Raw genomic sequence first — 72,089 nt, 5'->3', positions numbered from 1 at the left:
TCCTTTTATTATTTCATTCAAAGTGAATGAAGAACTTGAAATGTAGTTTTCAGATATTTCGTTGATCCATGTCTGCACTGAGATTGCCAAAAGCATGAAGAATATAGATTACTGCTGAAATCTATATGGTGGAATCTACATAGTGGAACACACCGAAAATGTTGGGTAAGCTGAAAAATCCCATTTCTCTTCCTCTTCACCTATTTAATTTCCTTATAAAGCAAATCACCTCTTAACCCCATACTGAAAGGAGCAGGAACAATCTCTCAGACCAGAGCACACCAATGTCTGCAGACAGGACCACATTTCCTATGCACATGCTCTAAATTAACAGCTTGTGCTTCACATTCAGATATCGGAGAGACTTGCAGACAATATTTTCTCAGTAGTTGAGAAGCTAAACCTTCTGAGCTGTGGAAGTATAGTGCTTCAGAGCACTCATCCTAAAGGAAGTTGGTCCTGTAAGAATGTCTTACTCATTGAGAACATGAAATGGAAAATGCATTACAGAGAAAAAGAAAATTGTTCGCATATTTTTGTAGTGGCATTTATAGACTCTTGTCTACTACATCTCTAATATAACACAAAGAAGAAACAAGAAAAAAAAAGTGTATGGGATATAGTCAAATAGCATTTCCCTCTCACATTGCTTCCACAGGTCTGAGAACTTTTGAATTAATTCCCTAATGATGATCTTAAATCATAAAAAGTCACCCTCTTATAAAGTCTTCTGCATGCTGTTTACAACTCTTTAATAGTCAACACATTGTTCTGCTTTTCTTTAGGTAAAAGGAAATTAAACCAGAAATATTTTTGAGATGCTTTGTACTTGAGGCTGAGAATGTGCTGTGAGTGGCATAAGTACATCACTGGTACATGGATGACTATAGAGACTCTTACTTGTAAAAGGCCTGTCCAGCATCTTGCTGGCCACTATTCAGGGCAGAGTATTAAAACATGACATCCAGCATGATTCTGAAGAAATTTTTGCAGAACACTGAGAGTACAAAAACTGTTCTGGAGAGCCACCCATGGGAGTTAAGCTCATGTACACAGCGTGGGTAGCTTAGACACCATTATTTATTTATTTTGTAATTGTTGTTTTGTTTTTTGTTTTTTATAATCTTGAAATCACACTGTAAATACATGAAGACCCATGAATAAGGTACCCTTATCACTACAGTTCATCACATGCTGATTTAGAGCTGGGAAACTGAAGATTGAAGATTGAAGGTTGAAGAAAGTGAAAGATCTAAGTCCTGAATTTAAAGAACACTTGAGGAAGGAATTTGTCTAGATGTTGGGCTCTGAATTCCAGAAAAGGTCTCTGTTCATTGCCCGTGGGAATCTCCTCTTTGACATGAATTCAGTCCAAGAAAAAACAAAAACAAACAAACAAACAAAACATATTAGGATTTATCTTTCATTATCTTATCATCAAATATAATACTTTAAATCTTTAAATGGATAACAGAGATTTATTTATTTTTTCCCCCAGTCTGGGCTGTCCTTGGCAGCAGATGGAAAATCTCTTACTTCTATCTCATATCTGACATTTCTCACCACACTGCTTTTCCTTTTTAGCCCCCTTGTTAAATGCAACTACCTAGCTGTAAATGCCACTGTATTTAAGGCAAGGTGAGCAGATACTCAAATTATAGAAGCAGCAGAGAGAAAATTGAACATATCTTGTTCTTTCTCCAATTTCCTCACCTGTAATCCACACTGTCTTTTGCAAGGCAATTTCATTGTGCACCTTTAGAAGTTATCACATCCCATAAAGAGGATTTCTACTGGACTCATCTCAGTGGGGTCGTTGTCCTGTCACTGGTCTTTTAAGTTTCTCCAGCACAGGGAGTGCTTGCATGCACACATGTGTGTGTAGGTTTTAGGTCTGGAACACTGCTGGATTCCTGTCATGCTCCATGATGACACCAAGTTGTCTAACTCTGCTTTGGAAACAGATAAATGTTATGAACTTAACCCAACTGGGACCAACACACAAGACTCCATGTCTATGCTATTAAATAATAGCATATTATTTAATAAGCCTGTTCTTGGTCCCTGGCTGATACAAATGAACTATCTCCCTCCCACGCCCTAAATAAGTGGCCACAGGCAACCTTCATGCTGGGAATAAGCTCATTTGTGCTATCCCCACTGTGCTCAAGCATTGTCTGGGCATTTGCTCTTGGACACAGGTCAAAGCAATGCTAGGGGCTATGTTAACAATGTAATAGTGTGAGCAGCTGTGGGACACTGCCCACATCCATGACTTGGCTCTGTTAACTTTCTATATAGACAAGCTGACTTCAGCACAAACAAAGTCTAGCTTCACAGGAATAATTTAGGTAGTATCCAGCTACAGTACAACTATCATGCAAGCAGGAGTCCTGGAGAATATTTCTTTTTTCTTGATTCCGTCTCTGTATTTTTCATAGATATGTGTGTATACAACTTCTGCAGAGGACTCAAGTGAAAAACAGTTTGTAGAATTTAGGTTTTCTTCTTGTCTTCTGTGCTATTTGATCAGTATCACTTTTAAATTTTTAGTCACACAACATTTAAATAATTATATAAATCATATAAATACTTATTTATAAATTATATAAATACTTATTTAAATAATTTATTCCATTAGGAGTTTCTGATGTGATTGAAACCATTTGAAAATCTTTTATACTGCAAGCTGTGATTCCTATTACAGTAGGTATAATGCAATGATTTGTTGCCATTACATAACAGTCAGTTCATCTCCCATTTTGTAAGGTCCCAACCCACAGAATTATCCTGTTGGTTTTAAACAGCTTTGCCTGAAGAACAACCTCACTGAAATTACAGTGACTTTGGTAAAGAAAGACCTGCAAAAAAAGACACAGAGCCCCAATATCTTACAGAGCAAGAACTTAATGAATTCCCTCTTGTTCTTAATGATGCAAGAACATCTGAAACCTCTATATGTTGTTGGGTCTGTTTCTTGTACAGGGAGATTGAAGTGCTCCAAATGAGGATTCATGGAGCTGGCTTGCTGAGCTTCCAGCTATGATAGATCAGCAGAAACACAGGGATAGTGCTGATATGAGTCCTCAAAAATATTGAAACACGAAATTTCAGGCTGGTGGAAAATAAACTTCTTTTGTATCAGATTTATAGCTGGAAAATATCTCCTAAATTTCTGTACCTAATCTAATCCAACTGCATTCAGATGAAATGTAGATAAGGAAAGGACCTATGTGAGGCCTGAACTGTTATATGGCACCTGATGAAGTAGGAACACATGTTTGCAGCAGTTCTGTAAAATCACGTCTGGTACAGCTGTAGACTTTCACAGCTCAAGTCACTCAGGCACATCTTTGGAAGATGTGGATATTTCCAGAATTTAGGACCCAGCTGAGCATGCATTTTGAAGGAGCTGTTTCACATCAAGCTGCTTACAGGGCTCACCAAACTTTTGTGTGCCCCATTTCAAGCTCCATGTACACATTTTGATCTCCAGTCCCAGCTTCAGTCTCTAGAAAAAATCTTCATTTTACCTGTTGGTTTTCCTGTTGAGGAAGGAGAATATCTGTAGTGATGCCTTGAAAACACATATAGAGTCCCAGGACATGCTCCTGGTTTAGATTATCCCTAGTTTAGATTTTTCTCCCTAGCTTAGATTTTTGCTGGGACCAATAAATTAAAAGGTATGTTTAGCCTGAAAAAGAGAAGGCTCCAGGGTGACATCATTGCAGCTTTTCAATACTTAAAGGGGGCTTTAAAAAAGATGGTAAACAACTTTTCTCTTGGGCAGATACTGACAGGACAAAGGGAAATGTTTTAAAAGTAAAGGAGGAGAGATTTAGATTAAGAGTTAGGAGGAAAAAAATCTTCACGCAGAGGGTGGTGAGGCACTGAAACAGGTTGCCCAGAGAAGTTGTGGATGCCCCATCCCTGGAGGTGTTCAAGGCCAGGTTGGACAATGACCTGGGCAACTTGATCTAGGGAATGGCATCCCTGTCTATGACAGGGGATTGGAGGAACTGGGTGATCTTTAAGGTCTCTCCCAGCTAAAGACATTCAATGATTCTGTGATTGTTTGTCCCCACCACAAAGAAAATAATTTTCAGGAACTTGCAGTTGCTCCTAGTTTAAATATATATATATATATATAATACCTGTATATATATATATATATATATATATACCTGAATATATCTTATACCTTATACCTTATACCTGAAGCTATACCTTCTTCCTTGAGATTATAATCAAATCAAATAAAAGGGGTACATCAGAACCTGTGCCATCTGCTCCTCATGGGTTATCTATGGATTTGGTATCTGAAATGTGTGCTTAAACCTCTATAAATTGGCTTGGGATACTGAGGCTTGGAAACTCATGGCTGGGTATGCATCTCAGCTTCCACCTTCTCCAAATTATATGCAATTACATTGCAAATGGTGGAAAAATATTCAATTCTTCATTAACATTGCACCTGTATTGTTGACTCCAAGTGAAGTACTGACAAAGGCAGTTGAAAGTTACAGTCTTCCAAGACTGTTTTGTTTGTTTTGTTGGTTGAAAATTTTTAATGCAGTGATTTTCCTAGCACAGCTCGTCTTCTGATTTTTAAAGGAACTTACAAAACCTTTAACTGAAAATAATAAAATTTCTTAGTGCTTTGAAAATGTATTTTTTATTTCAGTTCCTCTTTTCCCAGGTTTTGCTGTCACTTGCTTCTTTTACTGTCATGGGAAGCATTTAGAGGATGAAAAAAAAAAATGGAGAAAAGAAAAACAAATGGGGAAGAAAGACTCCATTTTTGCTTGAGATCAGAAGAAGAAATAAAGAAGGATTTGAATACAAAAATGCTGAAATATTCCCTTTTAAAGGAAGAGCATTTTCGTTTTTGAAGATGTTTGTAAGGAAGAAAAGCACATTAATTCTGGTGAGTGATGGCCATGTCCAAAAACAGTCTAAAACCAGTAGGTTATAAACCTCAGACTCTGCTCAAGGAAATCATAAATACACAGTCGCTCAATCACACTTGAACAAGAGCATCAATCTTTCCCTAGATGTTATGCAGTTTGCAACCTGCTCTCTTCCACCTCCTGCTTTGGTGGCCTATTTTGGTTCTTGACAGGCTGCCTGTCTGGTCAATTTGTTCTTCAATTTCTCCATCCAACACCTGTTCTGAATCAAAACATGAAACTCCACAAAGAAGCATGCCCGGACCAGACACAAGGAATACTCAGAATTAAAGTGAACGTTCTGCTCCATTAACTTTCATAAATGGACTATGTCCTTTGTTTTTGAACAATATTTGTAATGGCCCCTGTTAGGGATGAAACAATTTTGAATTGAGCTGTTAGTGATTCCCCATGTAATTTGTGTATATTAAAAACAATACAAAAGAAACAAACAACCAAAAACACCGTTTTTTGCTCTTTAGCTGTAAATTCAAGTCTGTCAAGTTACGCCTTTGGAAACAGTCTGTTTTAATTAATGTTGCTTGCTTGAAAGGTGCTTTAGGAGTCATTTGCCACCACAAAAGTGAATAAGTAAAATGTGGAAATAAAATGCTGGAAGAGAACATAAAACTCACCCAGCTGTGAGTGGGTACATGGGGTTTGCTTCATCACATGCTCAAAAGCAAATGCTGAGGCACTGTGTTGAATTTGGGTGACATGGTAGTGCACACTTTAAGTTTGCAGTAAGGGAAACAAAGCGATGCACTGCGAAAGATTCCTGAGCACATTCATATGACTGAAAGTGTTCATGTTTTTACTCACATTGCACTTAATTAACTTATCCCATGTCACTGACCCATGGTAAAAAGCATGCATGCTCATAATCTCTCCCAGCTCTGAAACAAAATGTTGCCTGACACTGTGCTAGTGTCTCTATTAGTGCTATGAAATTACTTAAGAGAAGGAAATTTACCCAAAGTTAGGGAGGTACAGGTTAGAAGTGTGTCTTGCAGGATACAGCAAAACTTCTGAGAAATGTTAACCACATGCACCAAATCACTGAACTCAGGGTACTTTCAGCTTGTATATTCAAACTCAAGTTTTGTGTGAAAATATGCAAATGTCTGTATGAGAAAAGGTTGTGTAAGATCTCATCTCATTGGAAAAATGGTCGATGGATTCAGTGAAAGTTAGAGCGTGGTCCATCTGCAAAGCTAATAGGGATGTAATTCAGTTGTTGAAGTCTAAGTAATTATTTCCATCTAAAATGTCTTTCAGTATCCAAGACACTCATGCGGGGAGGGGGGGGTGAACATAGCACAGGTCCTGGCAGACACCTACCTGGAACAGAAACTTCAGATGGGACCCTCCTGAACATCTCAAATGAAGATTCTACATATCGATACAGATGCTTAAGCTGAGATCACAGACAGTGATGCCAATTTCCACACCTGTCCCACATATTGCCCCCTATATTTTGACACATGAATTTGCAAGATGAATTCCTGCCTGAAGGATTAATTCAATTCCCTGAGCAGAACGTATTAATTGTTACTGAAAATGACTTGGGTTCTCTTGCGTGACTTCTAGCTGCAGTTTGGGAAAGCACAGATCTCTTGTACATCCTGTATCAGTATTGAAGACCAAAACTTTCTTTGTAAGAAAGCAAATATCTTCTTTTCCTTCACCCAGTGTGCTCAAAGAGCACTGGATTCTGAAAACTTTTATAGGAATATCTTTGGTATAGATCAGAAAACTGGTATATTCCTGCTTTTACTTATTTCCCATTTGAATCTTTTTTTAACTGTTTAAGATATCAGAAGATGGGCTTCTTTCTGATGACTCTCAGGAGACCAAAAATAAGTTCAATATCCTGTGTGTATTGCACTTTTGTTTAATGATAGTCACCCATGGAACAATCTGGGAACCTAAAATTCTGTGTCTTGTGATATCTGAGGCACCTTTTGATACCCAAGATATCTACACAGGGCTAAAAGATGTAACACAAGACCAAGGGGAAACACATGATCATCTAAGTTTGTAACTGGAGACCAAGTGGGATAACTTTAGTCATCTAAAATATAATTAGATTTCTGTGACTAGATAGATGAGTCATTTCTGAGTAGATGAAGAAGTTTTTTATAGCCTGTGTTTTGCAGATGGAGAGGAAAGGCCAAGGGATATACCACATCCAGCATCAGCAATGAATTTTCTGGTAAAGTCAGGTGTCAAATACAGAGCACTGGAGTCTCTCAGTTGTGGTTTGGCTAAGGTTTTGAGGCTGAATTGTATATCCCAAGCACAAAAAAATTTGTGCTCAGGTTACTGGCAATAGATCTTCATTCCTACTCAGAAAAAGGGTCATGTTCAGTCCGGTTCTGTAAGTGCCTTATGCCTCACCATAGTTTCCTCTGTTGGTTGTGCAGGGATCAGAGTCAGGGAGACTCATCTTGACATAGAGCCATGAATCCCTATCTAAAATCTAAGATACTATGACAGATGTCTAAATTTACCTTTGGTACTGTGGTGAGTGGCCTGAATAGGGATTACAGATCACAGCTTGACTAATATATCCTACAGAAATGTTGATTATCTCCTTACAGAGATGTTCATGTGGGTCCCTACAATTTTGGGGTTAGTGATTAACCTTCATCATGATATTCCCTGTAATTAGGATCCAATACATGTCTAGCCTCAGGAATATCTGGGAAATAGTGTGGTCAGAGTAATTGCAAAGGCATTTTTAGAGGTTTTAATAAGGGCCACTGTATAAAACTTTCCTCTGTTGCTAATTTTGGCTTGCTATATTTTCTCAATTTCTTTATAAAGAAAGCAGTTCTAAATGGTTTATTTTCTGCCTTGCCTCCCTTTCCTGACCTCTCTCTTATTAAAATCTTATTAAAAATTAAAAAAATCTGCCTTGAAGAAACTCAAGTCTTCCACAAGTTTGGTGAGGTGTTTGCATAAGGGTTAGTTAAGGTATTAACTACCCAGTCAAACTTTATCTATGAGCAATGAGATACTATTATGATTTATTTCCCATTTAACATCTGTGGTTTTAATAGCTGTGAGAACCAAAGAGATACAGTGCAATAGAGAACACACATACACAAAGAAAAAAAAAAAGAGAGAGAGACTAAAATGTACATATTCCACATATTCCATCATATTCTATGCACATTCCATGCAGCTTGACAGTAAAGTCTCAATTATAGTCAACAGAGGATGAGACATACGGGCCTAAGGAAAACTTCCTTAAAAATGAAGTGAAGTTCTGGGTTTACACTCAAAAGCCCTGCCTGATTTTATGAAACTCAGACCTCTTAGCATGAGAATACTTCTGAGATAAAATAACTGCAACATTTTGGTATGCAGATTGTTGTCTCCTCAGAGCTCTACATGCACCAAGATGTTAATTTGAGGGTCATTTCAGGCACTCTGTATGCTAATGAACTGCCTAATAATATGTATTTCAAGGAAATCATCAGGAAGGTTCAGGATCATGCTGCTCCATTTTATTCCCAGGTAAATCATGCTTTGACCACCAGTAGGCATCCAAATAGGCTTTCTTCTTAGAAAGTAGAAACATCCAAAAAAAGAAAAAGACATCCAAATAGGCTTTCTTCTTCTGGGACTTTAAAACGTTCAGGTGATGTAAAAGGTTATTGACACCACCATGCAGATTCAATCACCTGGATTCAAATGACTATATTCAGTGTGTTTATACAAATGGGGTGTCTTGTATCCAGTTATGGTCTACATAGACCTGAGGTTAAAATCATTTGCCCAAATAGAGGCATCTACTGCCATTTCAGGCACACAGGTTTACCTGAAACTTTCTCTTGTCCCTTGTCATTGGTCCCCCAGGAGGCAGGATACTTGGCCTAGGGAATCTCAAATGGCTTCACATACCTGCACTGAGGAAACGGAACTGACCTTAGATCTTTCTTACACTGGGAGGGAAGGTAGGACACCTGGGGCAGACACGTGTAGGTGGGTCAGCATCTAGATTTGCATCTGACTCTAACCCAATATCTACATTAGGAACCTAATCTTCCTTTGCTCCCTCTATTATTAACAGAGAAAAAAAAAATGCCTTGAGAAGGCAATACAGAACAATTAATTGGATCCTTCCTCTAAACCACACTTTGAAAGAACCTGTCTGTCTCCACTGCCCACAAGGTAACATTGGAGTATCTAGGATCCTTCTGTTGCCATGATTTAGGCATCTGACTTTTATGGCATCAAAACTGTAGCAGTACATATCCCAGTTGATGCACATATGCTTAGAAAAATCTCTACCAGCTCTCTCCTCAGGGAATGGAAAGTTCTGTTCTTATTTTAGGTTCGTTCCCACCAGCTGCAAGGATGGGATATAAAGCTAAGTACATGTTTGGCTATAACCTTTGTGCTGACCAGGACCGATCCAAATCAATTTCATCAATTTCTAAGGCAGATTTGCCCTGTCCACGGTGGCCGTTGGATCAGCCCTACTAGATCAAAGATAAAGGGAAAAAGAGCCAAAGACAGATTTAGAAATAAAATCAACTAGCCATAGTTACATTCTCAATTAAATTGCTACAGGCCAACAGCTGCTCTTTAGGGAATTTCTAAACTCTAACACATGCCCCTATATTACAGTAGTAAAACCAAGGAATAATGTTGCTCAACAATAGCTTTCCTGTGTGTATTGAAATGGCCCAATATACTGTCATGCTTGAATTTTGTGGTTTAAGGATAAATATATAACTGTGAGGCTTTTTCTTTCTTTTTTATTTATTTACTTTTAATGTTTTATTTTTATTTTTCTGGTCTACCAACCATGATATCAAAGTAAAGGAAAATATTTTCTGAAAAACCCAAACAAGTCACAAAAAAAAAAAAAAAAGACATTTCCCCTCATCCTCCTCACTGCCTTACTCCTTCAGGTGTGAAATCAAAAACACACCTTTTCTCCCACAAATACACTCCTCTAAATATGTCAGTACCACACACCTTAAACCAGAGCTGATGGAAGAGGCTCAGACGACAGCAATTTTAGAAGGATCTACCCACACTGAGTCTTGAGTGCCCTATCCATTCCAAAAGGGAGGGAGCCACAGCAAAGGAAGATCAAGTGAGGGAAGAACAACTGAAAGGGCTCATCAGAGCTCAGAAGATAACTTTTAAGTCTTCTGTGGTAACAGCACAAACACCGAGTGTGCTCATGACCCTACTGTGTTACAGGCCTCACCTCAGGAGGTCTCTAAACCTCAAGCTCAAAACAAGATCAGCTATGAGACCAGGCCAAGCTACTATGTCAAGTTTGATTCTGAACAACACAAAAGATGGAGAGTGTACAACCTTCCTTGAACAACTTTTTCTACTGCTTGACTGTCCTCATGGTAAAAATATATATAAATTCCTCCTTGGAGCCAGTCTGAACAACCATAGTTTCACTTTCTGACTGTTATCTGTTGTCCTCCTGCCTTCGTCAATCTGCAAAGCCTGATTCCATACTCATGGTCAACTCCTCACAGGTACTGGCAGGCTGCTGGCTGGTCCCCACAAAGCTTTATCTTCTCCAGAGCACAGAAGCATAGATTCTTGAGCCTCTTCTCACTTCCCTAACCATCTTGGTTACTCTCTTGCTGAGCTTGCTCCACTCTATGTCTTTGCTATAAACGGGCCCCAAAACTGGGAGAGGTAGATGTATTCTACATTTTCACCTGAAACAACAGGCAAACAAAGCTGCTTCTTTCACTGAGTAGATAGATGTCTTCCACCCTTTCAAGATTTACTTGACCTAACTTTAGATGCCTGAGATACAAATGTCTAGTTACAAAGCTTTCCTTCACTTACATTTCTCTGCTACCTCCTCTCTGGTGATTTATCTGGACTGTTTCTCAATATCTTCAGATAAAATGAATCGATTAAAGCAGATTGTTTTTAGCTGTCTAGACCCCACTTATGTATCCCATATCTATAAACATTTAGGAAGAAGGAGAGGCCATTCACTGCTGCAATAAATGTTCTAGCCTCCACTAGAGGTTACAATACTGTCTACAGATAATGCTACCCTGCAATCCTATGACAAACTGAAAAGTCTGGAGACTTGCAGAAAAATATACTCACATGCCAACACCATGCAACTGTGAATGTGCTCTCAAATATGGATTCAGATTCATGCCTGACACACTCCTTCCCTTCCACAATTTCCCACTCAATGCCTTCTATAGAAAGCAGCAAAATTCAATGAATAAGAGATGAACTCCCCCAGAGCAACATACAGTAAAGTGCATACATATATTAGTGCAGATCCATGTGTGTGTGTCTAAAACAATGTTAAGCTTCAGTTACCGTTAAAAAAAAAAAAAAAAAAAAAAAAAAAAAAAAAAAAAAGCAGAGTAAAATAGGAGAGTTATTCCTGGAGAGAAGCCAAAAAATACTGAGAAAATTATGGCATGCTCAGACACAGAGGTTTTTCAGAGGTCAAGTAGGTGAGCACTGGGTGGCCAAAGGCTGTGGAAATGTCTCAGCAGTTATGAGAGATCCAGCAAACCAGTTCAGCAATTTACACACAACCATGTTGCTCTGCCTTGCTTGAGAGAAGAGGTGATAATGTGGTGCAGAGACAGTGGGATAGAGTTTCATTCCCCCTGCTGCCCACATCATCCCAAGTCCCACCAGGGATGTGGCCCAGTGGGCAGAACCACCAAAAATTAGTCAGAAAGCAACCTAAGAGGTCAGCATGAACTAGCTGTAAATGACTTCTTCTGGCTGCTACCCATGGCTTTCTTTAACTGAGATCTACACCAGCTGCCAAACCCACCTGGCTTTGGGGGGATAAACATGCCCACATTAAGCTCTTAAATAGCAGCAGATGGAGAATGGAGCCGTAAGGTCTGCAGTGTCAAAAGTACAGCTGAGTTAGACTCTCTTTTTTCCCTCCTTTATATTTAGGAGAGACGAGTGGGGATTTTAGGGAATAATTCATCTGAACTACCTTCAGCAGAACCTTTAGGATGAGAAGACTCTTGCTTCAGTTTATTAACTGTATTGAGCAGAACACCTCTCTGACAACAATAAAAAGAATTCAAGGCATCTAGCGCAGGTGGAAATGTTGACTCGTAGTCACGTAAATCCCATAGCAAATACTGTATGACAGCTATTATGTACCGCTGTCCTACAGGATTCTGTCCAAGGACATTTGTTCTGTGCTTTGCCATCCTCAATCAGACCTGACAAATGAAATCTGCAGAGCATTAAAGGATATTATTCTCAGAAATTGCCACATTTGTGTGAGGGGAGATACATTGCCGCGTGTGTAGCAGGCAGAGCAGTACTTCAGCAATTTCTCATTACATCCCTGTTGTTCAGCCAATTGTTTGCAAGATGCCAATTATGATCCCTGTCTGTATCTTTCATTGTACTGCAGCAGATAATCAGGAATCACTGAAAAAATTATCAAGCCTCTAAATCAACCTGCAACTACTGGAGCTCAGAGAGGTGGGGGAGAAGCATGCTTGGAAAGAATATGGCAAAGGAAGACAGGAATATAAACAGGCTGTTCCTCAGACTTTTGTCAGTGTGTGTCCTTCATGAAAACCAGTAAGAAATCACCAGTTTCAGTACTATCAATATGTATTTGCAATTAAGTCAGTAATGGTGTATATTTGAATTTCTATGTATAGGAGTGAGATGAAGCCTTTAGAAGACTTCATGGGTAGAAAGGGACTCATGGCATCTGATTACTGATGTCAGTCCAGATAAACACTCTTACAGATTTTGTGCTTGTCTGTTATGAATGGCTCAGGATTCAAATTAGGATTAAATAAAAAAATAGGATTTATTGAAAGAATATAAAGGAATAGAGGTAAGCAAACCTAATTTTCCCTTCCCTTCCCTTCCCTTCCCTTCCCTTCCCTTCCCTTCCCTTCCCTTCCCTTCCCTTCCCTTCCCTTCCCTTCCCTTCCCTTCCCTTCCCTTCCCTTCCCTTCCCTTCCCTTCCCTTCCCTTCCCTTCCCTTCCCTTCCCTTCCCTTCCCTTCCCTTCCCTTCCCTTCCCTTCCTCCCCTGGAGAGGTTTTTGAGAGCTCATCCTCTGAGGAAGGGAAGGAGGGAGAGCAATGAACTGCCTTTTGTTTATGTAACCTCCAGGCAGGCTGGGGACAAGATGAGCATCTTGACCTCTTGGAAACAAACCCAGCCAAAATGCAGCCAACGTATGTTTAATGGTAGCACTGGGAGGGGGTGGTGGAGCATTTTTGGGTGTCTTTAGGATCTGTTGTCTTTGGCTATGCTGCTCTGTCGCTAGACACTTCCTGTCTCTCTGAGGTTTTGTTAGTTTATAGAGTATCTGTGTCTGACTTGAGGTTCACACTTCCTTCCCACCCGGGAAATTGGTTCTTGCCATAGTCAGCAAAAGAGAAGAGAAAGGAGAAAAAGAGTCTGAGGCTCCCTGACCTACTACCCCACCTCCATGTGAAGCCTTTAGAGCACTTTTTCCCCAGAACTGTTTCTGGAACTGATGTGCCTTATAGATTACAGACAAGTTATTTCCATTGGTTGGTTGTGAAGACTTCCCTGGGATCCAGCTGCCCTCTTTTCACTGGGCATCTTCTCTTTTACAGGAGGGAGGCCCTGGGACCTCCCAGCTGGTACAGATCAACTGTGTGAAATGGGAAAATAAGCCATGTGAGATGGAGTTCAGGCTTTGCTGACCACCAAGGCTGGGCTGAATGTCCCTTATAACCTGTTCTGCTGTGCTACGTTTCAGAAATCACATCTTGCTCAGGATGTTCCTTGGGCACCATAAGCCTATGTTGGCTCTACCATCTCTCACCAACAAGGAAAATAGCAGCCTAACGAGGTGCATGCACACGTACCATACACATGGTTTTGTACCCTGAAAGCATGCTTGCCATACTCATTAACAGGCTCTCAGCCCTGCCTGTATAGCTGCAAAGGGAGACACAGGCCTCTCTACTGAGAAATAGACAAAAAAGAACAGCAAAACCTGTCACATTCCCTCCCTTCCAAAACAGATTTTCACCCATAGATGGGAGCCAGACCCAGACACAGGCACACTGATGCAGATATGTGCAGAACTGGTTGCAAAGCCCCATGTGGCCATATACATGTGAGCACCTAATCCCAGTAAGCACAAGACGTGTGTGTGTCCATAATGGGTGTTTCTACTTCACCTCATATATTGACAACAGTTAAAAAGTGGTTCTCTAGAAAAATGAAGGACATTTCTATTGAAGAGCAGTTTTTTGATGCTAGTCTGCAAGCTGTGATTAACAGCTAATGTCCTAAAACAGCCCAATGGGGAGCTCATTCCTTATTCAGCCATCACAGGGTAGCAGGCAGTAAATGAAGCCAGCTAGTGAAGTCCTCAGTAAATTAATGTGGGGAAGGTCTACCACATGGTGAAGGGATACCTGACAACATCCCTCCCATCTTCCCTATTTTGGGATGGCAGAAATACCATCTTGTGACACTATTCCTGGGAACAAAACGTCCTCCAACTTGGATTCCCCCTTTTATCCTGTACCTTCTCCCTGCAGGACTGATGAGCAGGAGCAGCTCACTACATCCATGGGGTGATCTTAGACAAAGCTGATCTACAAAACCACGCGGCTCAAATTATTCTGGTGCATTCCCATAAATCGTGGCTGTTTTCTAAACCTGAGAGAATTTTATTTAGCTTTCTAGGTGGCTGCTCTATTTTAAGGGCTGTCTGGGAGTAGCGTGAAATTGCCATGCAGCCTGGGGCACACACCTTGCCACCCACAAATCAATATGCCCTGAACCAAATCTAACCTTGCAACTTCTTAAGACAGTGCTTTTGATTTATAATAGAAATAGAAAATAGTCCCCTGTGGCACATATTTTCAGTCTTCTTCTACATTTTTACATTTCAAAGCTTTGTTTTTACGGCAAACTGGGCACTGAGCAGAATTGGACATTTTTAAGTTATGTTCATATTATTTATTAATCTGAGTGCTTTTTTTTTCTTTTCTTTTCTTTTTTTTTTTTTTTTTTTTCCTTCCCCTTTTTCAGTGCTTGTGTAGAAAAACTTAGGGTCATTTGGACAGTAGTTAAGCAGTCATTATTTCTTAAAACTTTACCTTGGCTCTGAAGCAGACTCCAGCTTTGAGCTTGGAAAACATCACTTCAATGCACACACACACACACACACCCTGTTTTAAATAGCAGCAATTTGAAATTGGCTCATGTGTGGTGTGTCAGTACCTTCTCACACGTGCTCCCTGGCTCCTAAACCCATTTATCATAAGCACTGTATTGTTAGCTGTGGAGGAAAGGTCCCTTTAGTAAAAACAGCCTGCCCCTTTAGGATGAGGAGAAGCAATGTGGTCTTAGGTGTCCTACAACAGAATCCTCCCAAGCTCTGCAGGCGTAAGCCACTTATTCCCTTCCCCAAAAGCTCCCCCTCAGTTGGTGAAGCTGGGCCATGAGTTCATCTCTGTGTGCAGACTGTACCAATAAATGAGAAGCAGTTTTGCCTGTGAAATGATCCTCACAGCTTCTGCTGGCAGAGCTGCACCACACAATGCTCACACTTACAAAAAGCATATATAAAGGGAGAAAAGTGAAGTATAAACAGTTTATTGCATCAGCTCTGGGTTTGAAGGAGTTCACTTTAGCTCCATGGTCATGCTCATTCTGGAGGCCAAAATTCTCCAGTATTTCACCTGCACAAAGTGTGAAAACCTTTAAGCATGAAATGCCTCTAAACAAGGACTTTGAGCATGTGTTTGAAGACCAGAAAGTTTCTAGCCTTTCGCGCAACATTTATTAGGGTGATAAAATGCTTTCACAACCAAAGCCCCCACACTTTGCTGCTGTGTGGGATGTGACAATGTGAGTCAACTGTAGTGTGAAGGCAGAAGAGGTGCAAAATGCCAGAAAGCAAAACATCAGTTTACAAGGGGTTTTGACAATGTTTCTCACACTCAAATTCATCTACGTTCTCCAAATCAGAAGTGGGAATTTACTCTGCCACTTATTAACAATTTGGACCCAGAAAGACATGAAAACTTGGGCTTTACTTTGAAGAATTTTGCCTCAGTCATTTTTCATACAGTTCCTGCACACCATAATGTTGCTTAAAATGGTATATATTTGTCAGTTACTCACTTCTCTGTGTAGTTGTGCCATGAATCACTGGGTAAGCATCATAAACATGCATTTTGATGAGAACAATAGCTTTAAAAGAAACTAGACTGTAAATTCTATAGTGCAGAAACTGTCTCTGTTCAGTTTTGTTCTGGCATCAAGTGCAGTGTGGTCCCAGTCAATGGCTGTAATCCTAGCCAAGAATCACGATTATTAGGAATTTTAAAGTTAATAGCCATTAATAATGAGAAGTAGCTGCTAATAGTTCAGTCTGGGATTTGCTCACCATACATGTGGTATTGGAACATATTAATATTTTGTATTTACTTGCTGCCTCCCGTATGCATTCATTTTTCTCACTCTACTTTCTTTTTTTCCAAAGGGTACAAAACTCCATTTGTGGGACAGCAAAAGTCCTTCCTGGCCTTTTTGGGAAGATGGCATTGCTGAACTGAAGAAGAGAAATTAATCTCAGAAGACTTGATGGGAGGCAGAGATCTCTGCAGTCCACTGCTGAGGGGTTTCCACTCCTTCACATCCCTTCACTCCAATCCACTTCCCATGGTGTCTGTGTTGGCATGTGTGTCCCAATTGGACAACCTGAAAGAAATTTCCAATGTCTCCATAGACCAGCACTATGCGTCCTTCAGTAAGATAAGGGCATGAGGATATGTTTGCATACAGGCATTTTATTAACCTGGTAATATTACTGCCTACACTTCAGAAATGCCTGGCCATTCAGAAATTCACAGGCCACAGATATAACACCATACTATTTACATGCTACCAAGGCTACTCAGTTTATCCCAAGATCCACTCTTATGCAGAGCTACATCACTACTGTAAAATTTACCTTTAAAGTTGGGACCATGTACACAAGCTTCCAAGATCCAGTCTCCTCCCTGCAGCAAACACCACACCAGCCCAAGCATATCAAACAAGCATGTACTGTCTACAATGCGAAAAAGTCAGCAGAACAGCATTGGAACCCCCAGAATTTTTGTTTATGGGAATATGGAAGATTTTATGTATCTGGGACCTTGGAGAGATTTTATAAAAAATTATTCAAGGTCTGGATCTGGACAATGGTTTGCTTTGGATGGCTCTGCTCTGGAGACAGTAAATTAGCTGTCCAGACCAAACCTGGATTTTAGTTTCAAAATATCCAGCTTGGAAGTCCTCTTGCTCACTCCATTTCCACACATCATGCTATAGTGTTGCACAAGTGTGAGTCAGAGTGAACAATGATCCCAAGCAGCTCAGCATGATCATCCACTGATCCTCATTCAGTTCAGCAAAGGAATGATGTTCTAGGCAAGGACAAAAGAAACCAAATTTTATTTACTTTGGGGGAAAAAGGGGGGAAAAAAGTGGTGAAAACATGCCATGTTTTCAAGGACCTGTCCTTTCAGATTGAGGTAATCAGAATGAAAACCATCTGATCAAATCTAGAGAAGTCTACATACCTGTGCTGTAAATTCCTTGGGGGAATTTAAGATCCAAAACTATTTCTGTGTTTTAAAAATATCTGCCTATGTGTTTCCTGTGGAGAAGACCCTACTACAATTCAAATCAGCAATGACACTTCAGAATTGGGTACACTGTGAGAAAAAATAAATGCCACTGGTAGCACAGAGACATGAGTCAGACAGAGACAATTCAAAAGATAACTGCATTGTTTTCTGCAAGCCATGAGTATTTCCATTCAAGAAATGCTTGGCTCTCAAAGACAGGTTTTGCATGGACTTACTCTGTGGATGTTAATTGTTGCCTGAAACTGTCATGTTCCAAATATCTTTGTTCCCATTATTTACCATCTCTCAGCATTAACAAATGTCAGTGGAGAAGAATTACTCATGAGTTCAGCACTTTCTGGGGAGTTTTTTTCTTCAGCTGAGTTGACTGGGATAGAGGTTTTGTTTTATTTGGCTTTTCTTCTTGCCTAAAAATTGCCTTTGGTAGGTGATATTCTAAAATACAGGCTGTCTGGTAGGAGGAAGGCATGACTGAGCATCATCAGATAATGAGTTCCTCAAAATCAAAACAATCAGCAGAAGCATCACTTTTTGTGAATTTATTCTGAATTTGGTGTGACCTCATGCAGCCAGAAGGTTTGCATGAAGTGTGAAGGGAGATGCCACATAAACAAGAGGTGCCTTCTTGAGCTGCAGCTACCAGAAAATTTTCAAGTAGTGCCTCAGTTTTTATATAGCACTGCATGCAGGCTGGAAGGGACTGAGTTTCTGCAGAAAGTTGCATGGATTTTCTTCCAGCCCAAACCTTCCTGAACAATTGCAATACTCTCACTCTGTCCAGCAGGCATGGTTTAGAGTTTGCGCTGAGTTTCTTCTCTAATACCAGCTTTACAGAAGCTACTAAAAGTTAACTTAAATTAAGCTAAATTAAATAATATTTAATTTCTGGATACCCAGCAAGAAGTTAGAATGAAAGAGAAAGGTGATTCTGTGATCCCTCACCTATAAGTCTGCCTAAACCAAGTGAATGTCAAAAGTTTTGAGGAAGTTTGAAGAAAAACAGGGAGTTTGCACTGAAACGGAACTTTGTGTTACATGATTATGGTATGTTTGATTTTATGGTATGGCTATGAGATTCTGGTATGTTTTATTTTATTTTACTTTTTTATCTGTTACTAGGCTCCCAAAAGCCTAGTACCATCAAACTAGAAACTTCATTCCAGAAATGTCAAATTACATCTTGAGATACTTTGATTCTGTGTTATCTGGGTGTTTGCGTGCATGCACCTACACACCCATCAGTTCTACCTGGTGGGAGCAGAAGCCCAGCTGCAAATGCTAGTGCCGTCCCAAATTAAATGACACACAGTTGCTTCAATTCAGCATAGGTCTACCTACACACATACGTACTTTTCTTTCTTCATTTCTCCTGTCTTTTATCTTTGGCATGCATCATAACTCTCCCATGGCACTTTTATTACAGGAAAGTGAAGGAATTCACAGAACAGCTAGTACAGAAACACAGGCATTTTTGGATGTATAAATGAAAACATTCATTTTGCTGTTCTGTTGGGCTTTTGACATATTTCAACAACTTTGCAAGATAAATGTGAGAAGAAGCCTAGATGGACACATAAGAAACTTTAGGGAATCCAAAGAATTTTCCATGTTAAATGAAACTGGGAAAAAATAGCTATGTTATATCACAAGGCACTTGGTGAATTCAGACCTCACATGGTCTACGTTGTGAAGTGTAGTTGCATCTCTATGTATACACACATATATATATTTAAGATCAGCAGCATATAGTCGGATATTAATTCTACTTATAAGTTTGAATTTTCAGACCTCTTCACATCATTACCCCTCCAAGAATGTTGCTACTACAACCAAATAAATCAAATAAACCTATCACCCTAGCTTTATAGTGAGTGGTGGAGTGAGGAGGGGGTGAAGTAATATATAGGCAAAGTCTATGGAGAAACAATCTTTGTAAGCAAATCAGTCAAGCTTAAAAGTTGAATAAGATAAGTCTCATCCATAATAATCACATATCAGAATACACAGAAGATATGCATATTTCTAAGCAACAGCTAGAGCCAGGAGGAATGGAAATGTTCTAGAGCATTGCAAATGACAAGACGCACTCCTAATTAATCCACTGAAATTAATTCAAAAAGCCTGTTCCTGAAGTAGCTGTTTAGGATCACTTTATTCTCAGTGGAGGGAAAAAAAGGTATTTCTAAGTGGCAATAAATCTCATCATAAGAGCAAATCTATTACAAATTCAAATGGGTCAGCTGTGAAAAACGAACCCCCAAAACAGTTCCAAGAAAAACTTCATAGTCTTTGGGCAATGGCAATATGGATGAAATTCATGCTTAAAATCAGGTGTAATTTTCACAACAGGAATGGCTGAAATAAAAATCAGGGTCAGAGAGAAAAATATTGAAAATAGAAAAATGTTTCATTTCAGAATGATACAGGTGGAACATTTTGATTTTTCACTACAAATAAGTAATTAACTAGATGAAGTTAAAAAAGAGTTTTTAGAGAGTGTCGAATATGTCAAAAACTGAGCTGAAATATATCACTGGGGGAGGGGCAAAGTAGTTTTATTTGATCCCCAAAATGAAATTGTTGATGTATTCATTTGTTTATTTGATTATGAACTTCACTGAAAAAATATATATATATTAGTATTAACTTTCTCTTTGGCTTCCTGATCAAAAACAGTCCATGCTTCATACCCCACTCTAATCCAAGCTTGGGTGGGTTTAAGGAGAGAGTAATGAAATGCCAGCCAATATCCTTGCTCCATCTGAAACCCCTTCTGCATGACTGGGTGTTGCAATGCAAGTCGCTGCTGGAATGTACTATGTAATTCTGGCAAGAAGTCAATAGGCTCAAACTCCTCAAATAACCAAAGCATGGTACTAAGAAATCAGCAGAGCAGGCAGCAGCCCAGACAGCCAGTCCATTAGCAGCTTAACCACAGCAGATGTAAAGTCACCAACAAAACTCCCTACGGAGACTCCCAAAGAGCCAGATGCTAGTGCTATAAAAAGATCTTCCAGAAACTTGGCATGTCTCCTGGCCACATTTTTTTAAAAGAAACATTCTCTAGATAGGAGGTTATTTTTTCTTAATTCAGGGTTGGAGAGTAGGGGAGAGAAGGAATGGAAGGGAAGGGGGAGATATTGCTTATTTATTTTGGTTTGCTTGTGAGTGAATCTTGTACTTGTGAAAACAAAATTCAGTGATAGCATGTCCTGGGATACAGTGGGCAGCAGGCACTGTTCCAGCCTTCTCCCACACACAGCTTTGCTTATGCACCTTGGGCTGACCTGCATATCCTTCCATGAAGAGCCCTGCCAATGCACTCAGTGAAACACCAGCTGTTATTTCACTCTGTTCTGCTTCACCAGGTTGCTGGTGTGCCCCAGGTGCTGTACTTGGGCAGTCCTCTTGCCTAGCATGCTCATGTGTTGCTCATTAACCTGAGTGGTTGTGCTTAGCCTGGTTGTTGTTGCCCCTCATTCTGCTCCATCAAAGGACTTGAATGCTCACATGCAGCACTGCCAGCCCTTGAAGCTTTCCTGGAATACCCGTGAGCATTGTGTAAGTCCCAGCTGCTGGATTCATGTGATTATATGGGTGTTTCACCTGTGATCAGCAACAACAAAGCCAGTAATAATATCTGACAATGTGTAGTCCTTATAGTACAGAAACGTCTATGCCACTAAGATAAGAATCGAATATAACACAAGCCTAGAACAGATAGACACATAACTCTATGTGTATCTGCACTTGTGTAGATGAATGTCACCCCCATGCCCAGATGAAAAGCTCACTTGCATCTGTGGATGTGAACAGATGTCTTTTGGGGAATGTAGGGTGAAACATTGTGCAAGATTCAGGTATAATGTATCAAGGTCACTGCTTCATGGGAGTCTGAGAGGCAGGCAAGGTGTCCTAATTTTGACTGGCCCATCCCTAAACTAGGTGATGTAGGACTCTATTTAGTGGCAATAGCCCAGCTTGGAGATGAGTTTTGTAGACCATACAACAAAGGAGGGGAGGACAGAAAGGAGATGGTCAGAATGAGCTGATTCTTTTGTGTGGGCATCTGCTAGCAGAGTGTTTCCACTCTAAGCCCTGATGGTGCTCCTCAGCCTTACAAGTGCTAGAGCCCAAGGGTTCTCCAACCATCCCCTACCACTAATGTCACTACTAAACCATGTCCCTAAGCACCACATCCAACCTTTCCTTGAACACCCCCAGGAACAGTGACTCCCTGGGCAACCCATCCCAATGCCTGACTGCTCTTTCTGAGAAGAAAAAACAGGAAAAAAAAAAGAAAAAGAAAACACAGGAGCCAATGATGAGAAGGGAAGTAGATGCCCACAAAGTGAGCCCCGAGGAGATGGCCCAGGGATGGTGGTGATTATCTCTGGTGTCTGTCCGCTGCACACTAAAGCACACCTGATGAGATACTGTTGTGATCTCATCAGTGGCCTGTTCAATGCATTTCTCTGTTTAGGACTGATGCTTCCAAGGTAGATTCTCCAAAAACAGTCAGTCATGGTGATGTATTTTCTTGCCTCTTAGTTGCATCTTCATGTACAGTTAACACCTTTCTTTCCTTTTTTTTTCCTAGGAACAGATTTCCACTTGTCAATCTCCACTAGAGTTTTGAATTCCCTTTAGCATTTTATTATTATTATCTTAATACTACATTTAATTTTCTAATTGCAGAATTGCTATCATGATTATTTATATGTACATTTTATTACAGGTTGTGTATTATGTGTTTGATAATTTTGTGATCTCTCATACAAGTACTCTGGTCCTTTAGTAGTGTTCCAATGACTATCTTTCCTCCACTAAGTTTTCAAGATGTCTCTTTTAACAATACATCTTGCTTAAATGGAGTGTTGTTAATTTGGATTTTTTGTTATTTCCTAATGAACTGTACCAGCTTCAGTATTCTTTTATTTTTTTCCCACCAAAGGACATAATGGTTGATTTTAGTTGTTGTTGTTGTTGTTTTTCCTTTTCAAATGATTCTCCCCCAGCAAAATGAGCCAACTTATTCTGTTTTTTTTTTTTTTGTTTGTTTGTTTGTTTGTTTGTTTGTTTGTTTTCATGCTTCTCAGTTTTCCTTTGCCTCTACTGAGGTTTTTCCCAAAAGCATTTTTTTCCTATTTCCCCTTTCCTCACACAGACGCAGAAACAACAATGAAACCAGGAGACAAATAATCCCATATTTTAATGCACGAAGCTACAGGACTGAGACGTATATCAGAACAATTTCCAGTTTGTATTGGGAAAGACATTTTACTCGTTTCATAAGCCAGACTGTTGAAATGGGAAGATATCCTTGTGGAGAACAGAGAAGGGATCCATTTTAGCATACATTTCATACATCTTTGTTTTTTGTTGTTGTTGTTGTTTTGTTTTGTTTTTCCTTTTACATCACACATATTAAAGGTGGTATTTTCCAAAGCTGAGAAACGTATGAAAAATTTTGCATTTGTTGCTGATTGATGGATATTCTATTTTTGCCACTTTTCACCAAAGGCCAAGAGTATTCCTTGCACTCATGAGATTTACACAGTTGTTCTAGTTTCTTTTCTCCCTTACTCTCTTACAGATGTTTTTTTTTACAAATGTAATAAAAACAAAAAGAAAGGTCCAGTTGTTTTGGAAGGAAGAGAGGAAGGGAGAGAATGGTATAGAAGTGACAAATACATTTTTTGATTGACTTAGTGACAAAAATTTGCTCTCCCTTTTCTCCCCTCCCTCTTAAAAAAAATTGCTGTTTATATTCCATAACAGAAAAAAAAATAAAAGACAATGCCCAGGTATTCAAGGTTCAGATTCCATGCTTCTGCAGTTTCCTGAGTGTATTGAATCTCCACAAAGGCCATCCTCTTCCCATGAAGAAACAAGACAAAAAAAACAAAAAACATTTATCCAAATAACTTCAGGGACGGTACATTTTGTAGCTCTGTAATGGGAATCTGGGCTGAAAAATGAGAAGACATTCCAATACATCGAAATCCAAGGCCAGCATCTGGGGTTCTCAGTGCCTGTCTTGTCCTAAAATTGAAGTTATTTTTAAGCATCAGAGGAAGAAAACGGAAACAAACACTATCATGAATCAGCCTTGGTCATCTTAATATATCTGTAATCAGCTTATAGGCAGCATGGCCTGCAGATGAGAGTCTCTGCCCTATGAAGATGCCAGCTGACCTCAGAGATCACACATGACAAAAAATCTATAGTCATTCCCAACCCTGCAGTCTTAACCTCAACATGCAAATGACGGATGAAACATGGGAAGCAGTAATATAGAAAGGTGATAGAAACGTGCCAGATGTGAGGCTAGGGTAAAGACTTAGGTTTACAAAAATAAATAAATAAATAAATAAATAAATAAATAAATAAACAGTCCACTTCCTGAGCCACTAGACAGTTTATCCTACTTCTATTTAGAATATCCCTACGCAGAAGGGAAATATGCATTAGGCTCCATGGAAAATTTTCCTTCTTTGTACTGGCAGCTGGACTCAGCATCTATGTCTCGTGTTTGAATGAGGTGACTCACTCTGCATGCTCCATCTCACTGGATCTCCTTTAAGTCTGGAAACTGAGCCTTTCTGTAGGCATCCTAAGCTGATGGGAGCCAAGGAAGATGATGTCAGCCAGACAAATTCTGGCATATTCCAGGATTTCTCCTACAGTCACATGAGTTCAAGCCACAGAGCAAAATTCACGTCCCAACACCTTGGCACCTAGAGACTCCTGAGATATTCCAGAGTACCCTGCCTGGCCTCCAGTTGTTATTCCAGCAGACACAGATCTGTCGTGGGCTCTGAATCATATCTGTGAAGCCATGGGTATCTCAGTCACTTGGAATATCTCAAACACCATGAACCTATAGGTGTGACACTAATTGAGCCACTGCGAACACAGTGTGGGCTGTCTCTCCACCTGTACTGCTCTGCTACTTGAGCTTACATGTTTAAAGTTAACTAGGGTATTTTTGCTGGTTGTATATAAGTAAAGTCAATACAGTGTAGTCACAATAACTATGCTCAGAAAATAAAGAAACAGAAAGACATAGTTCAGTTCTTATATTAGAATACAGATCTAACTTTCAACTAGTATGTGAACAGACCTGGAAACATAAACCACTATATTATTGAACCGAGAACCATAGTCCGACTTAGTTCAAAGTCAGAGTTTTGGGATTTGTTTGTTATATGCTCTATGGCAAAGGCCATCAGCATTTCAAGGGTAAAGACTGCATTTATCTTCCTCTAAACATGCCAACAGCAACACAACAGGGAGTGGAAGATGTCACCCCTGAAAGATGCTCATCATGGCTGATTGGCAAATCAGTGGCACATTGGTTCTCGATGAATCAGGGAGCTCTCAGCTTCCTCTCCAAACCCATCACAAGCCAAGACACACTTTCTGGACCCTGTTCTGCAGCTCCCAGCCTCTTGCCAACTTTACAGCATAACACTGCTCACTTTTCTTCAGTGGCAGACGCTGCCTTAGGTGATTTGGCATCATAATGGGAATACCCCATGGCAATGGATTTAGGAAAGGATTAAGGATTGAAAATATCTCTAAACAATAAGCAAGGATAATGCTAACTGTGGGAATACCCACTATGGCTGTGGGCCAGTCCAGAACTGAAAACTGGGATCTAATGCTGGAAAACTGTGTGTATGTTCAGAGAAGATAAATGTTTTTAAAAAAGAAAACTGGACCATAATAAGAAAAAGCAGTAAGCTTTTTAGACAGTTTACATTTTGGTCAATTATATCTTGGATCAAATGTCCCAAAGTCCTGGATTTGACTCTTACTTAACTCAGTCCCTAGGGTGCCAGTGAGCATAATCAGAAGTCACCACACAGGAGACAGGTCTCAGTGGGATGGGATAATGTCAGCTCCAAAAGCAAAATAAAACCAGGCCTGGTCAAGACTGAGTAGAAAAATAAACCAAAGAAGAAGAAAAATAACCCAGAATGAATCTAGAGGAAGCCACTGCCTTTTCCACTTTATCAGACACTTTGCAGAATAGATAGAGTCGGTTAACTCTCAGGTCAGCCCTTCCCCAAGAGCTAAACCGAGGTAAACAGTGGCAAATGCCATTTCAAAACAGCTGGCACCTTTTCCAGGAATATAAAAATAAACGGTGACCAGACAATACTGGAAATGAAGTTCAGCTCATTTGCAATGGTGAGACTGAGATACCCTTAATGGCACTGTGGTTTGGAGAACACTACCGAATAAAGTCAGAAGATATGCTGGACAAAGCTCATGTCTTTTCCTGGAAAACCAATCCATTTGCCAGGAGAGATTGGGAGCCAGATTTATGGAAGACCAATAATTACCCTCCAAGAGTAGGCTCAGAGACATAGGCATGCATTACTGCTTATCTATTTGTCTTCATATTTTTTGCCCACTCTTTCTCTAGTCAGCTCGGTTCTATCTCATTGCATTTTTAGGAAAAGTCTAGGAGCAGATCCTTGTAAGTGGACATCAAAATGCAAATCCTTTAAAGTTTCTGGTTAATCATCAGGGAATGGGCATTTTTCTTTGGAAATCAAATCCTTTTAGGATATATTATGTTGAACTTCTAAAACAAAGGTGTCCAGATTCACCAGACAATTTCATAAAGTTTACTGATTTGCTGTGCACTTGATAGGATGAAGAAACTCTTCTATTTTTCTTGATCTACTTCCTTATAGTACATGTTGAAAATATTCACACTCCTGGATTAATCATTTACGCATTCCCCCAGCCTATCTCAGATGCCAAAACCAAAATAATAGGATATGAAAACAGTACAGAAGAGACTTACCTGGTATTCAGTTAGCCATGATATGTTTCACAAAAGCTGGAAACAAGAGAAAGAGCAGGATCATGTATCAACTCCCCTTCATTAAACCCATTAAGGTCCCACATATATCAGTTAAGTCATTATTTAAATTCATTCTTCTTGCTTCCTCTGATGTAATGAAGACATCATCACTTTGTAAATAACACTCCAGATACCTTGGTGCTAAATGATTTGTAAATCCTTAAGATAATATATATTACAGTGCAGGGTAGTCAGCACTAAGTAGCCAGTGAAAAGGAACATTTGTCAACCCATAGCTTGCTTAATCCCTTAGCTCTGGCTGCAGTATGGTACTGTCTTTCCAAAGTATACAACCATGAGAAATTTTGGGTCATCATCTTGCAAGGTTTCAGCACATTAATACTAGGGCAGGGGGCACTGAAAGTAGCTCTGGAGTGAACTTTCAGAACACACAATAGGTCACCTAGTTAGGTATTGTGACTATACCTCTGCAAGTGAATTCAGGCTTAGAAACAAACAAGTCATTTCAAAGCCAAATGGAATTGTTTTGTGATTGTTGTTGATGTTTGGTTGTGTGCTTTTTTTTTTTTTTTTTTTTTTTCTGGTGGTGGTGTTTTTTGGTGTTTTTGTTTTTTTTTTTTGCAAAAGGTTTTGGGTTTGGGTTTGATTTTTTGCATTTTGAAAAAGCATTCATCATTAAAAAAGTACTCATGACTTTGAAATTCAAAAGGAAAGAGAGAAACACTTACTGCAGCATATTTTTTTCCTTCCCAATAATCTGGCTCTACAATTAATTTCTCTGAATTTGCCATAAGTTCACGGGTCTTTTGGGTTGGCTAAATCTACAGATATCTACTTATTGGCTACTTATAAGAGAGGTTTCCCTTGGATCAGATCACTAGCATCTGTAAAACAAAGGAGAGCACCAAGCAAAAACATAACAGACACCATGAAGATGACAGACCAGTTGAATCACCAGACAATACAGCATTCAGTCACTAGGTAACCTTCAAAGAAGGACTCAAAAGTGTACAGTAACATGAAGATCATGTGTTCATGATCTTTACTAGAATATTGTATTGTAATGAAGAGCCTGAAGCAAGTATACTTGCAAGATGCATGAGAGAAACATGGTCCATTTACTCATGAAAAAATCTTTTCATTCAGGTTTTCTACAAGCAGTGAAATAAACTGAAAGGTCTTTGGAAGGTCTTGTAGAATTCCTAGGTCAGAGGACCAATGAAGATCCTTGGATATATAAATATATATATATATTATTTTATTTTATTTTATTTTTTGCTGAGATTTTGAAAGAAAATTTAATGATTTTCTGTAGGGAGCTCTCAACAGAGTACCTGATTTTGAGAAGACAAGGAAATATTGGGTGTAGGTATTAAAAATAGGGAAGAAAAAAAAAAAAAATCAAAATAAGACCTATGCCTGCTTCCTGAAAAGGCCTTGGCTATTCAGCTATGGAAAATGCAAGTAAACTTACTACAGATACAACACATCAGGTGAACTATAGAGTCTCAATTAATCTAAAATCTGGAAAAGCATGCATACTTATTATGGGAGCAAGATTTTCCTTGGATTTAAGTCTTCACAGAAAAAATTGCAACAAAACCTTCTAGTACATGACCACTGTTCAGACCAGACTGGTTTTACCTACCTTCATAGTTGATACAACCATTGGCATCTTCCTGACCAGCCATTAGTTTATCAACTTCCTCTTCAGTCAACCTTTCACCTGGGGGGAAAGCAAAATGACTCTTGAGTACCTCTGAGCCCTTCTAAAGCATTTCTAAAGAACAGTTCAAAGAACCAGAGAATACAAAAGAGTGAGACAGAAATATGGGAGAAATTCTCTTCAGCTAATTTGTGGTGCTGACTGCTAGGAAAGCTTCTTTTGAAATTGCAAACTGAGAAAATTAGATCTGAAAACAGACAGAATAAGTATGGAAACCCACATACTCTTTCTTCTAAGAATAGGCTTTCTCTAAGTGCCAAATCCTTAAGGCTTTTGTCAGTCCTTAACCAAGTCCTCACTAAACAAATTCTCAGTAAAGTCACTCTCTAGTATGCCTATGAGTTTGAGGTTCTGTGATTCTGTGATTCAGGAATATTCCAAGATCAGTTTGGGGATCTCTGAATTGAATGAATGATCCATTTAATTTAATTTAATTATCTAAATATTAGGCACGTATTTACCCATAAGGCTTCATTCTGCTTGAACAGAGGAATCAATCCAATAGAACTCTCTATTCTGATATTAAGCACTGACAAGATCAAATGACTTCTAAAAAGGCATGGGAAACATTTTAAGGTAATATCAGCTGAAATATTAGAAATGAAAATAAAGTTCATTGGATGTGTCCTACTACTTATGTTTTGCTTTTACATCATTGATCTCTGCCACAGAGGAACAAGTCCTCAGCTGATATAAACCTCTGAAAATTCAACTGATTTGTTCAAAATCAAACAGAAAAACATGCAAATTTACAGAATACTTGGTTGTGCCTAGGATTTGAGCAATACTAAAAAATACCATTCTAAATATAATTGTCTTTCAGATTGAAATACTTCCTAAAAATGTTGGAAAATCAGATATTGCCACGTTATTCTGGATTATTGGAAACAGAAGGACAACTTCAAAGTCATTTCTTTTAGTGCAGTGAAACTATCAAAACTGCCAAGAATGGTTACATTGCCTAATGTAAGCTTAGGTAGGATATCAGTCCTGACTTTTTGTTGTTATTGTTGTTGTTGCTGTAGGTGGTGGTGAGGATTTCTTGTTGTTGTCTTGTTTTTCTTTCTTTCTTTTTTTTTTTTTTTTGGTCATCACTGAATTTGATTCCCAAAATGATTCAAAAGTATCAGTGATGAAAATGAATATAACATTACTTTTTATAGCATTATTATTACATATGTCAACAGAGAAACATGTGTCATGGAATGGAAATCCCTGAGCATAAAAGATTTGTCTTTTTGAATCAATATCCCAGGTCAAAACTGATTGCTGAAATCCTTTTATCTAAGTCAAATCTCTTTTAAAATAGGTCATCCTTTTTTAAAAATAGTGGACAAACCCTACTAGAAAAGGCTGATCTTGAGAAATGCTTACTGAATTCAGATGACAACATTTAAGTGCCTTCTAATCCAAATTTGAAACCTGTCATTAAGTTACATTAAATTTTCTGACTGTTATTCATGCTGTTTTCGTCACTATTCATGAAAAACAGAGTTTCTGAAGTCAGGATTTGAGAAGACAGTGAAATACTGATTCCTCCTTTAAAAACAGAGCTTTTGAATTTCAGAGACAATTCTGTTAAATACATGACAGTTTAAAAAGGTGCAGAAAAATGGAGACATATATTGTAGGAATAGATGGGTTTTCCATTGTTTGGATAATTTTATTTTTATTTTTGTCTTTATGTCTGAGGACAATATAATGACTGAAGTCTTGCCCAGTCATTTTGAGCAGAAAAATCGCCACAAGCTGTATGGGAAAGACCTGGGTGATGAAATTGGATAAGGTTCACCTTACCCAGAGTAGCTAAAACGTGGCGGAGTTCAGCTCCCATCACTGTTCCATTTCCCTCCTTGTCGAACACACGCAGACCTTCCACAAAGTCCTCATAGGTGCCCGTGTCTTTTGTCTTGGCAATATGCTGGAGCATGGGCAGGAAGGTTTCAAAGTCAATCATCTTGGAGTTCATGTCTAGAAAGACACAGATGGAAATTAAAGTTTTGGAGGATTCTGGGAGAGCTGGGGCATACACCATGGGCAGGTAACAGGAGTAGGAGAATCATGGCAATAAATTCTGGCTAAAAGTGAGAGAAGCACATAGGAATATTATAAGTACAGATGGAGTAACGGATAGTCAGAGATGGAAAAAGAGTTCCGGCAAGGACAAAAATATGTTTTTAACAGACCAATAAATGGATATCTCCTAGTATCTGACATATGTAAATGGCAAGGACAGAAAGTGGAGTTAGAATTTTAAAGCTTTTAATGCAACATAAAAATATGAACCTAAGCAAAAGACAATAAAAGAGGAGGCCAATCCTGATATGAAATCATCTTTGCTTTACATCTCTGTAAAACAGAGGTGTTTAAAACCATACTGGGACAGGAACTTCAGAGTGAATACAGGATGGCAGGACTGGGTCTGTGAGTCCTGTTTTCCTGATTCTTTGCCTTCCAAGAGCAACACTGGATGTTATAGTCCCTTTTGACTGCTTGTCCCACCCGCCACTGTGCCATTTCCATATCCTGACACATGCCAGTTGTTGAATATGGGCCTAATTGTCAGTTCCCACTAACCTCAGCAAAAGGAAGAGATGGAGAAGTCATCTAGAATATGCCTGAATGTGGATATGGTCCAGGAGAGATTTCCTTTGCTCTGAACACATATCCTGTGCATGGTGAATGTTGAAGAGAAATATAATCGCAGTCATTACAGTGCATCTAACATATACTTTGCTAGAACAAACTGTGTCCTTACTTTCAATCTATCCTTTTGTTTCTTTAGGTGTCTTCAAAGTATCTGAGTTTTTAGTAAACACAAGTGAATGTCTGTCAGCAAAGCAATTTCAAAAGGTGAAAATATGTAATTGTAAAATGTATTAACACACATTGGCCATCAAATGAATTCAGTCTCCTAAAATGAGACAATTATATTGACAGACAGATCTATTTTTTCCTTCACTACTTTTCTGCTACAGATTTTTAGAAGCTGTTCCATACCCTTCAGTGTTTCACATTTAATCTTTCCATTAAAAAAAGAAGACCTCATCAGCTTCATTATTAATTCTTGGAAAGATCTTTTTCAAAATGAAGACAGAGGACACCAACCTTCTGGTTTGGGTCTGCCAAGCACTTTCATGACCTCAGCCTGGGTTGGATTCTGCCCCAAAGCTCTCAAGACATCTCCGCACTGTGCGTATGTGATTTTCATCTCAGATTTGGGAGTCCGGTCAAAGAGTGAGAAGGCTTCCTTAAATTCTGAAAGACAAAAAGATAGAAAGAAATGCATGCCATGTTCTGTCAGATTAAGTCAAAGCAAGCCTAGACCTTCCCCCTAATTAACTCAGTGTAACCCCTTTATTTTGCAATTTGGGAACAAGTTTGATGAGCTTTGCTGTCACTGTTATCAGCAATGTTTGTGTTCCTCCTCCCCTGCATTTTCCGGTTCAACCAGAGAATGGAATCAGAGAGGTCAAATGCTTTTCTCATGGTATTTCCGTCTTAGTGAACATCAGAAAGTGCAGAAAACCTCACAGAGATGGTTGGCCTTGAGATCTTTCCAGTTCAGCAGGAGCAGTGAGGATGGCACAGAATTCAGTAGCAGTTCTGCTCTTGAGCTAACTGGATATTGTATTCAGCATTACACACTTGGAGAGCACTGACAGCCCACAGATGAAGGAGCACCTACATTAGCAGGTAACATGATATGCCATGATCAATTAGTGGAATAATCACACAACGGTATGTTGTTGGTGGGGGAACGTGAATGTATATTGAAAACTTGTAATTGGTCGCTTATGTTTAATAATGCCAAGGAACAGATCTCAAAGAATCCTCTGATTTTTCTTTCTCCCAGCACCAGATCCAATTGTGTCTGGAAAATTCGGGTTTGGTTGTCAGCTACTGAGCCCAGACCAGATCTCATATGTGGAAATGCAATCTTTCTCTCCAGTGCTTTCACACTTGCCTGCTTCCCGTTTTGTGCCCAAGCAGAGCCCTTCCCTTGAAAGACAGCCAGACCTCCTCTGCTACATCTTTGTGGGCATATCCTCGTCTCTTCTACCCAAAGACTGAGTCCTTTAACCCTGCAAGCAGAAATACCCTGACAAGAGCAGTGGCATGGGAGAGGATCCCTGTTCTTCCACTAATTAATGGGGGCAGGCAGAGTGCCAGGGTAGACCCTCAGACACTCGAGTTGCCCAGGTCTGCCTCTCCCTTCTGGAGCTGCAGACACGTTGCAGACAGGAGCAGCTCAGGGTGCAAGCTGCTGTCCTTTACCAAACACACTGCATGGTGCGTGGTCTATGAGTGATCACAAATATCCCTTTGGATTTAAGCTGGGAATCCCTGAATCTGCACCTTGTCCTGCTGTTACTCTTCTGAATTTTTCCTGCCACTCTCCGAACACAAGGCTATCGTTCTTTCCTAGATCTTGACTAATTCATTTATTCAGCCACTTATTCTGCACACTGGATTTTCTCCATCTTTCTCTTCTCGATTCCTTATCCTCTTGATTATTCCCTTCTCCCTGTTCTTTCTTTATCTTCTTATTTCCCTTTCTCCTCCTTTCTTCCAATGCTGCTGTTTTTCCTCCCTCCCTCCTTCCTCCCTTCTTTTTCATTTTTATCATTCCATTCATATCCTATTCATTTCCTTCCTCATCCAATACTTTCAAGGAGGTATCCAATCTTCTCATTTCAGATTAATCAACACTCCCCTTGTTTTCTTTGCATTCTGCTCTCTGCTTTCCCTTGTTTTCTCTCCCTGCCTCTCTCTCAGAGGATCTTGGCCTCCCCTGTCCCCAGCTGGAGCCCAGGTCCCACCAGCAGCCCTCACTCCAGCAGAGGGCAATAGTGGATTTTCAAGGGCTCCTTGCTGACAGGAGAAGGGGGACAGAGCCCACTCTGAGCAATCTCATTTCCTTGGGGGTCTCAGCAGCCAAGGTGGATGGGAAACACAGTAGTTACTCATCTGCCTGCCACCTACCTAATCCAGGATCCCAGCTGCCTGAGCACCCTTTGCTCCACCTCCCAAAGGCTCACAGTTCCTCACAGTCACTGACAGCTCACGTCTCTCTCTCAATTTAAATTCAGACGTAATCATCTCTGACCAGAGCATTGGCCTGTGGGCTTGGAAACTCCATTTTGTCAACATGCAGAAGCCTTTCTGCTTTTATTTTTTTATTTGCTTTTGCATTTGCTGGCTTAATGCAAGTTTCCATCAAAGCAATGAAACCAGCACAGCTATGGTCTCCTTTGTCCTCTCGCTAGCCATTAAACCACTGGCAGGAGCAGTTTATATTTTCATATGCCTAATTACTACCTATCTTCTCAGTTGAATAGCTCATATTCTTCTCTTTTCAGAAGAGGCCAGGAATTCAGTTTAATAAATATACATTGCCAGAACCACTGAACCTCACTGGCAGGGTAGGCAGGAGGAAATGTAAGGATGGATATGTAACACGTGGCTTCACCCAAAGACCATCCTTCCTCCTCTGATGGTAACATCTGGGGGGTTACCCTAGCACTGACTCCTTGCAGCGAAATAAGTCTGGCACAGCAGCATCTTTTCCTTAGCAAAAGAAACAGGTTCACAGTATCCTAGAGGGTACAGATTGGAAAGGCCTTAAAAAAGTGTGTTATCTCTTTGTTCTCCACCATGGAATCAGCAATATCTAATATATAGTGTGGATTTCATATTGAGCTAATTTCAACTGACTAACGGGTAAGTATCTAGTCCTAGTGAGACAGCTAGATCCCCATCTGGTAAACAGAGAGATAATGTTATTATACAGTAGAGGGTTAAAAAGAAAAAGAAATTATTATTATTATTATTATTGTTGTTGTTGTTATTATTATTATTATTATCATTATCATTATCATTATTATCATTATTATTATCATTATTATCATCATTATTATCATTATTATCATTATTAATAAACACCATAAAGGTATGACAGGTGACTTTGACCTCCTGATGACTTTCTCCAAAAAGTTTGACAGACCTAAAAGTGCAATACAGATCTGAAAATGAACTCAGTACAAAAATATTGCAAGTGAAATGTAGAAGAAAGGGAGAGATAGAGATATTGTAAGTCTGAGAAAGGAGAGAATGGGGAGGAGAAAACAAATTGAAAAGGCAATAATCTAGAGCTCCCATGAGTCCCACTTCTCAAGTCTGGCCAGCAGCCAGTATAACAGCTATATATTATGGCAAGTGGTGTTTGTTTCCTGACCTGTGTTTTTAACACAAAATAAAACAGTCTCAAGAACTGGGATGATGATTGCCCACTTCGTAAAACTGGTAGCTCACTTCCTGACAAGGTTTTCAAAGGTGCACACCAGCATAGAGGACAGTGCATGCTAGGGACAACCTGGGAGCAGCTGTGGGCCATGCCACAGATATAATGCCACACCTGAAGCATCTGAACTCTATCTAGGAGTGAGTATCTGTCTATCTTCAAGCAATCTTTGTGTCTCCTCCTCCTGTATGAACCCAAGAACTTTCTAAAGGTCAAGCTAAGGAGAGGAGAGAAAAAAAAAAAAAAAGAAAAAAAAAGGAAAAAAAAAAAAAAAAGAAAAAAAAAAAGAACCAGAAGAGACAGAGAGGAAAGGCATTGAGGAACTGACAGATAAGTAGTGCTTTTCAGCTCATTCCCCAGGTGACATTCAGACCGTTAAGCACTCTTTCCAGTGATTCACGGCAGAACTGATGAAACATCTGTGGGGTTAACTGTAGGTGTGTTTAGTGTCATTCCCTGGTGCTAGTACACAATATAACTTTCTGTTATCCTGCTGTGGCTGACATGCAGGTCTCCCCGCATTTTTCACACGGATGATGTTATCTGCTTCCTGCCTCATGGCTTTCCCTTTGATGCTACAAGGATATCCTATTTCACAAATCCCAGATTCCCAGCTTTGCTCAGTGTGTACAGATACATCACACGGCAGCAGAGGCTGCTGTAAAGAAAGCAAATGCACATTTCTGTTTCTAGAGATATTCTACATCTGCTCCAGACTTTCTACCTTCTATGGCAGCCCTGGAATTGTTCCAGATTTGCCTTTTCCAAGCCATTTCAATGAGCTGATTGCTTTTTTTTTTTTTTTCCCCAGAATTGTCCTATTATTTTCAGAGTTTCTGATTGAGCCTCTAGAGCTTATTCTCCTCAGGGGAGGAGAAATAAAGTATAGACACTAGGAGGGTCCTATCCAATCCCCAAGGCATTGTCTGATCAGCAATCCAGCTGTTCTGTGATGCTGGAATAGCTCAAAGGTTTGTGGCTCAGAACTAGGCCTCTCCTGTCATTCTCCCATGATTTTGGGACTGGAAAAGGGGAAGTTTCCTCAAAACTAGTAGTTGCCTTCAATCATGAGTTATTTTTGACCTGTTGTTAGAAGATCAGAACTAAAGTCATGAAGTGGGGATTGAAAATCCCAAGGTAATATTGGAAGTTTGTAGCAAAGCCTCAGTCTCTGAGGCATTAAGACATTTGGTTCCAGTTCAAAAAATCCTTCCTTCTATATCTCCTTTCTCTGAATCAACCTGACTGGATGGTCTGTGATTTTTTTTTTCATTTGTTCTCATTAATTCATTTTCTGATACCATCTTTCATAGGCTCTACCAAGCTCTTCCAAGGGTTTAGAGACCAAAGCAAAACTCTGCCAGATGTTTGACTCCATCTATCAATTATCCTTTAAGTAACAAGCGGACTGGTAGTTGAGGGAAAAGAGGACAGCTGCAGCAAATAGTGTTCCCAGGACTTCATGCATGAGGTTTCAGTATCATTTTCTTGGGCTGGGGCAAAGGGCTCAGAAACTAATGCTGATGTTTTCCTTTGAAAGAAAAACCATCATCACTGTCATTATTTGATGGTTTCTGGAGAGCTGTCACAAAACTGTAACAAATTAAATTCTGATTGAATACAGGGAAAAGTTCTCAAAAGCATGGTCAGGAGACTTTCTCTTGAAAGTACTTATATTTTATTGGTGGGTTTTCTTAACTAAAAAGCATATCTTTGGACTGAGGTTTGGAGGGGTGAATTGTTTATTTCATTTTTGAGTTTGCCTCCTTGGCAGAGGAGCTGATGTTTCCTTTAGTGAAATAAGTGCCTAATTTGCACGGAGCATGACTTTCCTCCTTTTCCTTTGACCAACATAACAGAGGATTTGGAGGAGGGACAGGATAGGGACAGAACCATGAGTTAAAGCACAGCTATCTCAAGGGAGCTCCAATACCCACACTCATGTACTTCCCAGTGCACTTCAGCACCTCCCAATGATGGCATTTACTCTGCATAGAAGAGAAACAAATCTTCCTCACCTTCAATCTGATCAGGGGTGAATTCAACCTGAAAGAGACAAAAAATAACAAGCAGATGAAAACAGAAAAATGAAGCAAATAAGGAGAGCCCTTGCTTAATATCCCTGTACGGATGCTTGAAATGACGGAGGCATAAATCCAATAAAATAATTTTATAGAACCTGTAGATATCTCTTCTTTCCTCCTCTATTTTTCCTTACCAATCAGCCCCACCTTTAGCACAAAACAGCTGCAGATACCCTTTTTCCATTCTTTTCCTTCTCCTGTGTTTCTTCTGTAACCTCTTTCCCCTATCCTTACTTACTCCCCTACCACTGATGTCCTCTCCAGAGTCCATTGCTATAACCAGTCTGCTGCTGACAGATGTGACAAGGCACAGTTTACCACATATAATTACAATAAATTGCATAAGATGGCTGGAAAGAAAAAATAAAACCCAGACATTAACACCCTAAAGGGAAGGATGGTGCCCTTGGATGCACCCCTTCTAATCAATTCCTTGCTTGTGGATGTGGTCTTAACTTTTTAATATAATATTTACATTATATATTTATATTTTTATATTATATATTATATATTTTTATATTTTTATATAACTTGTGCAGTTTTTACCTCCTTCCAAATAAATTTGTCAGAGAAGCAGGGAGATTGATGCTCTAAAAGAAAAGCTCCACTCCCCCCAGTAAATATTTTTTTCTGCCTACAGGGAGTCAGCTACACCTGTCTCTTGTGGAATATCAACATAATTGGCATCTATGTTGATGGGGATATTCCTGTAAAGCAAGAAGACTGACAGAATGACTTTATGGTAAATACATAGATGAAGAGAAACTGTATTTTGATATGCGCAAATTTGCATGGAAATATACACATATAAATATATTGGGGATCTACTTTTCTTTTTGGAGCTGTCCACCTCTCATTGTTTAATACCATATTTTATTCTTTGCCAGCAAAGCAGCCAGCATCGTAGTATAAATTTCATTCTTCACTCAAAGTGAAATACAACGTGACACAACCCTTCATCATCTAGTTGGGATTTCTCACTATAAAGGGTGGAACTGCTGTAGCTCTCTATCCCTGCTGCCAGGACATCCATGACATGGCATGGCAACACCAATTCTAAATCAGGATATTCTATGATTCTATTATTCTGTTATTTCTTTCTTCCACTAGGCTCTCTGTGGACAGCTCCCAGGTGGTTTTCTGTCTCCAGATACCCTGAGCCGCACAAGGAGCGCTAGCAATTATAGGATAGGACAAAATGAGTATCTACCGGGCAGCTGCAGACAGCCCCAAACTCACTCTACCCATACATAACATTGCCCAGTGAGTAACTCTGTGCTGATGGGGATCTCCTTCCAGGCAGCTCTGCTTTTTTTGTCATGATTGGTGGCTGAGAAGGTCCCTGACCCTCTTGCACGGTATCCTGCATCAGCTGCTGGAGTAGCTGGAGATGGCCACTATTGAAGACAGGGTCTTTGGTGCAGAGAGATTTACTGGTTTCATCTGTCTTGGTATAAAATGGCAGAAGACAATTACTTAGGTAACTCATTTAAGCACTGAAACAGTTCTAATCCCTGGACCTATGCATATTCCCTCCCAGCCCTGCCTATCTCTCCATGCCATAGTGTTTCTGAGCATATTCTGGTTCAGGAGAAGAAAAACAAGAAAACATCTGGTGGTCTTGGAAGAAAAGACTCATGACTAATCCTGCAATTGTTGAAAACCAGACCACTGCTTTTGTGCCTGCCCCGTTCCGTCCTTATCTGAACTAGCTCATTCAGGGGATTATCATTTTGTTTGCAATTCTCGGTCACAATTTACCTTGAACAAAATCCAATTAATAACATAGTTGCCTAAGAAGCAGCCAGGAGGCTGTCTGGAAGGAAGCATTTAGGAAACACTAGTAAGGAGTCCCCAAAAGAACAGTGATGCTCTTTCTTTTTCTAACACACACATGGATCCACACAATTATTTTTTTTTTTCATGAAGATTATAATCACCTATCCCAAGTCTACACACCTCATTTTAATTATAAGTAAATGCCCATTTGGAAACACATTTATACATGTGCATTGTCAGCAGATGGCCTTGCAATCAGTGTGTCTAATTATATAAATCTTTGCGAATTTGACTGAATCTAATTGCATATTGAGTTTATTTAGGCATCAATATCCCTTGTGGGTAAAACAAGGCCAGAGCTGTTGGCAATTCATATTTAAATCACTGTGATGGATTGTTTCTGGGGAAGAATTCATCTCAGCTGCACTTAGATGTAGTCAGAGAGAAGTATCAGCCATCTCAAGTTCCATTTATACCAGCAGAGAGTAATGGAGACTTCAAGGGGGTTATCAGACTTGCTTTAGGTGTGTGTTTGGGGAGGAGATGGATCATGCCCTCATTTTCTCTGAGCGGATCAATCAGTTCTACAACAAGGACAAAAAGAGCACAGAGGGAGATGTCCTTTCCTGATCTGGTGAATCCCACCCAGAAAGCATGAGCTGGCCCTTTGGTAGGCTGCAAGCTAAGAGAAACTGCCAGAGTGGAAAAATAAATAAATAAATAAAATAGATGCCTGCAAATTCGCATGGCTGGATCAAAGGGAAGGGTTGAGCTGAAAGGCTGAGCATGCCTCACCTCTAATCACAGCCCCTAGCAAAACACCACTCAGAGCTGGAGGACCATGCATGACAGCTGACAGGGCAGTGGCAAAGAGTTTGACCAGACCTACCACCCAGGCACGGCTTCCTCTCAAGAAAGCTGCAGAGATGTGTGGGTGGTGGCTGCTGCTATTTTCTCCTCTCTCAGCACATACCACCATGGAGTTGAAGGGAAAGGCAAGTCATCATTTAGCTGGCCACAAGGTATCATTGAGAATGGATGGAATGAACTCAGGCTATATTTAGATTGAAGATGGTTTGGTTTTCCCTCTCCTCTCCCTCAGAATGGAGTGGAGCACACAAGACCAAAGCCATCTCCATGCAGTAACAGCAAAGGCTCTTATGTATGCAAGACCACTGCCCAAAGACCCCAGACAAGAGACATCCAGAAGACAGGCTGTAAAAATGGGGTCAGATTTAGATAATCAGTGGACAAAGGACCCCCAGTGCGTTGCAGCCACAGACAGTGGCCCCATATCCCTGCTCAGAGGCAGTTCTGCTTCTGCTGGTCTATTGCAGCAGGCATGCTATCTGGTGAAAACCCCCACCAATAGCTCTGATGCCCAGACCCACCCATCTCCCCAGGCATGTACCCAGCTTCACAGCAGCTCAGACAACAGCATATCCCTCTTCACCCAAAGCTGGAGGCTGCAAAAGACTAAGTGCGACTTCGCTTTCCCAGATAGGCTTCATATTTTCCAGTTCATTGGAGGAAAACTAGGATGACCGCCCTTGGGGGCTTGATTGTTTGTTTGTTTGCTTGCTTTTAAAATGCTGACACTACAGAAGAGTTAAGTTTCCTCTGTTTTTTTTTTTTTTTTTTTTTTTTTTTTCTGTTGGCCACTGTGGTTTTAGGGCAAAGACATTCTAAATGAATGCCAAGCACCCACACCATCAGAGGCAGAGCTGCTGACTGCTGGCCTCTTTCCTCTTGTCCCCTGCCCTGATCTGGGGACTGTGTTTCATGTTCCATGCAGACACCGGGCAGCTGAATTAAATCCTTTTCATACCAATTGTTATGCCAGCTTCCCTGATGTTTTACCAATCTTGGCTTCATTACCTGGTCACCAGTGGCATCAGTTATGGCCTTAATGCTCCTGTCCCCTTTGCCTAAACAATGACATTAAGCTGTTTTTGTCCCAGAGAGACCAAGAAGGATAAGTGCACCCCTTGGCGCCACGAACGTCATTCACAGCTTCTTATCTCGGGGACTTTTTTTATAAACCCACAGTATCTCAATCAAACACATAACTCTGTGCATGACAAGCCAGTAATAGCAAAGTTTGAAAGAAGTCCTATTAATAAAACCATTGCTAACCAACATCCGAGAGGTTATCTGGGGAGAGGTATTTAGACAATGCAAGAAAAGAGCCCCTCCAGAAAAATAAAGCAATGTTCTTCTTGTTTCATGGCACTCTGAGGAATCCCAATACAAACAGAAAGGTTTGTACTTAGCTGTGGCAGAGCTACTTTTGGATAAGGAAAAGTGTTCTTTTTTTTTTTTTTTTTTTTGATTTATTTATTTTTATTATTATTATTGTGCTTTTGGGAGGCCGATTTAGGAAGCAGAAATGCAGCAGATGGAAAGAGGCCCAGAAGACCATCAAGATCAGTATCATTGTGTTGAGATTGCATTTGTATTTCATAAGCATGTGGGTTTTTTTCCACTAAGACCTTTTAAACCTATTAATACACATCATCTCCATTGTACTCTCTCCCGTCACTTATGCATAGAGCAATTACAACGTACATAAACTCCTCCACTGTCCATGGACAAACCTTGACACATGGTCAAGTCTCATTCCCTTGCTTTTTTTTTTCTAGCCACTCCTGATTTCTCATCATCTCTGGCTTCTGAAACTCTTTTGGTACGTCTACATTTAGTTCACGGGCTTCCCAAGGACTTTTTTGTTTGTTTCTTTTCTGCTTATGTTCTGGTGGGTAAGAATGCATCACACAGCATAGACACTTGATCAGGACATGAGCTGTGACCCTGGGCAGTACCAGATCCACTTGGCCTCCATGGGGGAGGGTTAACATTGAAAGTTTTGCAGGATAGAAGCCCAAACATAAAATTCTACCCACACTCTCTGCAGTTCTGTGGTTGGTCCCCAATGCTTTCAGAAGAGAAATAGCTTCAGGTTGACCTGAAATTACAATTGTTGTTTTTTGTTTGTTTGTTTGTTTTTGTTTTGTTTTTGAATGTCAGAAAATATATTTTTTGGAGTTCAAGAGCTGAACAGTTGACCTTTTATAATATCTAGCTACACTGATAATGAAAATGAAGTTAGGATAGAAATTAACCTTTATCTGTAGCTGCATAGGTAAAGATTTTCAATCAAAAAAAGTATATTATTTACTTCAAGATCAGGAAAAATGAGTGAAAGTCTTAATCAAGGTCATGCAGAGGATGATGCCACATAAGGAAGTGCAAAACCACATTTGTCTCCAGGACACACTTTTATCTGACAGAATATGGTTACCTCGAATCTTTCTTTTATCTGGGTTTCCTAAGAGCTGAAAAAATAGAGCGTTATACCACAACTTTTGCTACTATATCTTCAGCAGACTTTATGGCTTCAAGGTCCCTATTTCAGCCTGAAATAAATCTGGATGAGGTCTGCCATGGCTTTTTATTACCTCTGGAAGTGTATATAGAGGCCTTGTGTGAGGAGCAGTGTCTGGTTTGGGATTAGGAAACACTGGTTTGGGTCTCGGAGTCACTCCATGAGATGTTCAGAGCTGTTACAGAGTTGGAGAAGGGAAGATGAGGTAAGTGCATGACACTAAAAGTGATGCGAGGCTGAAGGATTACGGAGAGACGAGAGATCAGCAGTGCAGCCATGCTGAGAGGTCAATTTGGGGAACCCACGTGGCTCCTCCATGAGGAAGGAATTACAACACAACCCTGAACTTCTATAGCTCACTCTAAATCTACTCTGCCAGAGTGTGGTGCTCTGAATCCCTGCTGAGTGAGGAACCACAGCCTGATATGTCTGCAGAGCACGGGTTCAGCTTTGTCCCATGCAGTGACTCAGAGCAGCCTTCCCTTTGGTGCTGATACCCTGTGTCCTCTGCCTGAGCCAGAGCTCTGGGTGACAGTCCCCTCTCAGGACATCATATCCTCCTCATTTCTTTGTTTCCTGTAAATACCTTTTTGGGTTTAATGAACAGGGCACTTTCCAGCCACCGTTCTCTTCCAAATCTGGCAGCAGCCTATAAACTGATAGTTCCTTTTTTTTTCTTTTTTTTTTTTTTTGGATGGGGAATGCGTTGCCACAGTTTTCCAGAGCACAAGGGGAAATTCCAGAGCCTCAACAAGAGAATGACACAGATGCTCTGGAGAACAGAGACAGCTTCTGGCAACCGGCAACACCAGAAATATAAAACATTTTGTAGACTGACTGTTCTCCCTGTAGCTCCACGGTTTTGGATTCTCCAGCCATTTACTGACAGCTGGCCTCCCGCCTTCTCTGCAGCCCCCCCTTCACCAGCCTCACCAGCAGATGTTTGTTCAGATGTTCTCAACTGTATAAGAAATTATAAAAGCTAAAAAATACCCTCTGTTAAATCCTGGAGGGGAGCTTGGGGTGTAAGAGAGGTCAGACTTTGCCTGCACTGTCTGCTTGCAGTAGACAGTAGCTCTTGGGTTGGGTCTCTAATGGGGAAGAGAAAAGTCCCAAGGATGCAGCTTGTGGACATCATTACAACAATTCCTGGGGGCTTCAGACCCTCAAACCTCCTTGGCAATGAGGAAATAGGCCCATCTCCCAACCCAACAGGCATGGAGACAGGTAGATTCCTCCATTCCACACTTAATTCTGGGTCAGCACTGCATTTGTACCCCTTACAGTAAAAGCACCTTAAGATGGAAGGTCTCAGAGAGGGCAAGTAAAAGCAGTCAACAGACAATTTATTTGGTGGATACAATAGGTTGCAAAAATGTCCAGGAAGAGTCAAAAACTTCTGTATTTAGTTTGGTAAACAGCTTAAGTAAGAAAAAAAAAAAAAAAAAAAAGAGAGAGAGAGAGAAAAAAAAAAAAAAAGGAAGCATTATTATTATTATTATTATTATTACTCTTATTAATTTAAGATAAAAGCCTTTTTCCTTGGCTTTCATTCCCAAATCAAATGTTTTTCTCTTGTAAATATTGGCAGGTTTTTCTTTTCCTTTTCTTTTTTTAATTCAAGCATTTTTACATTGAAGTGGCATATTTCATGTAAAACTGAATCCCAGTCCCCCTCACTAGATTACTCCAGGCCCTACCAAAACAATTCTTTTCAGGCTGAACAAACTCATTTCGAGTTGCCAAATGAGAATTTTTGTGGGTTTTTCTTGTGTCACTGAAACCTCCTCCTGAAAATCCAAGCTGTTTTCTTCTAATATTTTAATTCCCCCACCAAGCCTGCAAACAAGCACCCTTTGCTGAACCAGTTTTCCTCTCAGATGACACGGTTGTGTAAGCCCTCAGCATTGCTGATTGACACACCAGTCATGCTTGTAGTGGATGAGGCCACGGGAGGCGTTCTGCTGGCCTAAATGAAAGGATCTTGATGGGTTTAGGGCAAGAAGTAGCAGAAAGGCGCCTTCAATGCAAAGTCTCCTGGAAGCCCAGGAGTCGGGCTTGGAGGTGGAAGCTGAAACCCTTCCTCTTCAGACATAAATAGCCTTGGCAAAGTACCTCCACCAGCAGCACTGGCCACCACAACCATCTACCATGTTTTTCATCCTCCAAGGTCTTGTCTGGCAGGCTTTGGCAGCCCAGTGGCACATGCAGAAAAGCCTTGGTGTCTTGGGTAGCAAATATTGAGGTTTCCCTTGACATAGCCTGACACCACCATACCACGCTCGTACTAATGCTCCAGCTCATACAGCAATACGTTGCAAACAATGCTCAGCCCCAGAGCTCATTGCTTGAGCTCTCCAGGTGTCATTTTTTCCCCTGTTATTGGCACTGCAGCCGTCACCACCCCAAGCCATCCCAGGGATGGGATGCCACCAGCCTCCAGCTCCCAGCAAATGCAGTCCATCCCCATATACTTGCAGCTCCTGCAAAGTCAAACGGCAGCTGGACCCTTTTAAAACATCACACTCCTTGCCCTGAAACTGTCCTGAAAAAAATAGGATTAAGCCACCTCTGCCAGACACTCATTGCGATAACACACTGGCAGCGGGGAGAGTTCAGCTTTTGTTTCTCGAAGCTGGCAGGCGCAGCATGCATACTGCTCCCAAAATAATCACACTGTAACTCAGCCCCAGTTTCAAATGGGCCCAAAGTTCCCCGTAGCAAATCCATGAGTGCAAACTAATCTGTCAGTGGGATCCACTTGGTTTCATGCTGGGGGTGGAGGGAGTTGTTTTTCTCTCGCTCTTTTTTTTTTTTTCTTTAAATTATTTTCTGAAACAGGACATTATTCATTGTGAGATGAAAAAAATATAAATCATAGCGTGCTCTGATCTCGCGGTGCAACCGCAGCCGTACTGGATGTTCCTGCCCGACCCCAGCATCGCCAGGGAGCTCCAGTCTGAAAAGCTGAGCCCCAGCTGGGGGCTGGTCAAGAGGATGGAAATTTTGAAGCCTGACCTTCCATCAAAATTTGAAATTCTGATTGAAAAAAGGAAGAGGGAGAAACCCTTCCCTTCTCCCTCTCATCACCACGAGTTGTTTTCTTTTCAATTCACTGCAGTCTGCTGGGGTCCTTTGCTTGATTTAGAGGTTTATTAACTTACACAGAAAGAAGCCAAGTCTGAAATTTCCTACAACCACAATTGGAGCTGATGTTTCAAAAGTTTTGTTTTGTTTTTTTTTTTTTTTTTTTAGTCCACTTGCAGCAGTGTCAAGGTCCAAGATCTGATTGCATTAACAAGTGCTCTGACCCATGGCTGTTTTCTTGGGGCTTTGCAGCAGAGTTTCACTCAAGACCCATGAGACCTGTGAAGGTTCCCCAGCCTCAGACCCAGATGCCCTTTGGGACCCATTGCAGCCACCTCTTGCCTGGTGGAGGAGGCGATGACGTTGGATGCAGTCAAGCCTGTGCTCAAGAGGCAGTGTTTATAAGGTGCTGTCACCAAGCAGCATGGCACACAATGACATTTAATTTACAGACAGATGGGGGGGCCATTTGGGGTAGTTTCTTTGTGCAATCATTAAATCATAGAGAAACAGCACTTCTACCCCTTGCCAGGCTATGACTGTTACCTACCAGTCAAGCACCAGCCACAAACAGTGAAAAGTTATTTTCCTTACCAACATTTTTTTTTTTTTCTCAAACATTCAGTGGTTATTGTCAGGCTGCTCTTAACCATAGCTGGGTTCTTGGTGAGCCTGTTTTTATCTCCTTGCTCCCCGGTGCTGTTTTGTTAAGGCTGGGTGGCTCATAACCCAGTTTGTTTTTCTAAGGCTGTTCACAGGAACAGGCTTCTCGCAGGAGATATTTCACCCACGTCTGCCCAGTGGCTGGGATGTTCTGCTGCTTCCCAGAAAACACAATTGATGGATTGTTTCTGTTTCTATTCTGGGCTTTGGATGCATTAATTTGCTGGAGCAAACAGCTTTCACAGGATGGATCAGACCCAGGGGTATGGCTCTCCTACACCTGTTGGAGGGCAAGAGAGGGGGCACTGTTCTCCAAACTGGCCATGCAGGCACCTTGCAGGTATGGTTTGTGCTTACACGTGGAATGGGCATTTGGATAAAGAATATGAATTGCACAGGGGCATAAATGGATGTAAACATTTGCTCTTCTACATATATGTTTGCATATATGTACATATCAGTTTATACATACATATGAATATACACAGGCATATATATGCACACCCTCATTTCTGTCATGTATATATGCTTATGCATACATGCATATAGCATGTATGTATATACATACATACCACATGCAAGTAAAGTATGCACAACTCACATTCACAACCAGACGCATACATTAACTCCTGAGCCACCAGAGAAAAACAGAAGTGAGGGATGATCATTTATAAGGGACCACCATAAATCCAGAGGCGAGGATCTCCCTTGGCAAGTGTTTTTTCCAGCTATGCTTAAAAAGTAAGTAAATAAATAAATAAATAAAAATGCCCAATCTCTCAGTAGAAGCCAACATAGATTTTTCAAAAAGTAAAACCCAGGTATTGATCTGGGATAAATCAGCACAGGACGTGGGTGGCTGGAGGGGTCTATGCTGATTGACCTCCACTGGGAATCAGTCCATAATGGGAACAGCATTCACAAGCAAAAGCCACCAAAACCCTTCCATATCCTTATCATTAGTGGCAATAATGCACCATTCCCTGGCTAGGGCAGGGGTTCTGGGAAGCAGCTATCTCATCAAAGGGAGCTGGGCTGCGTGCTGACCACATACCCTGAGCCCAGCACGATGCTTTCAGTTTAAATTTAGTTGAGTCCCTCTTCTCCCCGGCTGTTTTTTTTTTTTTTTAGGATTCAGATTGCAGATAGGACAGGGGAGGGAACAATGCCATGTAAGATGAATGCATACAATGTAATGTGAAATTAAGTTCAAGAAGGAAATTTGCTTAAGAGTAAAAAAAAATGCTGGCGATTATATTGGCATTGCCCCTCTACTAATATTACATCTATTTCCTTTCCCATATTTCTTTCCACTTCTTTCTACTGCCAGCATATGATAATTTTATACATATATATATAAAATGAAATATTGTTAGGAAATATGCTTTGACATTGCTTTGTTATTGCTGTTTTTAATAATACCTGAGCTTTAACCAATCCTTTTGCTATTTGGAAACCTTACAGCAAAGTCTAAGCAAACAAACTAGTCCAGGAGCTGTGGGAGGAAAGAGGATGAAGGTGGAGGAGCTTGCTATTAGTCTGACATCAGAAAGCTCCATAGTTTGAAGCCATTCAGAGCCACTACAGCTTTTAGAGGGGGCTGGGGTGCTTTGGGACCCAAAGTGCCACTGCCTGTTCAGCGAGGTGGGTGCTGGCTTGGGCTGAAGCCATGTGCATGGAGAAGCAGAATTTCCTATGCTTCTGGGCTTTGTGTAGAGCTAATTGGTCTCCCCACTTTGGGCTAGTCCAGATCAGGCACCGAGTGCATGCCTCTGATGCAAAATCAGTGTAGATACACTGCCTTGTCCTGCTGCCATGGGGAAGAGCTCTGTATCAGCTTTTAGGTATTTGCATCACCTGCACTCTTCTAACACCTCCAAGCCCTTCACAGAAATCCGTCTCAGAGCTGTAATTATCACTATCTCCATTAGCTGCTGGAGTGTAGCAGTGAAGGGATAGGTCTCTATCCAAGGTGACTGCTCCCAGGGGCACCGCTGGGGCATACACAATGATTTTTAAGGGCTCTTCAATCAGGGAGCTGCATTTCAGCCACCCACACTAGGAGTGTTTGGCTAAGGCTCTTTGTAGGCATCTTTAGAGACTCGTTGCCCTTGGCCAGCATGGTAGGGACTTCATGACACTTTGGGAACAGTGCAGTCACCAACCTGCCCCTGGGAAGGGATGGGTGCAGGACCAGGAGGGAAGGCAGCTACTCATCACTTAGTCATGTCCTCAGCCCATCTCATGACTTGTGAGGCTTCACTTCCTGCAGGGAATGATATTTTTTTGGTCACTAATGGTGTTTTCCATCCTATCAGCACTGACACCAGAGCAAAGTCCACCTGGGCACTGCTGCCTGAATGCTAACATCCTCGCAAAAGTTAAGAGAAAACCAAAGTTTTTGTTAAGAGCTACTCTCCTCCCTGCTTCCACCCCAGCTACTCTTAACATTTTTCTCCCTTCTCCAAGTTAAGATTTAGCTGGTTTACGAGAGAAATAAATAATCTGTCTCTACAGTCCAGCTTTCCAGCAACTTGGGAAAAGTTAGCACTTTGGCCAGGGCCTTCTCCATGCTCTGAGCTGTGCATTTAATTTAAATTTAATAGTTATTGCACGTTACACAAATGGTGATTAAAACCATATTGATTGAGGTTTAGCAGTTATGTGAGAAATGCAGATCTTATTACAGAGCTGCTCCGTATCCAGAGTGTGCTTTTAATAACTCCCTGCTATCCAGGGGCAGATTGGAGAGAGGAAAAGGACCAGAGAGAAAAAGGCAAAGCTGGGAGGCACCGTTGGGAGGGATGATGGCCAGGCTGCTGGGTAGGGTGGTTCTCCCCCTTTTCCCACTGTGGGCAAACACCCAGAGCACAAGACCTGCACAGCTATAGACTGTGCAAACAATCTCACAGAGCCCTTATCCACGCCACGTGCTGGAGAAACAGACAAACACCCTGGCTGAGATCTCAGAAGATAAATTTCTGTGGCAGGATGCATTGCCACGAGGGCTTTCTAGGTCAGGACCTGCTACAGAAACACTTGAAAACCCCAGAAGCTGTCCAAACAGGGCTTATTTATTATTCTCCCAACCCATCCTTTCGAGAAGCTGCAAAGTACATTTGGTGGCAAATTAGAAATAAACAGCTCTCGTGTTCTAGTTGGTCTGAGATAATGACTGAAAAGACAAAACGACCCAGAAAAATAGTAACTGCATTTAAACCACCCTGCTGAGGGCAGTGCAAAGCCTTTCAAACCTGCTCTTGGCTTGGCGCAGTTCTGAGGGGCATTTGCATGCCTAAAGGCTGGGGAATGCTGCAGGGAGACCAGGGGCGCACAGACATGAGGAGAGCACAGACAGAGAGAAATGGAACATGCAGGGTACACGGGGAAATGTGAAGGGAGGTGAGAAAAAAACACCTCTAGCCACGTTTGCAGAAAAGCTTACTTTTAGTTTTTGGTGGTTAACACCCTCTACAAAAATCATCTTCTTTTCACGAGATAAAAAAAAGCCATGTTCAAAAAATTCTACTGTGCTCCTGGCACTCAGCGATCCAGATACAAACTCAGAAAGCTGCACGTTTTACTGTTAAGGCCCAGAGATTCACTAATGCTGCAACTCTGAGTTACTTCAAATTTTAAAAAGAGTATATGAAACTTGACAGGTTTTCATCTGAATATCCCTTAGATAAGGCCAAGCTGTTTACAGGTTTGGATTTGTACGTCTCTCTGCCACAGACTTCAGACATTGCAGAAAAATTATTGTTTGGCAGCTGCACAACAAAGACTTGGAAGAGGAAACTGCCCAGAATCATTATTTTTATTTTTTTTTTTAAATCATACTACTATGTATTTTAGGGTGCCACTGAGCAATTTCCAATTTTTCAGGGAAAAATTATTTTTCATTAAGAATGAAAACAGCTTTTGGTTTTGTGTTTTACTTGATGACAGTTTTAGTTGGAAATGAGGGAGAAAAAAATATTCCAGATTGGTCAAAATGTTCCCTTTTGCCCAAATTGTAGTAATTTCAACCATTAAAAATTTCTGGGTATTTTTTTATATATATACAAAGGAAAGAACCCTCTAAAATTAGTAGCTGCTTCAGATCAAAAGAATCTAAACAGAGGATTAACTAAAAAAGCTGAAACTGGTAATTTTCTTGATCCTTTTCATATTCTTTTGAAAACCCTTTGCAAAAATCTGTGTGTGTTTGCAAAACACTCCAGTGTCACCAAACTGCACTTGCCAAATCTCCCCGAAAAACATTTTTACGAGAAACGTCGCCCAGCTCTGCGAACAAGAGAGATACACAGAGATAGCCAGACTTTCACTGGCCCAGAAAATCCATCTGGAAAGCAACTTCAATTTCCAGAGCTGTTTGGTTTTGGCCTTAAGAATGAGTGGAATACACCACAAAGAAACCCTTTTGCTGCATACGAGTGCATGCTTCCTCAATGTCTATTTCTTCACCCTTCTGGTTCAAGACAGCATTTTGCTAGCAGCTGGTGAGGAACATCTCCTGTTTACAGGCTGAAAAACCAGAAGGGACAAAATATGATTATCATCCTCCATTTCTCTCCAGGGGAACCAAGGCACAAGCAGATATTTGATGAGTGAGCCATGATCTGCCATGGTCTGCAAGAAAGACGGAGGATGAACCAAGGCTCTATCCTCCAGATCACCTTCCCTCTCCACTTGCCGATCTCACAGTCTCTTTTTCCACCTGATCTGATTCCCTTTCCCTTGTTTTCCCATCACAGCCCTTCAAAACCTGCCATTGCACAGTTCTGCACCCTGTTCTCTGGGGATGCCCCCAGCCACAGGGACTTGAGTCATCCCCCATCCTGCCATCCAATGCAACATTTCACCAGGTCAAGGCCACAAATTGTTTCCTAATGTTGAAATACCCCGTTTGCCTTTCAGGCAATGCTGCACTTCTGCAAAGCAAGCTGCCAAATTCATGTCAACCTGGGCCAGCTGCTCCAAAGGGAGGGACAGAAGGGAGAAAGGTGCTCTCTGTGATATTAAAAGCTGCCCCACAATGGCAAGTCTGGCTGGGAATGTCCCATGCTTCCAGAGTGACAGACTGTGATAAATAAAGGAGAGAATAAAAGAGCAGAGCTGTCTTTAGAAGTGTGCTATGGCAGCATGGCATTTTAACTATGCTTATCACTGGGGTCCATCCAGGAGAGCTTAAAGAAATTGCTACTGGAGCATTATAAGCATGAACAGCACCTGGTTTTGTGTACACGGCAGGGTGTCTCAGCCACTGACTCTTGAGAAAAGGCTTGAAGTAGCTGCATCCAACAGACCCTCACAGCTAAGGAGGTTCTGGAGAGGGAACAAAGGCTGCTGACAGTCCTGACAGCAACCTCTGGCTGAGCTTCAGCTCCTCGTGCATCACCAATGGCACACCTCTGAACCTCCTGCTATGCAGCAGGAACAAGGCAGAATGGGAGAAAGTGTCATTTATAGAGGGAAAGTCCCATGCCATGGACCTCAGCTGTCCCAGAGCAGAGGAAACCCCTCCAGGAGGATGATCCCCTTCCAGTTCCCACCTGCAGGAACTGCTGTCCAATGTGAGCTGAAGTCCCCAGCTCAGATCTTTCCTAGGAAGAACCACTGGTACTGAAATTGGATTCCCCACAGCTTCATAGGGATGATAGATTGGGAGGATGTGGGATTTTCTTTCAGACATGGTAAAGAGAGTTCAGGATCCTGAGGATCTCATTCTTTCCTGGGCAGCCCAGAGACAGTATTTTGGAGTTGGTCCATCATTTCTTTTGGAGCAGAGACTCGGGTAGAACAGCGAACATTCAGCAGCCAAAGTCTATACAATGGAAAAGTTCCCAAACCTGCAGAAAACCAAATCTGCTGAGCTATATGGTGTTATAGATGCCACACAGTTTTACCGGTTTGTGACTGGCACAGCCCATGTCTGTCAGTGGGCTAGTGATGAGCCCAAAAGTTTGCAGCTCTCTTGAGGCAGGGCACAAATATGAGATGGCAGGACTCCTTAGCTGCCACCCAAACATGACTCAAGTGTCCCTACCCTTCTATGGGCCCTCTTTACCACCACCTTATTTGATCTACCTAAAATGCTAATTTTAGGGTGAAATTAATGAACTTCTGTAAATGTCTCTTTCTCTTTAATGGGAGCCTGAAGAAACTAGCTCCGTCTTGTATATTTAACTTGTAGATGCCTAAAATATGGCAGAAGAATGCACCTTTTTAAACTTTCTTTCTTATTGGACTCAAAATGCTTTCCCCTAACCAAAATCTTTGGGCTCAGTAGAGCACATCCAGATCAAAATCAGAATACAGAATGTCAAATCAGATCATTAAATAATCTTAAGCTCTATAAATTAGCTAACTATATAACTAAAGTAGATAGCTATATAACTAGATACACTCAGTGACATTAAATGCTAAAAGGTCATGTCAGAACCTTTGGCCTTCCTCACTCACCCTCATATTTCCATTTGGTATAGGCTGAGCAGGACGGAACACCCTGCCCAGCTGGGGTTTGAGTAGAGTTGAGTAGAATTTATTCTTTTCTCATTCTTGTGCCCATCACAAAGATATCTGGGCACTTTGGTTCATTAATGTTCTTGTGCAAGAGGGAAATGAGGGTACCTGTTAGTTAGTCATGGAAAATTTTTAACGACTCAATCACATTTTCCAGTGACTCTCTGCACTTACATGAATTGTTTATTAAGCTCCTGTGTTTAAGATAGTAACTCAAACTTATGCAGCCAAAGCTTTCAGGCTGGAGCTCTTTTTTCTTCACTATAACCAGCTGAGAGATATCTCATCTATGCTAAAAGTCCAGATTTCCTCACTAGAAGTCAGACTTGACTTCAATTTTCAAATAAAGACTCATTCTATCCTAAGAAAAATATCTGTTATTTACAATAAGTGGCATGTGAAATATTATTCTAGAGTTAGGGGAGTTTGTGTTATTGTTATGCTGAAAAGGAGTTTGTCTCTCTGTGTCTGAAGATATCTGCCAGATCAATGCAATTTTAGAGCACATGCCTAGGAGGCATTTGCAGCACACTAAATTAAAAATAAATCACAATAAACTTGCAAAAGTTCTCACACCTTGCCAGAGCACTGGTCCACAGCAAGAACGGTGAGTCAGAGGAAAATCCCATAAAAAATCGAAAGTAAAAACTTCCCACTGACTCCCAGGAGTTTGCAATGGGGTCTTTTGTCTTTGCTGAACTTTCATTCATTTTGGCCTGGGGCCTCCTCAAAGCTCACTGCTCAAATTTCTCTGTGCTTGAAAGGCTCAGAAGAAACCACTGGGAGAGAAAGAGGCCCAGCATGGGCTAAGTTTAGCCTGGCAGGTGTCTGCCCACTTCAGAAACCTTCAAATATGCGAGCACAGGAGGGAAATTGCTCTCTAAAAGTAGTTCTACTGAGATGCACTGCAGGCCAATAATAACAGTGGTGATGACAATGGGAATATGTAACACCTGTAAGGAATGAAACCGAGGGGAAAAATAGGTTGGAGAGCGAGAAAGATGAGAGGGTGTTGGGAGGTAGAGCCCATGTGGAGGCCACGTACAGCTGACTCGATGCCTGATCTTGGAGGCTCAGGCATGCACATGGACAGAGTTCCTACTTCTTTCTCCAGAAAAACGTGTCCAAATTCCCAATGCGATCTTCAGACATCCTGAAAGGTTTCAAAGTGACCAAGACTGCATCTTCCCTGTGTCTTACTACAACATAACATTATTTCACCTTACAGTCTGGACATGGTACAGGTACGCTATGTGGGATATCCAGGCAGATTTTCTTCTGAATCAGACGTGTCCTTATTAGTTGGATGCCTTCATTATGTCTCAGAGCATCATTTCCTCAAAGACTATGAGAAATGGGCCCCACAGTGATTGCTGTGCTACACGGGTGGCTCAGGGACAGCAGAGGGAAGAGGTTCATCAATATGCTAAAATTTTAATCATGCCTGTCTTACCTTGGGCACAATATATATTTTTTTTTATTTATTTATTTTCTAGCAAGAAAAGGCCTCCCCTTTCCAGTGCAAGCCCTGTTGTATCATGCTTTCCAAGGATCTGTGTTACAAAGCACCCTGCACTCCTGCCACCAGTCAGCCATGAGTTTACCTGTTGCTGAGCCTCATACAGAAGTTGGGGATGCTTATTTACACACAAAAAATCCTTCTTCCTCCAGAGCTACACTCAAAACCACTCTTAAACTATATAAATTCAGAAAATCAGGGCATGTGCATCACAACTGCTGATTGCACACACAAATGCCCCAAAAACATGCCTACAAAACCTGTGCCTCATAGGCGTGCCTCCCCACAAACACAAAGGTGTCACATGCAGCGCTGCCTTCACCGTAGTCACATTCAGATATTCAGTAATTCAGATATTACTCCCATAAACTGAATTTCTTTAATACAGCCACATTTTAAAGAGAGTCATTTGTTTTCTTTCTCTTGCACATCAATACAACATATTTACCCCACAAACTAAATCCTTTTTAGACACAAAGTAACTCTTGCTTTTTAATTCCCCCCATCTCTAAGCCCTTCTCACACATATGTTCAATGCTAACTCATAAATTTTTCCTATGTTCATACTTACTCTGGAATATAGTCCTTGCAGTCACTTTAGCCCCAAACAGATTCTTCAGCCATGTACACAAACTGTTCTGACAATCCCACCTAGAGGGCATTTGTTGTTGAAATGCCATTTGCCTGCTTATTTCCCTTCTGGTTGCTCCCATCCCAGATGCCCTTACATTTTTTCTTGCAGAAAAAGACACTTTTATTTTTGACTGTCCCTGCAGATGTTCGGAAGCCTGCAGAGCTTCTCGAAGGGACCAGGTTTCACAAGGCTCCAAGACCAATGCTCCACAAAAATAAGCTCTGACTGTTTTTTCCCCAGGCACCCATATTACTGCATGCTGCTACAATAAGCATATCAAGTAATGGCACAGGACAACGTGGCTATTAAGGTTAACTCTATATAGCAAGCCGTGCTCCTTCCAGATTCTCACACAGGCCAGCTGTCTCTGTGTGACCTTTTTGTACCCAGAACTTTGGGAACATTTCACCTCAGCTAACTTTGGTTGCTGAAATGTTGGCACCCAGCTACCTGTTTCATCCCCTTCTTTAATGGATCACCATCTCCTGAAGCTGATCCAATCCATACCTATATAGGTGCTGAGCATGAAGGCAAACAACAAGCCTTTAGAGAGTTTTTCTCTGCTGGTTATAGATGACATTTAGGGTCAATGACCTACTTTGCAATGGTCTTTCCCATTTTTTGTGTTCATTGCGTTAAAAGATTTTTCCAGTTTTGTGTTAGCCTAATTGTTTTCAGGAGAGAAGAATTTAGTTCTGGCAACATGTGCCCCCCTAGACAGCTTTCAGTTGGGAATGAAGGATACCTATATGGAAACGACAATCCTCTTGCTACATAATCTCCCAAGGACAATCTGTTCTCCAAAGTGAAGCTCAGAGGCTGTTCTAGTTAAACACTTTCTTAAAAAAAGCATTCCCACAAATTCAGCCAAACTCTTACAGAAAAACAAACAAATGGAAAACCAAACAAACAAATAAACAAACAAATAAATCCACTTTTCTGTGAGTTTCGAGCAACATTTAATCACATCCCATCTATTAAAAAAATTGTAAGTATTTAATCAAGTCCTATGGAGATGTTAAGTTAAAATCTTTACAATAAAACTTTAGAATAATTCTACTTACTTAAAGGTACCCCACATCTAGGTTAATTCAGATCCCCATACAGACCCTAATCTTGACCAAGAAACACCAAAAGAAAAGATGAGAGAATCTTATATGATTCTGGAGTGCAAAATCAGGCCGATGGACCGTTGTCATGACAGCATATTGCAAAAGTGAGGTAAAATTAAATGAGAATTATTTAACACTTCCATGGAAATATTATAGTTTTGAGACTTTTTAGTCTCTAAAATCAATTAAAAAAAAAAAAAAAAGTTTAAAACTCCAAAAATAAAATTGCAAAATAGTGTCTGAGAACGAATATTGATAATTGAGACCTTTGCATCAAAACACAGATTTTGATCACTTTTGACATAAGTTTGTTTCTCTTTATGTTTTTTAGTGATAGATTGACTTGAACTGGTTTCACTCTGGAATGCAGAAATGGGATATTTGGAGAACTTCAAATCTCATTAATTCTTTTTTTTTTTTTTTCAAATATTGTACAATGATCTAGGGAGGTATTCTGATCTACACCAGATGGCCTGAGCTCCACCAGAGCTAGGTTTATGGAACAGGAAGCAGTGTATTTGCCAGACCCAGCCCCAGTGAGCAAAAAGCTTCAATTTTAACAAAAGCATTTTTGATGAAAAAAAAAAAAATAATTGAAAATTCCCATGAAAATTTCTTTAGAGAATATCATCTCCCCTTGCTATGAGTTTTGGGGAAAAAAATACCCCAACCCCAGACCATGAATCTGCTAATGTGTTCCCTGGTCTGAGTATGTATATTCTAGGTAATAGCATACTCTCCACAAAGATGAAGAGATATTATCAAGGGAGCACTGGATTTACTTATTTTTTAGAAAATCTATACATATTTTTTAGTGCTTTAGAAACCATTAAGAGAGTCCATAGTTTCAAATTGTACTGGAGGGAAAAATAATAATTTGGATGGATAACTGTAGAATGAGTAGTATTTTTTTTTAAAAAAAAAAAAACACAGACGTGGATTGATTTCAAATCCTATTTGGATGAAAATGTATTTGATGATTTTTAAATTGCTGTGACTACAAAGATGAATATCTATTTTTTGTGTGTGATCTTTTTTATTCCTTTTTTTTTTTTTTTTTTAATTTATTACAGCTCAACTCTTTACTGGACTTAGCTGCCCTTCATACCACAGCGTCATAGTATCCTATGTGAATATTGCCATAAAGTCATGGTATTCCAGCTGAAGGTGTCAATGTCCTTTAAGAGAAGTTATTGCAGTTGCCCCCTCCTCCTTTTACAGTGCAGGAATGTTAAGTACAGGGACAGTAACAAAGATCTGCATACCACCATGTACAATTTTTCCAAGGTCATAGTGAAAGTCCTGCTCACAGCCCACAGATGCTGATGCCAAGACTCCAAAAACTTGCCCAAAACTGAATTCCTGGTAGTGAGACTTCTTCTTTCTGGTTTTTACTTAAATATTTATAAATATTTAAACTGAAAGGTTTGCAAGGTCCTTATGATTTACACGCAGACATCACCAGGCATGAGAAAGAAACCTGTGAGATGCTGCAGAGCTCCCCTTAATTTCTCCAACTTTAAGGATTTCTTTTGCTTTGCAAAGAAATCTTACCGTGCTTCACAGCGTCTATCTGCCACATGGTATTTACTGTGCAAATAGTATGGGAAAGCCATTCCTAAAGATATGCACAGGGGTTTCTGATGTTCTCTGTGAATGTGTGTGGTGCACAAGAAGCAATGGGGAACTAGTTATTTTTAGACCTTTATTTGCTTATTTCATTGTTATAAATCAAGATGTCATTTTTCGATGGTCCATTTCATGGTTATTTTCACAAGAATATGCTACATTTTTTCCTTGTCATTCTTTGAGGGAAACCTCTTTTTTGACACACACAAAAAAAGTGTCTCTGACTTACCTGTTGAAGAGACAATTATTATGGTTAAAAACAGCTGAAAGGGAAACAGCTCTCCAGCCTCATTTCAATGGAATTACCTAATTCACAACTTCAAAACCTGGGAAGTTTCCTACATTTTGGCTGTTCCCTGTCAAAGGGGTAAGTCACTGAAAAGGCAAAGTGATGTTAGACAGGCAGCCCAGAGACTGATTTCCACGGACTAAAGTAGTGGCCTAAATACTGTCAAAAACCTGTTTCAGAAACGCCCTTGCAAACATAATCTTGCCACTACATGTTAGCAAGAGTTCTGGAAGCCCTGCTGAGATCAGCAGTGGCTCTTTCCAGTACAGACTGCACTAAAAGAGGGGGAGAAGGAGAAGGTTCATGTCCTTTGGGGGAATCCTTGGGACAGACCCTGCAAACAACAGATCATTTGGGAAATCTGTTATTTTACTCGAGTTTCTCTGACTTCCAAAACACATACACACACACACAAACACTGAGGAAGCCTCAAGTTGGTGATGTCTACCAAAGCGAAGGACTGCAGGAAGGCAGCAATGAATCCAGAGAATGTTCTGAGCCCGCTCCAAGTGGCCTTGGCCAGTGGCTAACCAATGGCCAGCCCTGAGTACAGTCAAATTTTCTTGGCACCTACCCATAATATTCCCAGCAGATGAACGTTAGGTTCCCCATTAAGGCCGTCAAAACTTGCAAGTAATTAAATTTTCTACTTTGTGTATTAGAAGGGACAAACAGGTCTGGACATCCTCACAACAAACAAAATTCAGCTTTTGGGCTCTCCGTTTAGCAGAGCCCTCGGTGAATTTGCTCCAACTCCTTCTCTACCTGTGGCAATCACCTTTACTGTTCACCTTCTGCCCAAAACCAAGCACTACTTTGGGTGAATGTCATCTCACAGCACTGAATGCACCACCAGCATCACTACCAACCCAAGCCCCACCAGCCCTGGCTGCTTCCTCCCCTACCAGGTTAAAAGATACATACTTTGATAGAAGCTGGGTTAAATTCAACTTCTTTTTTGGGTTCTGGTTCTGCCGGTTTAGGTGCTGGTTTGGGCTCTTCCTTCTTAGGTTCAGCCTTCTTAGGTTCAGGCTTCTTTGGGGGCATGCTGGCTTGCTCGTGGGCTGCTTTAGGAAGGGAGAGAAGGAGACAGACAGGAAAGTGGTGGCTGCTGCAGGATAAATCACCAGTGCACACAGGTCTTTATCTCTGTCCAGTCTCCTGCAGTCACACATTGTATCGCTCTCAGACCTGTCACATGCCAGAGCTTACAATAGGGCCCCTGCTATAAAAGGACAAGACATTTACCCAGCTATTTTAGAGCCATCCGATAGGGCATTGTAATGAATTAGCACTTAAATGGAAAGAGTTGGGGGATTTTAGGGCTGAGGCTGGCACTGGCTCAAGTATTTTTGGTGTGCGTTTGCACACGTGTACGTGTGCAAGGGGGAGGTTGGGTTGCGGTCCCGTTCCCAGTGATGGGTTTTGGCCTCCCCAGGGCTGTGCTGACGCCTTCTCAGCTCACCTGCTGCAGACTATCACTCTTTTTAAGGCTGGATGGCACCCCTGGCTTTTGTGCCGTGGTCCATCAAAAGGCAAGCCCTGGCTTATATTTAGGTATCAGGATGGAGCAATATGGGAGGTCAACCATCATCATAACAGCTGCAGGGGAGAGTTCATGTCCCAGATCACACAATGGTCTTTTCCAGGCAAGGTGCAAAGAATCAGTATTGCTTATAGCAAAATGCATGTAACAAGCAGGGATATGCACACACACATGCACACACAGTCTGGGAAAAATAACACTGGGTATCTGTAAGTATAGCCTCATGGCTGAGATTTTCCAAACTATTTTAGGGACTTGAATGCCAAATTCCCATTAAAATAACTAAGATAAGGGTATTCATTCAAAGCTTTCCTAACCCCAGCCTTACTTAAATAACCCTTTCAGAGCCAGCTGGAGTTAACAGTTTTCAGATCGGTGTTTGTTTATGTCATTTTTCTAAATCAGAATATCGCTCTCAGAGAATTCATTTCACATCACTTCTATATTGTGCAGATTTTTTTTCTCCCTCCTCAAACAAGACAACTGCCTTCCAAAATGCAAATCATTTGAAATGGGGCTCTCTGCTGGTCTTTCAAGTAAATATGAGTTGAATCATAAATGTCTCTCCTTTACCAAATTGCTATGTTATCCTGGTAATCTACCACTCAGGCCCCTTTGAGACCTGCCTGTCCCAACACCACAGTCAGCTTGACCCCCCCAATGCCTGCCCTCCTTCACACCTTGGTTCTCTGGATGGCTCTGCTGGAGGAGCACATGGGCTTTATCCTGCCCAGCAGCTCACAAATCATGGCACTTCCATTACTGGCAGCACACAAGCAGCTTTTTAGCATGTGACATGAGTACTACACAGAACGTTGCCACCCCATGAAGTTGTTGTCTCCACCACAGCTTCACCAAGAACATTTGGAGAACACCAGGGAGTCTGAGGAAGGGTTGCTCTTTGGGTCTGAATACCACGGAGTACACTTCCAGGCACATTGACTATTGACACGAGCCCTCGGGAGCAAGCTGGAGAGGTGTTTTGGTGGTTTGGTGTTTCAGGGACAGCCTGGAGAATGGTATTTTCCCCTGCAGCCTGTCACATTCCAGGGAACTTGATTCTGGTCCCCTCTGTAGAGCTGGTCATAGAGAAAGGATGTCTCCACGAGAAGCTGTGCAGAGCCCTGGCTGTGTCCTCTGCTGAACTGTAGTCCTGCCAGCTCTCTTCACCACAGCCAAGTCCCCACCCTGATAGACTCCAACAGTCCTGATCCACGTGTTTTCATGGTCACCTGGGGAAGGATTTTCTGACATTAATTTATCAACCTATTGATCTCCTAAAACTCAGTGCAGCCAGGGGAGTGGTTCAGCTTCCCTATGCTAAAAACCTACATTTGGTCCCTGGGTTTGTTTGGAGATAAAACAGAGATGCACCAGCTGATCCCACCCAGCCTTCAACTGCCATTGCAGGTGACATTTGTCTCCCATGGGGTTTTCACCAAACTGTACACCTGCCAGTCCCATACACATCTCAGATGACAGAGTAGATACCAGAAAAGGCTGAACCCCTATGTAAGCTGTAAGCAAATTAATCCCATCCCTTGTGACTTACTGAACTACAGGACACCCACACCCTCTTTGAGAGGCCACTGTAGAGTGATGCATCTCAAACGATGCCAGCTACTTGCATTTAAGTGGTGACCAGGGATAGAACAAGAGGCAATGAGCACAAACTGAAGCACAGCTAAACATGAGGGGGCACTGGGGCACTTCTTTCCTGGGAGGGTAACAGAGCATGGGGACAGGTTGCCCGGAAAGGCTGTGGGGTCTCCTTCTCAGGAGCCATCTGGACACATTAATGCCCTCTAAGGGACCTGGTTTGAGCAGGGAGGTTGGACTAGATGATCTGCAGATGTTCCAACCTCAACCACTCTGTGATTCTGTAAAAGGTTTTTGTTGCATTTATTTCTACAGTGAATTCAATCATGGCTGGAGGAAAGTAAGAGTTTTCTATCCAAGGAAACACCAGGGAGTAACTTCACCATGTTTCCAATACAGATTTCTTGATTGTCCTTGCAGAAGACAGCACAACCCCAGGAAATTCTGCACTCTTCTAATTCAAAGCAGCAGAACAGCAATGCAAGTTAGCTTGTGCCCTTGGAGCACACAACCACCAGAAGAGCATCTGAGCAGGCACCAGCTTAAGCTCACAAGTGTGTTTTACACATGTGAAAAAGCTACCAGGTCTTAATCCTGAACCAAAAAAAAAAAATAAAAAATAAAAAAAAAGGCACTGGAAAATATCAGACAACTAAGATGTCAGCAGCAGTTCAACAGCAGCACGGGATCTTGTCACCTCCACCTCTGCAAGATAAGAAGAAGCTGAAGAAGCTATATTAACAAGGAAGGTCATATTCCACTTTCTTTTCTGAATTCCACACATCAGCCATGGCTTGTTAGGTTGGATTTTATTTGTTTGTTTGACATTTGTTGGTTTTTGCTTGTTTGTTTGTTTTGTGGGTTTTTTTTCCCCTTCAGCTGTTCTCAATGAAAAGCATATTAGGGAGATTGGTAAGGAAGACCCAGAAAGGTGGCTGAAAAAACACCACAGTCTGATTCACAGACAAAGCTTGTAAAATTCAGTAGTCTTACAGTCATACAAAGATTACCTGAATATGTTTTGCATATATTCAATATAAAGTATATTCACGATATAGATGGCTCAACACTGCTCAGGAAAAAAAATAAAAAAATAAAAAAAAAAAAGCATTTTGCACTTCTGTCAAAATCAAAACTGTTGGAGCATCATTTGCCACCTATTGTAAATTGTCAGTTCTTTTTTTGAGGGGACATTTTTGGTAATGCAAAGAATTCCCAATTAATTATTTGGATTTTCATTCATTACCCTGTCTGCGTGTTCTTCTAGACCCATGGTACTTGCCATCCTAGCTTTTGGTTTGTTTATTCATATAAGCCTATCAATTACCCAGATACCCTCACCAATTACACTATTTCTCACACCTCAAGGTATCTTTTTGCTTTGTTTCTTCGTCACAGTGTAGTGTAGATGAAAGGCAATAGCTTAATCTTTGTGATTTCTGCATGTATGAATGCATTTAAATATACAATGATAAGGCAAAATAGGGAGGTGTTGTGAGTTTTAAGTACCTGTAGGCCTGGCAAACCACTGCTGGAAGGGTGTTTTGGATCAATTCCATAAATTAAAGACACTCCAATGCCCTGCAAATCCTTCTGTAAACAGCCAGATCAATGCAACTAATCCTGTCCTAAATAGCCGATTTATCTCTTCCATGAGGGATCCCAAGAGTCCCAGCAGCTGGAAGACAAAAAGACAAAAAAAAAAAAAAAAAAAAAAAAAAAAAAAAAAAGACCAAATATTCCTCTTCCTATTAATAGGTTTTGAAGGGAAGAGGGGTGGAATGTGCTTTTCAATTTTTCAGTCATGATCACAACAGATGTTAGTGGCAAATCTCAGTGCCAAAAAGCTGTTTTAAAGTTGCCATGGAGTCCTACATAAGAGGCTGGGCTAGCTGTGAATTTTCTGAGATTGTCTTGATCGTCAAGATATGATAAGTTTCTCCTGAGAAATGGACTGGGATCTTCTTCAAAGAGAGCAGAGCTCATCAAGAAATTTCCCACAGAATAAATAAATAAATAAATAAAAAGACTTATGAACAAAAAGAAAAAAAGAAATATATATACATGAAAATGAAATATTCTGTTCAAAATACAAATCATTTAAATTTGGGAATGTCGCCACATCACCTTATGATTCACTTGTCCTTGATATGTCTGTCCCTCAGGTCTTAATGCATTTACTGCAATTTGCCACACTCCCCCTCAAATCAAGCAGAGGAGATTGTACAGACAGTGTGAACTGCCTCTTCCTGAGAAAAATTAGGACCTGAGAAAAGTTAACAGTTTTCATAAAATATTCTTGTGGAATGTTTGAACTGAACTATTTAGGGCCAAAGAGTATTAACTTTCAGATATTTATCTTCTCAACAAAATTAAATCTTCCTTCCCCCCTCCCGGTTGTTATTTTCCCCCCTTAAAAATAAAAATAAAATAAATCTTTGGGTTTAATCTTCAATTCTGTCTTGAAAAATAACCATTAGTGGAAGCCCTCCAGACATCTTTAAGTAAGAGGTTGAGAGCACGTCAATGATGTTCTCACTCGAACCAAAAGCTGTTGTGCAACTTTTCCCAATATGGAATGTTGTCCCTAGAGTTGTAAGACAGCCACGGCTTGAATGGCATCCCCAGAGAACAGAGGAAAAGTGTTTTTAGAATATTTGAGATGAGAAAACAATTTATTTTTCTGCTTCTTCAGTCCCCTGCTCAGCAGATACATTGTCAATTCTTGGACAAAGAAAGAAAACTGAACCACATCTGCTCATATGCTACTCAATCTCTGTACTTTAGTTTATATAAGTTATAAATAAGAAGTCAGATATTTTCAAATAGCAATGACATTTTAAAGATAGCTAGGAATAATAATTAAAAGAAAAAAAAAAATGAACAGGGAATTTTAAAGAAATGTCCTTTTCTCTCCCTATTTTTGGTCAATTGTACAGCTGTTCAGTTTTTCCACCTGTGCCTTAAGACCTGGGAGGTTAAAGCAAGATAAGATGCTGGAAAGAAGAGCAGAATGGGTTCTGTTTGTGTGGAGAGAGAAGGATCTGATGGGCTAACTGAGAGAGTGTTTACTTGATGGGAAGCTGATGAGAGTAAAGGTGATGGAGTATGGAAATTAAGGTAAAAGTGACTTAATTTTTTATTTTTTTTCCTGTGATTTCTGCTGTTGCTCTCATAATTCTAGGATGAATCATCTGACCTATATTTCTGCTGGTCCCTATAGGAACATCAGCTTGAGAGACAAGCAAAGGCCTGCCTTTGGACCAACTCTTCAGCTGCTATAAATCAGTAAGTTCCACTGACTTCAAGGGAGCTATGCTGATTTATACCAGCTGTGGATATGGACCAGAATAGTAGATTGTCTGGCAGCAACCATCATTTACTTTTTGACTATTGGGATCAGGAGAACACATGTTTGCTGTTCATCATTAAAAAGACAAACAAAAAAAAAAAAAAAAAGGAAAAAAGAAAAAAAAAAAAAAAAAAGAAAGAGAAAGATAGAACAAAAAAGAAAAACTATAAAAAAACTGTATCTATGTAACACTGAAGATACCAACACTGGTAACACAAAGCTCAATGAGAATGTGCTCTTGCTCCTGAAGAGTTATGGGATTTTATGGTAAATCGGTGTATATTGTATCCTATTTGAGTACCACAAGACATGAAGGAGAAAGAAAAAGCTTTGTACATTACACCTTCAGCAAACTGAAAGTCTTGCTGAAAAACCTGTAAAATGCTGCAAAAATCAACAGAATCCTTCAGGTCTTTGTTGAAAGGAAAAAAAGTGTTAATTGTTATTTAAAAGGACTATTAAACAGTCATTTTGCTGGCTTCATGATAGCCCACTTCTTTAAGCTATAGTTATCTTCAGAAGATCATTTAGTTCTTATTAGAAACATTGTGGGACAGTGATGTCATTTAACTTTAGCATCAGTGAAATTCCTACCTTTTAAATGAGCGATGAGCTATGCCTTTTCTTCATCAAAATGAAGAAGTACTCCCAGACAATGATTCTTTCCAAATTTTGGTCTATAAAACACGTAATATGAGTGTCCTTCTGGAATTGTCTCTCTATATATATATTGGCAAAGGAAGTTTCATGAGTTCAGAATGGAGCCTTAGTTTTCAGATGTTTAAAGTGAAGAAATTCCACATTTCCATACTCTTACAGCCCATTTCTTGCCCAGGAGGATATTGCAATTTTCAATTTTATTTTGGGAAATGTATAAAAATAATGCATTCCTTAATTTCTAAAGGGAAAAAATACCTACCCCCAGTCTCCATCCATCATAGGTTTTTCTGCACTTGTTTCTGGGGCTAAAAAAAAAAAAAACATAAATATTCTGAGAACTGTTCTTGTTTGAATAATTATGAGCTACAAGCAAGTCAACTGATGTTCTTCTCAAGGACAAAGTAAAACATCAGAGACTGACAGGTTGAGAACAGGTTTCTACCCATACTACTATCACTGTTTACTTAGGATACAATTGACCTTGCCCTAAAATCCTAGAGTGGATGCTGAAGGCAGAAAAGGTAGATGCAAATCAATTTATCTACAAGTCTCTTCCACCACAACTATTTCAACTATTTTTTTTTTTTTCAACTTTACAAAATCCATTATAAGGAAAATCAGATACATGCAGCTGATTTCAGTGGGGCTGTGGCATTTTACTCTCATCCTTTCTGATCTTTTGCTCTCTCTTTTTTGGTACTGGATGAGATCACCATCTCATATGGCACTGCGACTATTTTTACTGCCTTTGACTGTCCCCACTTGTACTGTAGTGTGGCTGCTGTAAATTTCAAAGCTGAGTGTTTCAAGTTGTTACTAAACCACTACTAGAGACAGCTGCAGTACAAGGGGTGGACAAAGGTGGATTTCTTCCTTTCTCCCTGGCGGTGCTGTTTTTTGTGACATTAGCTGGAAAATGGTCTCAGGGACCATTAAGTAGATGCTACTCTCTTCTAGCAACCTGGAATGATTTCACAGTGATCTAGCTCTGTACTAGGAAAATGACCCCAAAGATTCAAGTGTTACATGGGGGGGGGGGAAAAAAAGGAAAAAAAAAAAAAAGAAAGAAAAAAAAAAAGTGAATTCACAATAACGTCTGAGAAGAGGTCATCCACAGAGTCTGGCCACTGTTATCGACCTCGTGTGATTAAGACTGTGGTTTTCAAGTTTGTAAAAAATCTGGTCAGGGGCTGAAATTGAGTGTTTCCTTGTTTGAAGGAAGACACAAAATGGCAGCAGGTTGTTACAAAAGCCAAGTTTGCTTTTGCTTCCACACAGGATCTACAAGTGACCTTTTCCTCCCTCCCCCAAATACACACACTCATTAGTATTATCTTCCATTAGGTTCCTCTTTAGGAACTAATAGAAAGACTACAATGGAAAAAGGGCAAACTACCACACACTCTCGGAAATTTGTCTTAATCACTTTTCAAAGGCTCTTTGAATCTTCCCTCTCTCCAATTGCTAGACAAGAAACCTGAAAGACTAATCAGGATATACAGATATAAGGAATGAGCTCCAGCCAAATAAAATTATAATTCAGGCTGTGAACTTGTAGCAATTGCTTCAGTATTGCTGTATGTTCAAAACCTCTAGGATTAGGAAGGCTCCCAGACTGAGTTTGAAACTCCAATAACCCTGTTCCAGTGCTCTCAGAGTGACTGCAGAAGTGATATGCATGATTTTCTGGGGCTTTTTCTATCCCACTCATTACCAATACCCCATCCCAGAGTCCATTGGGGAAGTTTCCTGGAATTACACAATGTTTCCTGGACATACACATCAAGCATAGCTTTGGGAAGCTCTGAGCTTTTCTTATCTCTTGATGTGATGGGAGATGGAAATGTCACATCACAAGAAACAGACTTCAGCAAGCCGTGCCTCTGTTGAAACCTTCTGTGCAACACCAAAGACAAACATATCTGGTTTATCTCATTTATAGTTCCCATTGGCCAAATCCTGTTTAGAGAGGGGTGCTATCAACTGCAAATGCACCATAAAGACATGTGATCAGTCTTGTCACTCATTTCTTTTTTTCATTACCAGAATAACTTAAATTATGGACCATAACAAAAAAGGAAACTTTTGCAGCATTGATTAAAATAATTTATAATTTTTCATTACAAATTCAGTCATGGGATCTGTAACCTATTGTTTTAGTCTCAGATCTTGAAATCCTAGCATAAACCAGTCCCAGAAAGTTACTTACAGACATGGAGAACAGAAGTGTATAGAAATATTAAATAAAACATAGAAATAAAAATATCAAAAATTCAGATAAAGAGGGTTTGTTTGTTTGTTTGTTTGTTTGGTGTGTGCTTGTGTGTGTGCATGTAAGGATGGATGATGTGACCAGAGCAAAACAAAAACAGAGAATCTGTGATAGAACTAGGAAAGATAATTCTTGAGGAGTTTCCATGATTTAATATAAATCCTGGGAGCAGAATACAGTTGCTGCAGAAGGCACAGCATCTATGTGATGGGGACATACTCATGAAATCTTTCATATTTTTTACAGTGGGTAATTTCATTGTTGTCGATACTCTTTTTCTGTTTGTTTTACTAAGTAGATGGGGTATCAAAAGGGAACATGGAGTCCTTTTTTGTGATGTCACACGTGTAACATTAATGCCACTTCCCAAAATACTCAGCTTCGGTTTTTATGCAGTGGAATTTCTGGCCTGGTTGTGAAATTCAACCCACCCCACGAAGGGCTGTAACCCAATCCGAATAGACAGCTTGGGAACAATAGCCACATGGTGACGGGCTAGCAGAGGAATTAGAGGAATGTCCTGGGCTGAAGGACTCAAGGGCCAGCTCTGCTCTGAGCTCTCAAAGCCCTGGGGACCCTCCATGAGGCACTGCTTGCCTGCTGAAGCCACGGAGGTGTGAAAGGAGAGCTGAAATCTGGCAGCCGAGTTGGTGCTCAAGTATGTGCAGAGCACGTGGAGTTTCAGATCTGTGTGATATGTAGACACATCTCAGCCCATGAACAAGGAATATGATCCCATGCTAAACCCCCAAGCATTCATACCCAGGACTTGCCCTGTATTTCTAATTACGTTTCTTTCTCTGCCTTAGTTGTCATCTTAGCCTCTCATTTTTTTACTTTGTTAATCAGCTGGCACATTTCTTAAGGAGCTTGAGATATTTTTTAAAAAGGTATCCACCAAGCATAGGTCTTGACATATTCTTGAACTTTCATTATAATAAATAAATAAAATTCCTTGTACTTTTCTTTCTTTTTCCACCAGTTTTTTGATTTCACCAAGAGATTTCCCACATACAGACCAAAGAAGCTAGAATAAGATTTGTGCAGATACCCAATGATTAAAGACTGAACAAGCTCTGTGGTTGGCCAGTTGATTCTCTGCTAACATTCACTGAATCTTATCTGAGATAACGGAGGCAGAGATTTTGGGTCTGGAAATCTCTGTGTCATGAGACAGTTCTATTTAATATGCGTTTTTTCACTGGCCAGGCTGGTACATATCACTGGCCTCTCAAGTGTTCAGACTGATTTTGTTTTCCTTTGACACTATTCTCTGCTGATCACAGAGAAGGTCTAATGATGAATACCCTTCTACGTGGGCAGTACACGCACAAAACTCTTTTCCCCTCTCACCAAAATCCTCATACGCTTCTCCAAAGTGTCTTGAGTGTGTTGACCTACCAGGCATCTGCCAAGCCCACCTATCAGATTTTGCCAAAAAAGAGACTAAAATTAGAGTATTTTGTAATGGGAAGACAAATGTAGGTGGATTGCATGTTGCAGTCATCCTATGACCGGTTTGTTAGAAGACACGAGAGAAACACAGTTGGTGTTGTGGTCTTAGCTTTTCTTAATCCTTTAACTTTCTGTTTAAAGAGATGCTGAGGAAACTTGGTGCTTGTGGGATTACACTGTTTGTGTAGGATGTATTTAATTGCCAAAACTTCCCCCTAAGACACAGCCTATTTGAAGTGTATCTATGAAGCTGGCAAAATCTGAAAATTAAAACAAGAAAGCCCACCCCCACAGAGAACATCCCAGATCTCTGTAGAAATTGTTGATATCAGCAAATAAAAGGACAGGAAATAGATGACAGCCTGATCCTGCCTGTTTTCAGTTCCAAGAGTTCCTCCAGAGATGCTCTTGTGGTTTAACCCCAGCAGGCTGCTAAGTACCACCCAGCCACTCACTAACTCTCCCCAGGTGGGATGGGGAAGAAAATTGGGAAGGTAAAAGCATGAAAGAGATAAAGACAGATGAGATACAGACAGCTAAGTAGGTAAAGTGAAAACTATGTGTACAAGTAAAGCAAATAAAGGAATTCATTCTCTACTTCCCATCAGCAGGTACGTGTTCCATTTCTCTTGATGTGTAATAGTTTATTGGGAAGACAAACACCATGACTCTAGATGTGCTCCCCTTCCTCCTTCTTTACCCCAGTTTTATTGCTGATCATGATGCCACATGGTACAGGGTAAAGGACATCCCTTTGGTCAGTCCTGGCCAGCTGTCCTGCCTGCGTCCCCACCCAACTTCCCATGCACTCCCTGTTGGCATTGCAGTGTAAGAAGTACAAAAGTCCTTGACTCTGTATAAGCACTTCTCTGCAAAAACTAAACATCTGTGTGTTATCACTGCTATTTTCATCAAAAATCCAAAACACAGCATCATATAAATCTCTACAAAGGAAAAAACAAAACAAAACTTTAAGCCAGCTGAAACCATGACATTATATTGTACAAAAGAAGACAAAAAAATGTCATGGGAAGAGATTGTGTGCAATATGAAGTCGAACTTGAGCTACTCCAAGGAGACAGTGAGATATGTCCCTCTTTGTGTCTGATTCTCACAGAAGATATCATTCTACTTCAGAAACAACTCATGAGCAATGGCCCATGAGTGCTGCCCATTGGAAATCCTGCCCCCAGCACATAGAAAGACAATCCCTTCTGCCCTAGAAAACAACTACGTATTGCCAGGGGAAAGCACTTCATAGCAACTGAAGACATGTTGGGTATCCCTGTCAGGATCTCAAAGGGGTGTTTGAGTGCACATCAAAGCCTATGTATGCTGAGACAGAGCACACAAGCAGACCTTGGGCTCCAACTCATGGGATAAGAGACATGTGATCCCCAGGAGCCCAAGCCAGTCACATCTTGGTTTTACCGCAAGGACATAACAGAACAAGATGGTTCCTGGAAAGAATGCCTCCGATTCATTCTTCTTGACGTCAATAAGCCAGAGATATGCTTGACCATTTAAAAGTATTTCCAAAACCCAAAGTGGTTCTATAAGAATGTTCTGAGGTTCTGAGGTTCTGATATCAAAGCACATTTTCTTGCTGTCTGAATTGTTAAACTGACTTATCTGGAGCTGAAATATATAAATCTGTGCACTTGCATTGCCACACACAGGCCTATGAACACATGTAAGTTACTGTGTAAATACATACACATGTAAGAGGAAGTGAAAAATATAATGTATTTCAATGAATCTGTCAAGGAAACATTTGCATTTATGAATATATGTACAGAAATTTGTGCATATTGCACAAACAATCTTTTTATGTATACAGTCAATATAAAAGGATTAATAATATTGTCATTAAAATTATATATTCAAAATCTGTCTGCAAATTTTGCTCTTGAATTGCCAGAGGACTTTCTGCTATTTCAGTATTTTCTGACAGGAGCACTGAATAGAGGCAATATTCCTGAAATTCCTGGCACAGAAAGAATGGTAGAGGAAGGTCTACAGTCCTTCTGGCAGGATGATGGAGAACTGGGACTTGGTAAAGGAGGATTAGAACAAAACTGAGAGATTGGTCTGGAGGCAGAAAGTGGTGGTGACGTTTTTTTAGCGTTTGGCTCAGACCTGAGCAGTTGTGCAGTGCCTGACAGTGAACCTTGCAGCAGATCCTGTACTTACTGGGCAGAGAAAGACCTGTGGAGTGAACAAGTCCCAGTCCCATTGTCACGAGTGAGATGCTGCAACTGGTTCAGAGCTCCTCTAGTGTCAGTGCAGTCAGGAGCCTCCTTAAACTTTTAATGGGATTATTGAGCATAGGATAAGTAGTTCACTGTATCTCCAAAAGATAGGCAACTGTGATTATGTTATCATTTATCATTTTTAGATTTATCTAACTGTGCAAGATAAATTTAATGAAATGAAAACAGAGTACTGTGTGGAAGTGGACACTGCTACATCCCATTCCCCATCCCCATCCCCAGATGATAGAAATACCTATAGAGAAAGAGAACAGTCTACAACTGCTTATGTCTCTGAGCTTTACACACTTCATTTACTCAATATCAGTTTGCTTAGAACCTTTCCCTGTACACAGCCACTCAGATAGCATAGGGAAATTACAGAAAAAAATAAAAATGTTTTAGGAAAGATAAACTAGTCAGATAGAGGACCTGCCACGTTAATTTTCCAAGTCTCATAGAGGTGTTTTTTTTCTTTTTTTTTTCCCCACTTGTGTCATGTTGAATGACAGCTGCAGCAAGAACACTCATATTCACAACAGCACAATGCAGACTGAAACAAAGCAGCACGTCACCCTCACTTACATCTGGATTGCCAAGAGGGAAATATTAAGTGCAGTCTGATGACAGGATTGTTCTCCCCATTGTCATAAAAGAGTGTTTACCAGATTTTCCCTTCTGGTTCATCAGCTGTGAGGAGCATTGTTTCACAAAACATCAGATCCCTGGCCACCACTCACAAGGTGTTAGATGAAGTGATGGGTGTTGCTCAGATCCCAGGTTAATAGGAAACACATGAACCCCTGACTCGTTACTACACAGGCTCAGAAGTTGATTTAAAGGGAGGGAGGACAGGGAAGAAGCTTCTAGTGGTGTAAATCCTCATTTGATGAGTATTGGTTGGTAAGGGGTGAGCTCTTATGTTTGTGAATTGGGGATGGCCCCATGCTATGCAGCCCACCCATCTCACTCACTTGGCAACCCATTAAATTCTGTAGACAAACAGACAGAGACACAGAAGTAAGTTTGCTGTTTGTGTGAGGAGAGGAAGGGGAGGCTTTCCCCAGGTGCTGCCTTGCATTGCAGATCTGGATAATACTAACTATGAGGGCAGCGTAAATGAACTGCTGTTTTTCAGGCTAAAGAAGAATGAGGTGGTGGAGAGAGGAAGACAAGGCAAGAACTTGTTAACTTTAAGCATGAGAAAAAATACTTCAGTGCATATAAAAATACCCTGTTCTCAAAGTCTGTGATAATTAAGAGCTTAAACTACAGGACGGTTAATCTTTCTGCTTAAATGCTGGGAGAAGCTCTGTGTCAGGATGAATGCTGTATCCTGGAATCTGTGTTATGGAAAACTTTTGCCTGCTGGAAAGCTTTAAGGTGAGTTTAAGCAAACTGCTGTCAGGAAGAGCATAGATGTAATTGTTCCTGCCTTGAGACTGGAAGGTCTTTCAGGGTCTGCCAGGACATTGGGATTCCCTCTAGGAATCAGTACTAATCCCACCCTCTCAATCACCTAGGCGTGAAAATTAGCTGCTTGGGTTTCCACTCAGAACAAATAAATCTCAACAGCTCTATTGCCTTTATTCCAGTTCATTGGGATTTTGTGCCCTTTATTTAGGTTTGCCATCCCCTTTTATCCAGCTGCAATTCTCGTTAGCTGACTACCATCAACAGTTTCTTGTTCCTACTCATTTAGAAATTCTTTATGGCCATATGGATTAAACAGGAGAAAAAAAAAAAAAGGAAAAAAATAAAAATAA

The 72,089-nt window shown here is 40.6% G+C and overlaps 1 protein-coding gene and 1 long non-coding RNA gene across 3 annotated transcripts in view; one reads left to right on the top strand and one right to left on the bottom strand.

The window, feature by feature from the left end:
* LOC311432804 overlaps window positions 1-5,218 on the top strand; it is a 5,565-nt gene extending 347 nt beyond the window's left edge. The window contains exons 2-4 of one of the 2 annotated variants that reach the window (XR_014690345.1): window positions 47-165; window positions 786-1,323; window positions 4,700-5,218. This is a non-coding gene — a long non-coding RNA (uncharacterized lncRNA). Of the gene's footprint in view, window positions 1-46; window positions 166-785; window positions 3,036-4,699 lie in introns of those variants that run through there. The other variant, XR_014690346.1, reaches the window with a different exon arrangement.
* A 17,581-nt stretch (window positions 5,219-22,799) lies between these two features.
* Window positions 22,800-58,288, bottom strand: MYL3 (myosin light chain 3). The gene is made up of 7 exons (XM_084510857.1): window positions 58,112-58,288; window positions 36,500-36,527; window positions 31,286-31,435; window positions 29,975-30,148; window positions 28,100-28,177; window positions 26,431-26,466; window positions 22,800-23,651 (listed from the first exon to the last, which is right to left on the bottom strand). Exons 1-6 carry the CDS (start codon window positions 58,232-58,234, stop codon window positions 26,438-26,440), a joined length of 582 nt encoding a protein of 193 aa, XP_084366983.1. The 5' UTR covers window positions 58,235-58,288; the 3' UTR covers window positions 22,800-23,651; window positions 26,431-26,437.
* Between the last annotated feature and the right edge of the window lie 13,801 nt (window positions 58,289-72,089).

This window comes from Aythya ferina (assembly GCF_964211825.1).
Source record: "Aythya ferina genome assembly, chromosome: 2".
Classification (NCBI taxonomy): Eukaryota; Metazoa; Chordata; class Aves; order Anseriformes; family Anatidae; genus Aythya; species Aythya ferina.
The sequence above is the reverse complement of the archived record's forward strand: the minus strand, read 5'-3'. Positions and strand labels throughout refer to the sequence as shown.

Coding starts and splice junctions, on each gene's coding strand:
- MYL3 (XM_084510857.1), bottom strand. CDS start 58,234: ATGCCCCCAAAGAAGCCTGAACCTAAGAAGGCTGAACCTAAGAAGGAA. Junction 36,528..58,111: donor TTAACCCAGCTTCTATCAAA/GTATGTATCTTT, acceptor TGTCTCTTTCAG/GTTGAATTCACCCCTGATCA. Junction 30,149..31,285: donor TGGCAGACCCAAACCAGAAG/GTTGGTGTCCTC, acceptor GTGTCTTTCTAG/ACATGAACTCCAAGATGATT.